At 37.9% G+C, this 72,089-nt stretch overlaps 3 protein-coding genes and 1 long non-coding RNA gene across 6 annotated transcripts; 1 reads left to right on the forward strand and 3 right to left on the reverse strand.

Moving 5' to 3' along the window:
- Positions 1-4,536: 4,536 nt before the first annotated feature.
- Positions 4,537-15,025, reverse strand: LOC107821338 (putative late blight resistance protein homolog R1A-3). Its single transcript, XM_016647770.2, has 2 exons — positions 14,887-15,025; positions 4,537-7,565 (listed from the first exon to the last, which is right to left on the reverse strand). Exon 2 carries the CDS (start codon positions 7,552-7,554, stop codon positions 4,762-4,764), a length of 2,793 nt encoding a protein of 930 aa, XP_016503256.1. The 5' UTR covers positions 7,555-7,565; positions 14,887-15,025; the 3' UTR covers positions 4,537-4,761.
- Positions 15,026-22,541: 7,516 nt separating this feature from the next.
- Positions 22,542-25,989, forward strand: LOC107821332 (uncharacterized). Its single transcript, XM_075220753.1, has 6 exons — positions 22,542-22,882; positions 23,005-23,122; positions 23,351-23,614; positions 23,660-23,762; positions 23,844-24,184; positions 25,816-25,989. Exons 1-6 carry the CDS (start codon positions 22,542-22,544, stop codon positions 25,987-25,989), a joined length of 1,341 nt encoding a protein of 446 aa, XP_075076854.1.
- Positions 25,990-27,891: 1,902 nt separating this feature from the next.
- On the reverse strand, positions 27,892-38,184 carry LOC107821337 (uncharacterized). Of its 3 annotated transcripts, none has more exons than XM_016647768.2 (12): positions 38,002-38,089; positions 36,348-36,472; positions 34,790-35,035; positions 33,531-33,740; positions 31,329-31,409; positions 31,134-31,220; positions 30,835-30,930; positions 30,660-30,713; positions 29,538-30,478; positions 29,411-29,459; positions 29,289-29,328; positions 27,892-28,433 (listed from the first exon to the last, which is right to left on the reverse strand). In XM_016647768.2, the coding sequence occupies exons 3-12, from the start codon at positions 35,021-35,023 to the stop codon at positions 28,285-28,287; spliced, it is 1,941 nt and encodes a 646-aa protein (XP_016503254.1). In that variant the 5' UTR covers positions 35,024-35,035; positions 36,348-36,472; positions 38,002-38,089; the 3' UTR covers positions 27,892-28,284. The 3 variants fall into 3 exon arrangements, with proteins under 3 accessions (XP_016503254.1, XP_075076066.1, XP_016503253.1); XM_075219965.1 differs by having other exon boundaries at positions 34,790-36,259; positions 38,002-38,067; XM_016647767.2 differs by lacking the exon at positions 36,348-36,472 and having other exon boundaries at positions 38,002-38,184.
- Positions 38,185-42,251: 4,067 nt separating this feature from the next.
- On the reverse strand, positions 42,252-43,917 carry LOC107821336 (uncharacterized). Its single transcript, XR_001656112.2, has 2 exons — positions 43,723-43,917; positions 42,252-42,473 (listed from the first exon to the last, which is right to left on the reverse strand). It is a non-coding gene; the product is annotated as an uncharacterized LOC107821336 (long non-coding RNA).
- Positions 43,918-72,089: the final 28,172 nt, after the last annotated feature.

The following is a 72,089-nucleotide window of genomic DNA, read 5'->3' on the forward strand; positions in this document are numbered from 1 at the left end:
TATGTATTTTACCGTATTTTTCTCTTTTATTTTATAATCTGATTTTAAATACAAGCAAAGACAACAAATTTTGATTATAACTCTAATGGAGTTAGTAAGAAATTATAACCACTAAGTGGTAAAAATTCTATGTCTTGCCATGATCAAAGTCATGTATGACTGTGAGCACAAGAAGTGGAAACCCGTCTCATTGAATTTGCTTCATTTTCATTCTCTTAAGAAATGTGGTAGCAATATGTAATAAGTCTAAAAGAAGACAAAATTATTACTGTGAAGGTATCAATGGATGTGGACGTGAATAGACGAAATTATAATTATCATCATTATGGTAATGAGAATAATAAGGATTCTCAAAATAATCCTTCACTATGTGAAAGTAATGTTTGTCATCGATTTGACATGAGATTTTGTAAAGAACATATCAATGATTATGGTCCATTCATAACGTGAATGTGACAACATGTGATTTATGAATACATATTCATTTTTGGTAGAATATGAGTGTGCTAGTGGTATATACCACACTCACCTCAAGAAGGAGGTTTGAGAGGAAATACGAAAATAATGTCATTATTATGGCATAAATGGTCATTGGTCACGTACTTATTGTACGCCAAAATATTTTGGCATTGTGATTATAAAAAGACAATGATAATGCAAGAAATAGATTGCATATAATTTTGACCATAACCATGATGGTATAACTTTCTCTTTAAAAGAGATATTCACCATATGGATGTTGATGAATATGTGGTACTATAAAATTAATTGAGAACTCTGCAAGAGCCAATTATACTATTTTGGAGAAACGCAATTGATTACCAATAAGGTATTGTATTGTAGTAAGTCTCAAAGAAACTTATTCAGTTTCCAAAGTATACACGAAAATGGTTGATTATATTGAGATTATAAATGAAGGAAAGATTTAATATCTTCTATTACTACAACTTGTAGCGGGGTAATATGTATGTGAAAAGCTACCCGCTTTATTCTCCAATTTGTACTACATAAATAAAAGAATGCCACAATAAAGTAGAAGTTTGTTGATATAAAAACTCATATCATAATAAACTTGGAGGTTATTGATAATTGCACATGTCATGTGTAAACCTGGAGTTTATCAATATTGATAATTTATCTAGTTGGCATAATTGATTTAGCCATATCAATTAAGTATGATATGCAAAAATAAAAGAGAATTCACATTGGTAAATATAAAGAACTAGAAAGTTCTTTACGAATTCTCTTATGTTGCTTGTTCTTATTAATTAATAGACCAACTAAAATTGGGATTGAATCCCATGAATGTTGAAAATATCAAAGGTGAATATGGGCTCATTCACCTGTCATGTATACCACATAAGATGCATCTATGATATGGTTACATGTGCGATTATTATTAACCTGCAACTCGGCCGGTGTTTGTGAGGTAACTTGCTCAGTAATTTAATTTCGAGCATAATTTCCAGATTTTCTATTCAAGAAGTTCATCTTGATAAGTTAGTTTAGCAAAATAATTTATTGAGTGCATCCACTTAATAGCTAAACTATTGCTTATGAGAATCAGTTTGATATAGGTTATATATGAAAGTACATTACATTCTCTCCTCACAAGTGGTTTAGGGTCGGGAACCAAATAATTTCATCTTATTATTATTGATGTGCGGTGTATATTTTGATTAACACCATAATGCACAAAGATGGGTTCTCAAAGTTGAGGAAACAAGTTAGTTTTTCTAACATGAGTGGGAGATAAGATAAACAGTTGAGAAAAAGTTACGTGGAATGAATTATCATCTGTACATCTAGATCCTCGAATACGATAATATGAACTTGAAGTTCATAAAAAGATAATTCGTTTGCAATTTATTGCAAAGCATGCCAGACGCATTTGCTGACCCAAAGAAAGTAATTATATTCTCACTACAAATGCTCCTATTAAGTTCTAGAAGGACAAAGTCTATGGTACGCTTAAAGCGTTTAGACAGATCGATTTCAAATAACTTCTTGATAAAGAAGATGAGCAAATGATCATAATTAAGGAGGCAAGTGATCTAGAAGATCATATAACATAACACTTCATAAAATCTCATGAGAGGTTCAGGTACATGAATATATGAATGGAGAAATCTCTATGTTATGTCTATATGAAAATAAGGAGGTTAGAACCAATATAAAATGTTTGTCGACGACTTCTATGATAGCACTAAATATATATGGGGATCTTAAGTCTGAAGAAACAATTCGAATAGAATTGGTTTCATATGAAATACATGTAGTTTTGGACATGTAGTTCAAAAACTTGAAAGTATAAAGTCAATGGTGTGTGCAATCACCTTTATCTATCTTATATGTCTATGCATGACATAAAAACTTGATATGTATCTAAAGTCTATTTATATGGCTTATTTGACTATACTTATATGATAATCCCTGAAGGATTTAAATTGCTTAAAGCATATACAATTCTTGATCTTGAAGTACCACATCCTCAATGCAATTTATGCACAAATGTATTTTCATATAACTATAAGCATGATAATGTGATAGAGAGAATACATCTATGGAGATATTGAAGAGTCATTCCACGATATTTATGAAGACATTATATATCTATCACGAATGATGATTTCAAGGTGTAAAATATTCATTCAAGTTAATATGGCTGATTTATTTATCAAATCTCTACCAACGATCTCTTGGAGATGGTGCACAAGATTGGAATGTGATGGCTTAAGAATGTGAATTGATGTTCTCATCAGGGGGAGTTAGTGCGCGTTGTACTCTTTTTCCCTTACAAGGTTTTGTCCCAATGAGTTTTTCCTTGCAAGGTTTTTAATGAGGCAACCAAAAGACGTATTGTTAGATATGTGTACTCTTTTTCCTTCTCTAGATTTTTTTTCTCACTGGGTTTTATTTTAGTTAAGTTTTTAACGAGGCACATTATCTGTTGAATAGACATTCAAGGGGGAGTGTTATAAATAGAATTCTATTTAAGGTGAATGTCTATATTCTAGAGAGATTCTAGGGTTTGTTACTTGATGGCTAAGTCGCTTTCTCCCTATAAATAGAGGGGTTCTATTCCATTGTAAATTATCCCAAAAATCAATAAGAATCCTCTCTCCCTACTTTTCTCTACAATACTCTTCTTCTTCTTTTATTGTTCATAACACAAATACTGAATTTCTATATTTGTATATATACTTGTGGTACAACAACAACTACTATGCCTTAGTCTCCAGCAAGTTGGGGTTGACGTAATAAATTTTTTGTGGTGATTTGTAAATATTGAAGCTCGGTATTTGAATATCAAGCTAAATATTAAAACAATAATATAAAGGTATATTCTATTGATTTCTACTTGCAAATTTTCAAATTTTATAAACTTCTTTTCTAAATGAAATTAATGTTCAAATGCAATTCAACTTCCACAAACCCTTCTTCAATTTTAATTTCTACTATACCAAATGAAGATTATTTTTTTTATCTAATTGTTCATTCCTGGGAAGAGAAAGAAGCAGATAGAGCAAGGGCCGCTACAATTGCTTTAGCGCTAGGTCTCTCGAGCCTTGCCTTTTTGCATGTCTCCTGAAGAAGATTAAGAGCTGAAAGCGAATTCCCAATTATCTGACACTGGATCAGTAGAAAAACCTTTGTCATTACAATAGGAAATAGATGCGAAGTTGTTCATTTATCCTAATTTCTACTATATCAAATGCCTACAAAGTGTACAAATCATTTTCACAGTACTTCCTTCATAGAACAATCTCTAAGGGAATTCCAAATCATGAAATGAAACCTATTTCTTGAAGTTATTAGCATGTTTTATGATGTAACTTGCCTAGACATAAGAGTTACAGGATCCTTCAAACAGCTTGGGGTTGCCCAGCTTATGGCTTTAGACTTGTATTAAGCACTTTTTTACTTGTTTTAAGCACTTTTAAGAAGGTGTTTGACTAAGCTTATAAGTACTTTTTGACTTATTTATGCGTTTGGTAAAATTAAAAATGCTTATAAGTTAAGTGCTTATAAGCCAAAAATAAGCCAAAAGCCATAAGTTGGTCTCCCCCAACTAATCAAATTTCAGCTTATAAACACTTTAAGTTCGACCAAAATATTTACTATTCTATCCCTAAAATACTTCTTTTTAAAACAAAACTCTTTGTATACCCAGTTCTTCAACGACTTATTATTAATTTCAGTACTTTTATCCAAATACATAACTGCTTATTTTTTAAATCGGCTTCAGCACTTAAAAGTGTTTTTCAGCACCTAATACTTATCAGCTATTCTAAATCAGCTAAGCCAAACGGGCTCTAAGTTGTCAAATGCTAAAAAAAAAAGAAGCTAAAAAGAGCTTAAAAGCCAATCCAAACACGCTCTAAGCCACAATAGAACTTCTTCATCCGATAGGTGTTGCAATGAAACTTCTAATACATTTCTGGTAACTTAGACTGACACAAAGAATAAACAATCTGCAAAGACTAGATTTCAGGAATGGTACTACTCCGACTTCTACACTGAGAAACCGTCTACTTTTGACAAGAATTGCATGTCGACTTGGTTTATTCATCCTGCCTTTGGCTAAGGAAAACAATTACAAATGGAAATAGCTAGTAATAGGTACTAATTGTGTTACTTCCAACGTTCAACTTGTCAATATCAAAGGGACTTCTTGAGAATCATTACATATTCAAGCTGTTACTAAAATCAACAATCAAAACTTGTGTAGTAAGTTCATTTCTCTACTTGCCTGGTGGACTAAGGAGTTGAGACAACTATTCTCCCGAAATTTCTCTCTATTCGCACTTCTAGAGCATCATTACCATAACTCTGCTGCTCCTCTTGAATCTCTTTAGCTGAAAGCAAAGCGGATTGGCTTGAATTTTCTAGCTCGATTATCTGCAAAGTAGGAATATCCCCCAACTCGTGTGGGATGCTGTCCAAGTGAAGGCAACCCTTTAGAACAAGATGTTCCAGGCACGGAAAATGATCATTTGAGGCGCTCCAATGCTCTAAATCAGACATCTCGATCAACAACAGTTTTAAAGAACAGAACCCCTCTTCAACTTGTTCCCACTTTGGTCCTGTGAAGGCATAATTTTTTAGTTTGAGTACCTCAAGATTTGGCAATCTACAAAGAGAGGTCATACTCTCCCACGGCAAGTACGTGAAGCTCAAAGTCAATTTCTTAAGATTCTCTGGAAGTGCATCAAGATGACGAGCTAATTTTAGTTCTTGTACAGGTGGTTTCAACCCAAAAATCTTTAATGCCTCGAGTTGAGGCAGGAGAGCAAGATTTCTAAAGCAATCCGACCACAAGTCTGAAATTGTCTCGCTACCATAAGGCCACAGTTTTTCAGATGTGTAAAGAAAATCACTCCAGGGAATTTGGACTGGGTAGGTATACTCGATCGATTCACATATTCCCAGTTTCTTCAATTTAGGAGTGCTTGAGAAGACATCCTTTGTACAATCTGCAAGGGTAATATTGACAAGTGTTTGTAGGTTATTTAGAACCAAGGAACTGTATCTATTACATTCTACTTTGGTTGGGCTCGGCAAACAGATGCTTGGTTTAACATGGAGATGTCTGAGGTTTGGCATCGTCCAAATCTCCCAAGGCAAAGTTGAGCTTCTAGAATACAGATGAAGGATTAAAGTCTGCAAACTCCAAAACTGTGATACTAGTGGAGGGAATTCGCTACCAGTGGCAACTGCAAGGTAACGCAAATTAACAAGTTGCAATATCTCACTGGGAAACTGAGGGAAATGTTGGAAAGTGATATCTAGAACCCTGAGCAATTTGAAGTCTATGTATGAAAAAATTGAACTTTCCGAAATATTGAATCCCAAGATGGAACGAGAAACAGAAGCGGTAGAATCCGTTGGTTGAATAGAGTAACTTGAGAAGATGGTGCTACAATTGATACTAAACCGACGTAGAGCTGTTATGCTTTCTGATAGAACATCAAGGGAATGCTTCAAGACATGTAGAAAGTTTTGTCTTTTAGCTTCTTCTAAGCAAAAATCTCGCATGATATCATGGACTTTACATGTTTTGAGTTTTCCATTAGACCGCTTTCCAGCTAAAACTAAACTTCTATCAATAAGATCCTCCAAACACTCCTCTGCTATATCTTCCACGGTCGTATGTCCTGTTGCATTAAGGAAGCCCTCAGCAACCCACAACCTAATTAGCTTCCACACGGGAATCTCAAAATCTTCAGGAAATGCTCCCATGTACAAGAAGCAGGCTTTTAAATGTTGAGGCAAGTAGTTGTAACTTAGAGCAAGTATGTCTAAACACTGCCCTGGCTCACGATTTACAACGGAGCCCACACTTTCAGCAACAGTGTTCCAGCTATCCGGAGTCTTGCTCATTTTGGAGAGATGCCCTGCAACCACAACAATTGCTAGAGGTAGTCCTTGGCATTTTTCTGCAATACTTTTCCCAATCACTTCCAACTCAAAAGGGCATCCTCTTTTCCCGAAAAGTTTCTCACGGAGTAGCTCCCAACCTTCATCTTTGTTTAGAAAACTCAGTCGGTGAGGTTGCCTATCTGGATTAGCATTAGCATAAGTTGCGACATCAATGAGCCTACTTGTTAGTATGACACGACTTTTATTGTTATCATCAGGAAGCAACATGCTCACATTGTCCCAGGCATCAGTGCTCCACATGTCATCGACAACAATGAGAAATCTCTTACCCTTTAAACTTTTGTGCAATCGGTCAGCCATTTCTTGGTTTCTACCTTCGTACGTTTCTTTTGAAGGTTGAGTCATTAGCCTACCATACAGTTGATCAGCAGCTTCTTTGTCGCTCTCTTGATTGGATCCATTGGCTGGAGGAACAACTGAATAAAAGAGGTCAAGTAATGTGTCCCTTTCTCTATACTCTTGAGAAATAGTGGTCCAAGCACGAACATCAAACCGGTAAACAACAGAAGGATGATTATATGCTCTTTTCGCAAGAGTTGTTTTACCAATACCAGCCATCCCAACTATAGTGATAATATCTAGTTCAGAAGAATCACCTCTGAGCCTATCAATTATTTTCTCCAAGTCGTCCTGGAAACCAACCGGTGTTTGTTGTTGCAAATTTGGACTACTAGTTGATACATCCCTCCTAGCCGGCGGTGAAGCTCGTGTATGAAAATTCCAAGTCCTAATCTTGTCACCCTTAATTGTCCTTGCTTCTTTTTTGATCAATTCCATTTCTTCAATTGCTACCTGCAACCTCCTACATAGAACTGAGTAGGCCTTTTTTCGGTCCTTTGCATTTTTGGCCAAAAAATATTTTCTCAACTTTGAGTCAACAATATCTTCAACTTGATATGTTTTCTCTTTGATCTTTCCTTCCAATAATTTTAGCCCTACATGCTTATGCATTAGCTTTTCATAATCCACCAAGAACTCTTGAAAAGATAAAATTCTTTTGCATAGTGATAAGATTTGTTCTTTCCTCTGAAGATTATTCAGTAATGGATGATTGCATTGCAGGAACAGCTCGAGTGAGCATACAGCAGAAGTCAGAGCAGCATAAGCCATTTCTTCGTCCTCTGAAAATTACATTAAACAAACTATCAGTCTACCACTGCTTTACAAAAACAATTAGATCTCAGAAGAGACGGAGCCAAGATTTGAAGTTTATGAGTTTTAAATTTGCCAAATAACCTAAACATGTCTTAGTTACTGGTTCGCAATTAAATATTTATACATAAACCTAATACAATCAAACATCTCTATAACAGCCTCGTTTGTTCCGATATTTTTTGGCTGCTATAGTGAAGTGCTATTATATATTATAACATAATATAAAAATCGGTTCCGAGAAAAACTTGTCTTTTATAGTGAATGGTTGTTATATAGGGATGCTGTTATAGAAAAGCTACTGGTACGTTGTAGAAAGAATGGATGTGGGGTCCAGTAGTTAACTTAATACATTGTAATTAGGTGTGATTAGTTGATATAGTTAGTTAGTTAATTAGTTGATATAAATAGGGAGGTGGTTATACGTGTACAGTAGATTTCCTAGATTCAGTTTTTGATATTTTTCTAGGACACAGAAAATGGAGCTTCTTCTTCTCCACAGACTTTCTCTCCTCTTCTGCCATGGCTGATCTATTCAACATAGTATCAGAGCTAGCAGGCGAGATCAATTAGCTCAACATCATCGGAAGAGGAATCTCACTAAGATCATCTCAATTGTTGATTGTTACCTTTTACTCTGTTTCCTTGCCACTTCTAGCAAACTCCCTGCAATTAGGGCTTGTTCGACGGCGTCAATTTCTGGTGCAATTTTGTGAGCTGTGACTAATCGGCTCAGTTAGTGTGGTGCGACTCAATCGATATCGATTACAATGGTTAATGACGACGTAATCTCTACTTCCTCAGCTCCTCAGGTTCCGACGGAAACTCCAATGTTGAACGTTCAACATCCAGAGCGGGTACATCACAATCATCCTTTGTATATCCATCCTTCAGATACACAAGGTTCTGTTCTCATCTCAGTTCAACTTCAAGGTTCTGAAAATTATTCGATTTGGAGTCGGTCGATGAAGATTATTTTGCATGGTAAAAACAAACTAGGCTTTGTTTTAGGAACATGTAGAAAAGAAATGTATGATCCTAGTCTGCATGAACTCTGGGACAGATGTAATGCCATTGTCTTGGATTGGATAATGAACACATTGTCTCAAAGTCTTATTAGTACTATGATTTATGCTTCTGATGCACATAAAGTGTGGGAAGACCTCAAAGAGAGGTTTGATAAAGTAAATGCCTCCAGAGCTTGTTATTTGCACAAAGAAATTGCTGCACTCTGCGTATTTCTCGAAACTTAGGGAACTATGGGATAAGTATGAGACACTTACTCCTCCTCCTTCATGTGGATGCCCAGAGTCTGTTAAACATGCTGAGCATTATCAGTTGCAAAAGCTATATAAGTTTTTAACTGGTCTTAATGATTCTTATGAGAATGCAAATGATCAAATTCTTATGACAAGGCCATTACCAAATATAAACCAGACATATGCTATGATAGTGAATGTAGAAAGTCAAAGGAAGAATGGCAACTGTGGGATCAATACTAGTGTTGGTATTGATGGCAATGATGCTACTGCTCTATTAAGCAGCAGAGGAAATAACAATCGTAACAACACTGGTGGTGGTAACACTAGTTACAAAACTAGAAACAATTACAACTGTAGAAGGCCTGCACTTCAGTGTGACTACTGCAAGCTCAAAGGTCACACAAGGGACAGCTGCTACAAGTTGCATGGATATCCAGCTGACTTCAAATACAGAAAGAAGGGAGGGACACCTAATACTTATGCTAACAATGTGTGTAGTGCAGGAAATCAGGTGTCTGAAGCTCAAGGCTCATCTCAGCAAGCAGCATCTATCTCTACACCACCAGCTCCAGCTCAGTTCTTCACTTCAGAACAATACAATCAAATTCTGCAAATGTTGAACAAAGGGAAAGAAGGAAAGCCTATGGCTAATGCAGCTCAGATAGGAACAGCAGGTATTCCTACTGCTCTAATGTCTAATCTAGTTGATCATAACTGGATAGTAGACACAGGGCAACAAACCATATGGTACACAAGCTAAGTTTGCTTCACAAATTCAAAGAACTGCCACAAATGGGTAAGAATAAGGTCCATTTACCTACTGGGGAACAAGTTACTATCACTAAGACATGAGAGTCTCATATATTTCGGGACAAAACAATTGGAGAACTACTATATATACCTGAATTCAAATACAACCTATTATCAGTATCAAAGATCACCAAGGAGTTACAGTGTTGTGCAGCATTCTTTCCTGATTTCTGTTTATTTCAGGAACTCTCAAGTGGGAAGGTGATAGGGATTGGTAGAGAAGAGGATGGCCTTTACATTCTGAGGACAGAGGTAACCCAAGTCCACAGCTGGTCTTTGACAACAGGAATGCGACCAATCATTCATCTGTAAATACCATTTCCAGTTCAACTAGTGACAGTGAAATAGTTCCAAGAATAAGACTAAGACTGATGATATATCTCTTTGGCAAAGAAGACCAGGGCATGCTCCCTTAAGAGGTTGAAAAACATCGAAGGCTTTTGTAACTCTCAGCTGAAGAATCACATATGCTTTGTATGTCCTATTGCTAAACAAGCAAGACTGCTCTTTCTTGTAAGCACTACTTGTTCTGTTAATCATTTTGACCTTGTGCATGCTGATGTATGGGGTCCTTATAGAGTTCCCACTCATGATGGTAAAAGATATTTTTTGACTCTAGTAGATGATTTCTCTAGATATACATGGATCTTCCTAATGCCTACTAAAGCAGATTCTATTGTGGTGTTAAGGAACTTCCTAATATATGTCAAAACTCAATTTGCTTGTGGTGTAAAATGTCTTAGAACATATAATGGTTCAGAATTCTTCAATGATTAGGTGAACAATTTACTAAAGGAGTATGGTATTGTACATCAAAGCTCGTGTGTATACACCACGACAAAATGGTATTGTAGAAAGGAGATACAGATATATTCTAGACATGGCAAGAGCATTAAGGTTTCAGGCATTTGTGCCTTTGAGATTTTGGGGAGAATGTGTGTCCATAGCTGTATAATTACTCAATAGACTGCCCACTGTGTTGTTGGAAGCTCAGTCACCTTTCTAGAAGTTGTTTCACAGAGTTCCCTCACTACAACATCTCAGGGTGTTTGGTAGTCTTAGCTATGCTACTACTGTAAAGAAAGGTGACAAGTTTAGTCCAAGAGCAATCCCAGCTGTTCATCTTGGATATTCAACTACTTAGAAGGGTTATTATCTCTATGATCTAACCTCCAAGGAGTTCTTTGTAAGCAGAGACACTGTCTTTCAAGAAGACATTTTCCTATTCAAGAATATGAGCATTGGTCCTTCTCCTATGTTCCCAGTACTGCAACTGGTTGAACCTGATCCACCTGTTGTATTTGCACTATTACATTCACCTTCCAACGCAACTCCTGACACTAACACCTCACAGCCTTCCCTATCTCCTATTATCAGAGATCCTTCTCCACAGCCAGTACAACTCAGAAGATCTTCAAGGGAATCTAGACCACATGTCTGGATGGGAGACTATGTTGTCCAACAGAAATCTTCTTGTCTATATCCACTATCCAACTATGTGGTGTATGATCACCTTACTCCAGCCTACAGGTCTTCATTAGCTGCTTATTCAGCAATTGTAGAACCCAGGACCTATGTAGAAGCCGGTACCAATCCAGTATGGGTGGCTGCTATGAAGTCTGAGATTTCAGCTCTTGAGAGCAATAATACTTGGACAATTGTAGACCTTCCTCCAGACAAGGTTCCTATAGGATGCAAATGGGTGTTTAAGGTCAAATATAAATCCACAGGAGAGGTGGAAAGATATAAAGCAAGGCGTGTAGCCAAAGGCTACAGTCAGCAAGAAGGTTTGGGTTATACTGAAACCTTCTCACCTGTAGCTAAGATGGTCACAGTGAGGTCTGTAGTAGCTCTTGTTGCTGCTTCACACTGGTTTGTTTTCCAAATGGATGTTCATAATGTATTTCTTCAGGATGAGGGTGATCTACATGAAGAAATTTATATGAACATTCCTGATGGCTTTTCAAGCCAGGGGGAGTGTCAGAAGGTGTGCACGTTGAATAAATCTTTCTATGGACTTAAACAAGCCCCTAAACAATGGAACTTAAAACTGACAGAAACTTTGACAGATCTAGGATATGTACAATCACACTATGACTATTCTTTGTTCAAACACAGGAAGGGAGCAGATTTGGTGATTGTGCTTGTCTATGTAGATGATTTGTTAGTTATTGAAAATAATCTAAACCTGATTGAGAAGGATAGAAAGGATCTGCAGAGTAGGGATGGGCATATATCGGGTATAGCTGATAGCCCGAACCGATAAAATGCTATTGGGTTATCGATATCGTGTTATTGGGTAAATAGTTCGATAACGGTTTAATGTTATTTGACTATTGAGTTATCGGTTCGGGTCTCGGTTTGCCCAATTTATTAATGGCTTAACCGATAGCCCAATAAGCTTTAACAAAATTATAATTTTACCTACTAAGTATATAAAGCCACCTTATGGCTTCATTCTCTCAATTCTCCCAGCAATTACTCTTCATCTTCAGACCTTTATGTCATGACCCGCCATATCATCATGCCACGTAGGTGCCACTTGGCATATATTTTTTCCATATGGAAGGGCTACATAAGTTAGGGAAAAGATCTTGGTGGAATATTCTAGAACTATGGAGAATTTCCTTAGAAAAGTTCTAGATATTTATGCATTTGTAGGAAGGTTCTAGAGAAGGGACTTAGTTGTAAATATGGAAGGACTTGTAGAACAATTATTATTTACATACTAGCCCCTAGGTGATTAGTATAAATAGGGGGCATTCATTTGTAATTCATCAATCAAGCAAAACAATCAAGTTCTCTCTAATACAAAAGCTTCCTTTGGCAATTCTGATGTGTTCTAACATTTCTTAGCGATCATGAGTGTAGTAGGGCTGACTTGGCATAGCAAGAACGTGAGCAAGTTATGCAAGATCGTGAGCGAGTTGCCAAGTGCCGCACATGCACTTAGTTTAAGACTAAGGACGTGACATTTATCCATAGAGTAAGTTTTAAACTTTTCTGAATTTCTCATCTTAATTCTTCATTTAAGATTTTTAGTTTTAAACTTTAAAACTAATCGATAGTGTCTCTTGTTGCCTCTTTGAGCCGAGGGTCTCCTGGAAACAGCCTTTCTGCCCCCTCGGGGTAGAGGTAAGGTCTGCGTACATATTACCCTCCCCAGACCCCACTTGTGGGATTACACTGGGTTGTTGTTGTAGTTTTAAACTTTAAAGAATTAATTGTTCAAATTTTTAGTTTTTTTATTTGTTTCTTTTGTCTTTTTGTTTTCTTGAGCCGAGGGTCTTTCGGAAACAGTCTCTCTACTCCTTCGGGGTAAGAGTAAGGTCTGCGTACACACTACCCTCCCAGACCCCAGTAGTGGGATTTTACTGGGTTGTTGTTGTTGTTGTTGTCGTCTTTTGTTGCACTCATTCCTTAGTATTTACAATATTAGGATTTTATTATTTTTCTGTGAATTATGCCCGCCCGCAGTGAGATACTAGTTAGTAAGATAGATTGTTAAATGTCTTATTCCTTACTCTTACTAACTTATAACTTTGAAAATTGAGATCATTCATTGAGATTTTCAAATGTAAAGAAAGTTTTCTTTTCTAAAAATGAAATTTAATCCCTCTTTTTTTAAGAGCAAAAATTGAATTCCTTTTTCTTAACAGTGTGATCACGATTTCTATTAAAAAATATGAAAATTTTGGATATTTTTTATTTTTATCGAGTAAACCGATAACCGAACCAGTAAGGTTCGATAACTGACTAACCGATACCCGATAACCGATAACCGATAACCGATATCTTATCGGTTCGGTTATCGGTTTAGCATATTTATAAACCGATAAACGATATGACGAACCGATAACATTCACAACCGAACCGAACAGACCGATACCCACCCCTACTGCAGAGTAGGTTTAAGATGAAAGACTTATTCCTTGGCATAGAGTCTTCAAGATCAGAGAAAGGCATTCATATGTGCCAAAGGAAGTATGCCCTTGAGTTGTTATCTGAGACTGGCCTATCAGGAGGAAAACCAGTACTCACTCCACTAGAATTCAATCACAAACTTACCACTATAGAATTTGATAAGGTGTTCAACAAAGAGAGCTTGTCTGATGACAGACTACTTGAAGACAGAAGTGGTTATCAAAGAATAGTGGGAAGGTTGCTGTAGTTGACTATGACTAGACCTGACATAGCCTTTGTAATACAGGTTCTAAGTCAATTCATGCATGCTCCTAAGCAATCACGTTTAGATGCTACTATGAGAGTGATCAGGTATATTAAAGTTGGTTGCCCTTTGTGACTCAGACTGGGGTGCATGTGTGGAAACAAGAAAGTCAGTCACAGGTTATGCTGTGAAGTTTGGTGATGCTTTGATTTCCTGGAAATCAAAGAAGCAAGGAATAGTTTCAAGAAGCTCAGCTAGGGCAGAGTTCAGAAGCATGGCCACTATTGTTGTAGAGATAAAATGGTTAGTTGGGCTGTTTGAGGAGGTGGGAACAGCAGTTGAACTTCCAGTTCAACTTTACTGTGACAATAAAGCTGCAATTCAAATCGCAGCTCATCCTATATTTCATGAAAGAACCAAATACATAGACATCAACTGCCACTTTGTAAGAGAAAAAATTCAAGAGGGAATGATCAAGACTCAGCATATTGGTACAAGAGAACAACTGGCAGACCTCTTCACCAAGAGTCTATGCAGTCCACAACATGATTACTTAGTATGCAAGCTGGGAATAAAAAGCCTGTTTTCATCCTTCAGCTTGAGGAGGAGTGTAGAAAGAATGGATGTGTGGTCCAGTAGTTAACTTAATACATTTTAATTAGGTGTGATTAGTTGATATAGTTAGTTAGTTAATTAGTTGATATAAATAGGGAGGTGGTTATAGTAGATTTCCTAGATTCAGATTTTGATATTTTTCTAGTACACAGAAAATGGAGCTTCTTCTTCTCCACCGACTTTCTCTCCTCTTCTGCCATGGCTGATCTATTCAACATACGTCACACTCTAGCTATGAGTTGAGGTGGACTATATGAATTCTAAGAGACCAAGTTACTTCATATCATCTTAAACATGAGTTTATAACCTTGAATAAAAAGATAATTAACATACTAATACAACTTATAATGTCAAAAATCGTCTAAAAAGTTACAAAAATTAAATACAGCAACATTATTAGAAAACTATAAAATTGATTATTGGGAAAGTGGAGACCTGATAGTAGTGGCGGCTGTGGGGCGAAGAACAAGAATAAGGAAGAAGACAGAGTAGATCCTTCAATCAAAGTTTCATTTGCGAGGTGGGCGTTGACCGTTCAGTGACTATTTTGGATGAAACTGTCCTTGAATCGGGTAAAATTATAGTACTTGTCTAGAAACTAAAGGTGGCTAGTACAAGTTTTGTTGTTAATATAATAATTTCTCAACTAATAGACAAAAAATTTAGAGAAAACGTTACACCCACTGTCACTTTATGGTGGAAACTATATTCACAGTTTACAATGTATTTAAAGATTAGCCAATATCGCTCAAACTTCAGGACACTAAGTCCCGAAATTTCAAATTCAGGATACTTAATCCTCAAGTTTGAGTGAATTGACTAATCTTTAAATACATTATAAATTATGGATATATTTTAAATAGAGGGCTTAAAAGTGGGTATTGTTGCACTTGTATTTTCTCTAAAATTTAAAAAAGAAAGAAATTTTTTTGCGACATTATTGAAAATATCCATTTTAAACGTGCAGTGCCATTTCTATAACTGTAAATGTATGTCATAACAAATAAGATAGAGTTTAAAATTAAAGAGTTGTCAAGTATAAAATGATGTCAACACATTAAAATGGAAATAGTAATAGTAATAGTGTTCATACACGAACAAAGAGCGTATTGATAAGTTCAGCTGCTGCCAACCACCAATTCTAGAAGCCCACCATTGTTGAAGCCACCAACCCATTCTAGAAGCCACCATTGTTGAAGCCTCCATTGTTGAATGAAGAATTCAACCACCAACCACCTTCTTTAAGGCTATAAATAGAGCCTTATGTTTTACACAAAAACATCAATCCAGAGAGATTGAAATACAATCCAGGAAGAGATTGTGAGAACAAAAAGAGAGTTTGGTGAGGTTTTTGTAGAGAGAAATTCTTGGTATAAATTCTCTATAATTCTATTCTTGTGAAATAGAGTTGTTTTTCCTCCCAAATAATCTTCATATTGATCCGAGAATCACAACAAGTGGTATCAGAGCCTTCGATTCTGTGTTCATCGAGAAATATCGGAACACTGAAAATTTCAACCCGGATTTACGTTTTTTCGAAAACGTGATCTTCGGTGTGTTTTGATCATTTCATTAGATTCCTTGCGTCGATACGAATTCAACGCAATTTTCCGGAGGCCAAACAAAGCTAAAACGAAGAAGTTATGGCAATTTTTTTTCTTCTGCCCAAGGAAGAAGATGATGAATAGTAATTGCACAGTAAGCGCCACATCATCATCCAGTCAGTGCCACATCATCGTCCAGTCAACGCCACATCATCATCCAGTCAGCACCACGCCAGCATCTAGTCAGCGCCACGTCATCATCCAGTCATCGCCACGTCATCATCCAGTCAGCGTCACGTCAGCATCCAGTCATCATAAAAATTTTAAAAATTTATGAAATAACCCCTGAAGTTACTGAAATTATAAATCTGCCCCACAAGTTCAGTATATTTTCGATTTAACCCCAAAAGTTTGGTGTAAATTTTGAAAATTTTCTGGAGGCCCTATTTTGACCCAAGAAGAGTCAATCCTACCATTTTTCACCATTCTGGACGTGTTGGTAAGTTTCGTTTGGTGAGATTCTGCTCCAAAATTTTGACCAAGCCATTTTAAAGACATAATGGAAGAGTCATCATCATCTGAAGCTATGATAAAGCTTACTGCCACAAATTACACATTGTGGAGACCTCGGATGGAAGATCTCCTCAGTTGTAAAGATTTGTTTGATCCCATAGAAGCAAAGGGTAGGAACCCCGATTCCACCAAAGAAGCAGAGTGGAAGAAATTAAACAGAAAAACTATCGGTCAAATTCGACAATGGATTGACGATAGCGTTTTTCATCATGTTGCACAAGAGGCAGATGCGTATGCCCTCTGGGTGAAGTTAGAAGGGTTGTATCAAGCCAAGACCGCTAGGAACAAAGCCTTGTTGATGAGGCGTTTGGTAAATTTGAAGTTAAAGCACGGAACTTCAGTTGCCGAGCATACCAGTGAGTTTCAGAGCTTGATAAATCAATTATCGTCTGTTGACATGCCGCTCGGGGATGAGATGCAAGCCCTACTACTTCTTAGTTCTCTTCCTGATAGTTGGGAGACGCTGGTAGTCTCTCTCAGTAATTCAGCTCCTAGTGGAAATCTGACCATGTCTATGGTTAAAGATGCCTTATTTAATGAAGAAGCCAGAAGAAAGGACATCGATCATGGTGAGTCACATGCCCTTATTACATAAAGAGGGAGACAACAAGAAAGAAGTCAAGATAAGAGGAGAGGCAGAAGCAAGAGTAGGGGAAAATCCACGGATGGTAGGAAGTCATCATATGCGTGCTACCACTGTGGAATAAAGGGCCATTTAAAGAAGAACTGCAGAAAATTGCATAAGGAGAAGGAGCAGTTGAAGCAAAAGGATGGAGATGCATTAGTCACTACCCACGGAGAGGTAGCCATTTGTTCCATCCAAGAAGAGGCATGCCTTCACGTCTCAAGTCAAGAAGAAAACGAATGAGTGGTAGATACTGCAGCATCATACCATGCCACATCTCGAAAAGATTTCTTCACAGCATACAAAGCAGGAGACTTTGGAGTAGTGAAGATGGGGAACACTTCTTCCTGTGAGATAGTTGGAATTGGTGATATCAAAATACAAACAAATATCGGGAGTACAATGATATTGAAGGATGTCCGTCATGTGCCAGAACTTCGTCTAAACCTAATATCAGGTATAGCTCTTGACAAACAGGGCTATGAAAGTTATTTCGGAAAAGGCACATGGAAATTGCTGAAAGGGGTTATGATTCTCGCTCGAGGACATATTTGCGGCAACTTATATAAAACTCATGTGAAGGTATGTTCAGACAGCCTCAATGTTATGGAAAAAGAGGCGTCTCAAAACCTGTGGCACCAGAGACTCGGTCACATGAGTGAAAGGGGGATATCAATTCTAACGAAAAAGCAGCTTATCAGAATGGACAAGAATGCTGCTTTAGACCCTTGTAATCATTGCTTATTCGGAAAGCAACATAGAGTCTCTTTTACATTTTCTTCAACCAGAAAATCAGAGTTACTCAGTCTGGTACACTCTGATATTTGTGGTCCCATAGAGGAGAAGTCACTTGGCGGCAATAGGTATTTTCTGACTTTCATTGATGATGCTTCTCGAAAGGTGTGGGTGTACTTCTTAAAGACAAAGGACCAAGCTTTTGATTATTTGAAGATATTTCATGCCATGGTAGAGCGTGAAATGGGAAAGAAATTAAAATGCCTTCGCTCAGATAATGGAGGCGAGTATACTTCCAAGGAGTTCGATTCCTATTGCAAGAGACAAGGGATTCGACATGAAAAGACGGTCCCACGCACCCCACAACACAATGGAGTAGCCGAGAGAATGAACCGGACAATTATGGAAAGAGTCAGAAGTATGATCAGTATGGCAAAGCTGCCTAAGCCATTCTGGGGAGAAGCTGTTCGCGCCGCTTGCTACCTAATCAACCGGTCACCATCAGCCCCGTTGAATTTTGAGGTTCCAGAGAAAATATGGTCGGGTAAGAATCCCTCATATTCTCACTTAAGGGTATTCGGTTGTTTAGCACATGCACATGTATCCAAGGAGCTCAGGAAGAAGCTTGATGGTAGAACTATACCATGTATCTTCATAGGCTATGGAGATGAAGAATTTGGGTATAGATTATGGGATCCAATACAGAAGACGGTGATCAGAAGTAGGGATGTTGTATTCCACGAAAACCAGATAATTGAAGACATTGAAAAGCCCACAATATCTTATGAAAGAGGTTCCAGTGCCCAAAAAGTTGGTCCAGATCCACTACCATTGCAGTTTGACACAAATAGCATGGGGGAGCATGAAGCAGTACCAGAAGCAGAACAGGAGGATGTTTGGCAGGGGGAGGCACAAACCCCTCAGGAAACTACAGAACCATCACAGGGGAACGATGATGGTACACATCTTGAAGCTAATAATCAACAACCTCGTCGATCTGAACGAGGTCAGATTCCATCAACTCGATACCCAGAAACCGAGTATATTCTACTTTCTGAAGATGGAGAACCAGAGAGTTTCCATGAAGCTATATCTCATACGGATAAAGAAAAATGGCTGCAAGCAATGACCGAAGAGATGAACTCTTTACAGAAAAACAACACTTATGAGATTGTGAAACTTCCACAAGGAAAGAAGGTACTGAAGAGTAAATGGGTATTCAAGCTGAAGAAAGATGGCAGCGGAAAGGTGGTGAAGCACAAAGCCCGGTTAGTAGTCAAAGGATTCCTACAGAAAAAGGGAATTGACTTTGATGAAATATTTTCACCAGTTGTAAAATTGACTTCAATCCGCATCATCCTTGGATTGGTAGCCAGTTTGAATTTGGAGCTTGAACAAATGGATGTCAAGACAGCATTTCTTCATGGTGATCTAAATGAAGAAATCTATATGGAGCAGCCGGAAGGTTTTGAGGTTTCAGGAAAAGAAAACCTCGTCTATAAGCTTACGAAAAGTTTATATGGCCTAAAGCAAGCACCGAGGCAGTGGTACAAAAGGTTTGACTCATTTATGGTAAGTCAAGGATATAAAAGGACTGCTGCAGATCAGTGTGTTTACATTCAAAGATTTTCGGATGGCAATTTTGTTGTACTTCTACTTTATGTAGACGACATGTTGATCGTCGGACAAGATGCAACAAAAATTAGACAGTTGAAGAAAGAACTCTCTAAGTCCTTTGAAATGAAAGACTTAGGTCCAGCTCAACATATTTTGGGATTGCAGATAACTCGAGATAGGAGAAACAAGAAGTTATGGCTATCTCAAGAAAATTACATTGAACGGGTGATCAAACGGTTCAATATGAGTAATGCCAAACCGGTAGGTGTCCCTTTGGCAAATCACTTCAAGTTGAGCAAGAGTTTGTGCCCCTCATCCAAGAAAGAGATTGAGGAGATGTCTACAATTCCATATTCTTCAGCAGTTGGAAGCCTGATGTATGCCATGGTTTGCACGAGGCCAGATATCGCACATGTGGTAGGTGTGGTAAGTCGTTTTCTTTCTAACCCTGGAAAGAAACATTGGGAGGCAGTTAAATGGATTTTCAGGTATCTTAAAGGTACTTCAAAATCAAGTCTGTGCTTTGGGGGAGCTGATCCAGTCTTGGAAGGCTATACAGATTCAGATATGGCCGGAGATCCTGATGGAAGAAAATCAACCTCATGATATGTTTATACTTTTGCAGGGGGAGCTGTGTCATGGCAGTCAAGATTGCAGAAATGTGTTGCACTATCCACAACTGAAGCAGAGTATATTGCTGTAGCGGAAGCTGGAAAAGAAATGTTGTGGCTAAAGCAGTTTCTCCAAGAACTAGGGATAAATCAAACAGAGTATAAGATACATTGTGATAGTCAAAGTGCAATTGATTTAAGCAAAAACTCAATGTATCATTCTCGGACAAAGCACATCGACATTCGCTATCACTGGATACGCGAGGTGATGAATCAACAACTGTTGAAACTAGTGAAGATCCACACGAAGGAGAATCCAGCAGACATGTTAACAAAGGTGGTCACTCAAGAAAAGTTAGAGCTGTGCAGAGACATAGTTGGAATAACTTTCAAATAGTAGCTGCGTTGGAATGCAGCTGAAGGGGGAGAATTGATAAGTTCAGCTGCTGCCAACCACCAATTCTAGAAGCCCACCATTGTTGAAGCCACCAACCCATTCTAGAAGCCACCATTGTTGAAGCCTCCATTGTTGAATGAAGAATTCAACCACCAACCACCTTCTTTAAGGCTATAAATAGAGCCTTATGTTTTACACAAAAACATCAATCCAGAGAGATTGAAATACAATCCAGGAAGAGATTGTGAGAACAAAAAGAGAGTTTGGTGAGGTTTTTGTAGAGAGAAATTCTTGGTGTAAATTCTCTATAATTCTATTCTTGTGAAATAGAGTTGTTTTTCCTCCCAAATAATCTTCATATTGATCCGAGAATCACAACAAGGCGTATTTCATTTTGTTGGTACATGATATTAACTTCGACGTATGACTCTAATCTAGTATAAGAGAAGTTCTTATTCTTGCTTCAAGCGTGTAGTTTCAAGCATGGTGTTTGGAATTTATTGCTCCGCTTAATTCAAATTCAAACTATGGAAGGTTTCAGAGCTTCCTGCCGAAGACAATTTTATTTTTAAGGCCTGAACAGAATTAACCCAAATAACACCCCATCCAATCATTAAAAACACTAAAATATCAAAGAAAAAGGCGTAGTTTAAGCGTGCATGCTAAATTGCGCCGCTCGGAAATGCGACGAAGATGCAACTGGCTGAATTTGTAGGAGCTAGCAGCAGCAGCGGTGGGCAAGGCTCGTGGACTGCTGATTTCAACTTTTATAATGGGGTGTTGAAAAATATTCCACTATGGGTGAGTTTTCCAAATTTACCTCTAAATTGCTGGGGTAAGTTCACGCTAAGTAGAATTGCCAGTGCATTAGGATGCCCGATATATGCTGATGAATGTACATCCAGTACAGCTAGAATATCCTATGCTAGGGTACTAATTGAGATGGAGTCATGTTTATAGCAGGATAGATAGAGTGATTGTAAATGCTCAATGGATGGCAGGAATGCCTCCAATGCAAGCACAAGTAATGGATCCTCAATTCTCAGACCATTCTCCTTTATGCATTGAGATGGAACAAATAGTGGATAATAGGAAAAGACCTTTCAAATTCTACAACTGTTTGGCTAATCATGAAGAATTTGGCAAAATTGTACAGGAAGGATGGAGATATAGGGGTAACAAAATGGAAGGCATATGGCAGAATCTAAAGAAGGTGAAAACTGCTCTTAAAACTTTGAATGGGAAAGAGTATGCTGGGACAACTAGAAAGGTCCAACAGATGAGACAGGAACTGGCAGATATTCAAGCACAAATGAGGCATACTACATCAACTAGTGACATGTTTGAAGCAGAAAAGAAGGCTAGAAAAGATCTTGAAAAATGGTGTATGATAGAGGAAGGTATTTACAAACAAAAGTCAAGGATACAATGGCTGAAGCTAGGGGATTCTAACACAACTTTCTTCTTTGCAAGTATGAAGGGGAGAACATCACAGAATCAAATCAAGATGATTAAAGATGAGGGTGGAAATCTAATAACAACTGATAGTGTAATTGAGCAGGAAGTTATTGGTTTCTATAAGAACTTACTAGGTAAGTCAGCAAACAGTCTACCTGCAATTGATCCTAATGTAATGAAGCAAGGTCCTACACTATCAAGGAAACAACAATTGGGCTTAATAGCTCAGTTCACAAATGAGGATGTATTCAAAGCTTTACAGGGGATTGATGATTCAAAAGCTCCAGGAGGTGATGGTTTTAATGCTTGTTTTTTCAAGAAATCATGGCATATAATTAGGCAGGATGTCACAACAGCAGTTCTTAACTTCTTCAAAGAAAATATAATGTATAAACCAATAAATAGCACTTCAGTTACTCTTATTCCGAAGGTGAAGAATCCAGAGTCAATCAAGCAATATAGACCTATCGTGCTGTACTATTCTTTACAAGATCGTCTCAAAAATGCTCACTAGTAGACTGCAAACTGTGATGGACTTTTTGGTTGATAAGAGTCAAGCAGGCTTTGTACCAGGAAGATTATTGAATGACAATATTCTGCTAGGACATGAGCTTGTAAAAGGATATTGCTGGAAAGGAGTCTCCCCAAGATGTATGGTCAAGATAGATATGCAGAAGGCATATGACTCTTTGGAGTGGGTATTTCTAGAGCAAGTGCTTACAGCAACGAACATACCTAGTCAATTCCTGAAGTGGATAATGACTTGTGTGTCCACTGTTTCCTATTCAATTATGATCAATGGTAAACCAACAGCTCCCTTTGATGCCAAGCGTGGGGTGAGACAAGGAGACCTTTATCACCCTACCTTTTTGTTTTAGCCATGGAATACTTGATAAGACTGATGAAGACTTTGAAAACACAAACCAGATTTCAATTTCCATCCAAGGAGCTAGTTCAGCTAAGCTTTGCTGATGATCTTCTACTTTTCTGCAGAGGTGATCTTATATCTACACAGATGCTATATGACTGCTTCCAGCAATTTTCTGCCTCATCAGGGTTGATTGCCAACCAAGGAAAGAGCTCTATATACTTTGGTGGAGTACCAATACAAGTTTAACAGCAGATTCTGAGCAGCTTGGGTTTCTTCATGGGATACCTGCCTTTTCGATATCTTGGTATGCCATTAAGTGTTAAAAGATTATCAGTAAATCAATGTCAACCACTCCTAGATAAAATACTAGCAAAAGTGCAACATTGGACAGCAAGGTTCTTGTCATATGCAGGTCGTTTGCAATTGATAAAGAGTGTGATGATAGCTATTCAATCTTTCTGGTCACAGATCTTTCCTTTGCCAAAAAAGATCCTGATAAAGATTGAAAGTATATGCAAAAGATTTCTGTGGACAGGGGAGACAGATGGGAGCAAGAAGGCTTTGGTTGCTTGGAAACAGTTATGCTGGCCAAAGACTGCAGGAGGACTGAACATAACAGATATAATCATTTGGAACAAAGCAGCAATTCTGAAGCACCTTTGGAACTTATGCAAAAAGAAGGATCGATTGTGGATTCAATGGATGCACACGTACTACATAAAGCAAGATATAGTATAGATTGTTAAAGCTAAACAAGCAGCATGGCTGACTCAAAAGATTCTAGGAGCTGGGAAATACTTGACAGAAGCTAATATCAATGTGGCAGAGGTGATGAATGGGAATAATTACTCCATTCGAGATGTCTATAATAAGCTAAGGGGTGAGTTCACAAAGGTCCCATGAAGAAGAGTGCTATGTAACAATGATAGCTGTCCCAAATGGCTATTCATTGTTTATATAGCCATACAAAGCAGATTATACACAAAAGACAAGCTTATGAGATGGGGGAGCATAACAAGTGCAGAATGTGTCTTGTGCGAGGAAAATGATGAGGATCATGAGCATTTGTTTTTTAAATGCAAGTTTTTAGCAACAATATGGGAAAGGTTACTAAAATGGGCTGGAGTAGGACGAGCTGCCAGGAAATGGAATGAAGAAATAAGCTGGGCCATTAAGTTTGCAATAGGAAGAAGAACATCGACAGCCCTATATAGATTGATGCTTGCAGGCACTGTGTATTACATATGGCAAGAGAGGAACTGGAGGATCTTTCGAAAGCAAAAAAGGAGAGCTGAGGATTTGGTTAGACTGATAATCCAAGACATTCATTATCGGGGTAGTATGAGAACTAGTTTAGAGGGAAAGTTAAAGTCCTTAAATTTTTATCCTTAGATTGCTATGTTGATACTGCTTAGCTGATGTAGTGCTTATATTTGGGGCTGTATGTCCAACTGTAAGGTAGAGATGGGTTTTTGTTCTGTAATTGTATTCATTTTCCCAGGTAATAAAATTTTAAATTACCAAAAAAAAAAACAGCCCATCCGATCACTTAAATAAAAAATAGCCGGGGCAGATAGTGATGGCAAAATGGTTAAAAGAAAACAGTTAACCACCCATATTATCCACTAAAAAATGAGTTGGATAATGAACTTTTCTAAAACGGGTCAAATATGGATAAGAATCATATTATCCATTTAAGAAACGGATAACCAATGGATAACTAATGAGTTTGACTTTTACATTTGTAAAACTTCAAATTGGGGGTTCCCCAAGTTTGGGAGACTAGGAATTTTCCCTAAAGTGATCATATTGATGAAGCCATGGATAATATGGTTACCCATATTATCCGCCGGTTAACCTGTTTTTATCTGTATTAAATATGTGTCGGATCGAATAATTTGTCCATTTTTCATTACCCATTTCGACCCGTCCCATATCCATCTAATCGCTTAAATTAAAAATAGTCTGTGGAGGTATAATATATGCATAATTATGTATTATATGTGTATTTGTTATGTATAATCAATGTATAATTTATGTATATGACTAGAAAAAGTATACAATGAATATGACCGGCTATTTGTGTAAGTGACAATTTGAGCTTAAACCCATTTGACCTGTATGACCCACCCATTTATTGAACTCAACCCATCTTAACCCAACTCATTTCAATCCGTCTAAAGTTGGGCTATTTTTTAGCCCAAATTGATCCATGGGTAACTTTGTTAAATATCTTTAAAATAATTTTTTTGTGTAATATGTTATATATGACCACAAAATTTAAAAAGTCTTATATAATTAAATAATTCATAAGAAAATAATACACATTAATTAAAGTTTGGTAAGAGTTGGACGGGTTGGGCTATGACCCAAATTTTAGCTCAACCCGTCCAAAATCAGTCTATTTTTGGGGTCCAACCATTTATTGACTCATTCCATTTTGACCCATCCAAAATCAGTCTAACCCCCCCCCCATTTGACACTTGATGACCCGTTCATTTATTGGCTCAGCCCATTTTGATCCGTCCAAAATCAGCCCAACCCGCTCATTTGACATCTCTATAACGAGGATGAAAGATTTTTTTTACCATTTTGCCACACTATTACAAGAGATCAAGTTAATATATGTTTGTTTAAGCCACAAGGGGAACTAGCGGCAATTTGAAACCTTTGAAAATTTCTGTTGTGCATTGATATAAATACTCTAAAAAAAGGCTCATTTCCATGGTTGCAAATGCCATTCCTTAATTTCCTCAAAACAGTTATAACTTTCCCTTTAAATTCCAACATCTTCCAACTTTATTAACTACCAACAAAACAAAGATAGAAACTCCAAACTCCAAATAATATAAAGTTTGACAAATATGGACAGAAAAATTCTTGCATTTTCTGTCCTAACAATCTTGGTTTGTTCTCTTCTTGTTAATGGCCAGGACCAAAAAAACAATGCAGTAACAAGCCAAAATCCAACACCAAAAGTGGTGTCAGGGACAAAAGATGCAGGAGAAGTAAATCATGAAGATGATGATGCTGGGATTGATTCACTCAACAGAAATTTCTATGAGAATGAAGAGTTTGGACCAGAGATCTTTGTTGCTGGTCATTAATTGATTCAGTTGTTCCTTTTTCTTTCTTTTTTCGACGTGAAACATAGATACAAATTTTTTAAATAAATAACCAATTAAATTTTTTGGATTGTAATGATGCTTGTCATTCTGTCTATTTGGACGACGTAAAGGGAAGAAAAAAAAGATAGAGAAATTCGGGGTCTGATATATTGATTATTTTCACTTAATTCTAATTAGATTCCTAATAAAATAAGTGGTTAAAGACATCTCCTAATGTTGTTTTACGATTGAAAGTGTGTTTAATAGTATTTACTTTACTACTTGACAAATGACATCTGGTACATTGCAAAAAATTGTACGTTGATGACCACACAGGTTACAGTCATAGGCTTATCAATGGATGGTGTCGCCTCAGTAAAATCTTACACGCACGGAGTGTTTATATCAATCCAATAAATACATAATATATATCTTCACAAACATAATTATCAATAAATCTTAATTAGTTAATCTACATTCTCACCATAATTATTAATTCGATATGGATGAATTTTTACCGTCCTAAAAGGTGAGAATTTTCCTGAAGTGATACAAGGGAAAAGTTGAATTTCTTTTAATTCTTATCAATAAATAACTTGGCATTTTAGACTGTAAATGTAAATTTTTTTCATTCTGTTGATATTGTAGCGCTTTTGCGTACTTGAGTTCTTTTCTGACATCTTCGAATGGAAGAAATAATTACAGCTACTTTAGAGTATTTCTAAAGATTTGAACATATATTATGCAGATATGTATTGCGCCATTCCAAAAGGAAATTTTATATCAATTTCTTGTACTAATGTCACGTTAAAATAGCACGAGCTAGCCAGTTTTTGGACTGATCATTCAAAAATAGCCAGCGTTTGCCAAGTCATTAAAAAATAACCACTATTTTGCTGCAACAGAGACCAGTCCAGCATAATATACTGGAGTTCGGTGCACCTGTATATGAACTTCCAGCATATTACGCTGGATCGTTATACTTTGTTGGCTCTAGTATAATATACTAGAGATTGGAGCACCGGTGCTCCAATCTCCATATATATTGCTGGACCGGTATATTATACTGGAACTCCAGTATATTATGCTGGAATATTTTTTCGGATTTTAAACAGTGTTTTCATTCAGATTTATCTTTACATGAAAAGTGGCTAAATTTCGATTACTTTTTAAACTACCACTTATAAATTTGGCTATTTTTGAATTTCTCCCTAATGTCACATAACACCTTGCTAGAATCCGCTACGTTTTCGCAACTACTTTGTAATTTACCTCCTCAGATAATAATATTATTCAATCCATAGGCGGATCTAGTGCAAAGGTTACGGGTTCACGTGAACCCAATAACTTTTTTTACTAAAAATTCCTTAAATGTGAAAAATATTTAGCTCGGAATCCTATATGTTGGTCCGGTTATTATTGTATATTAACTTGACATTGATGTAGCAACCCATAAACTTAAAATCTTGAATCCGTCTGGTAAAGATCCGCTAAAATTGCAATAAATACTCTAGATACGAACCCGTAATTAAAAATATAATGAGTTCAATGCTAAAAATCTTAAATGTTGAACACATAAAATTTTATCCCAGATTTCGCCTTTGAACATAATACATACAAGCATGTGCAACCAATGGCGGATCTAGAGTGCAGTTACTAGGTTCCCGTGAACCAGTTAAAAAATCTACTAAATATTTATAAATATCTAACTGTAAACCCAATTATTATTGTATATTAATTTGAGATTACGACAGGAACCCATATACTTTAAATTATGGATCCGCCTCTGAATTTCAATCCCAAATTAGTTAAAATCTACTAAGTGAATCCTATGAGAGTAATAACATTATGTTATTGTAATAACCGCATTAAACAAGCTAATAAGAGAACCAACTCAACTTGTAGTACAAATGACGTCATGTTATCTTTATTATTTCATCAAATACAATTGCTTGAACCTCCTATAAGGATGTATATACAAGAAAACAGAAAATATCAGAATATAATATACAGCATAGAACAAATGCCCAAATGCTACACACCATAAGAATGTGTTCGTCCTTTTTCAGCTTTCTCACATACAAATGCATCATTTTACATAAGGTACAAGTTCACTAGGGGTTGCTCTGATGGCAAGCAACCCCCACTTCCAACCGAGAGGTTGTGAGTTCGAGTCTCCCCAAGAGCAAGGTGGGAAGTTCTTGGAGGGAAAGATGCCGGGGATCTATTTGGAAACAGTCTCCCCAGACCCCACTAAGTGGGATTATACTGTGTTGTTGTTGTTGTACAAGTTCACTAGGCAATGGAGGTTTCAAGGGAAGACTTGGCAAGCCACAATAATCCTGGATCATTCCTTTTGAGGACCAAATAAGTTTCCATTCTACCAGTGTTATCGATAACAGCGTCCTCACTGAATCCAATCACAGACAGGATGTCCATAGCAGCTGCAACCACAGAGCGCAAAGCAAAATTAGTATTTACAGCTAAGGATGGTCTGCAAGCAAAAAGATACACGAAGCTGCGAAGAGAAGGAAAAGAAACACCAATGATCAAGAAGCATACAACTATGTCGTGTACGAGTAATTTCACAAAAAGATAAACGATGTGGGGATAATGACGTCGATACAATTCATTTATGTTGCATATTCATGGGGTCACCAAATATGTTTTGAATCTCCGCAAATACCATCTATCATAACAAGTACCATAAAGCAACAAATTCACCTAAATAGAATATCAATTTGATACCAGACCTCAGCCTTGGTCAATTAAACTAGCTTGTACATCAATTTGAACCTTACCACCACTGATCTTTTACCAAAATGTTAAGCTCATGGAACGAAAATTGCAATTCACACCCTTAAATATAAAATTAGGGCTCGAGTGAAAATTCATGCTTCACGAATTAACAGAGTGGTAAATTGTCTTGCAAAATTGGTAGCACATCGATAATATACAACAGTGTACTGATTTTTATAATATATACAACAGTTACCAATTCAAAAAAAAATTTGCAAATTGAAAGATCCCAGTGTTTCATAAAGTGTGATTTACAGCCGGAAGTCGTTACCTGATAAAGAGTAAAAGCTTTATTAATATGGAGTTCACGTGTGTAGATTCAGGGAAAGTGGACCAAGGGAATCTCAGATAAAGAGAAAATTAACAATATTGGATTAGGAAGCATTGCTGAATGCTCTCTGAAGGCAACAAGGAAGTACAGGAATGGAGAAAGAGAACTGTTGGAGAGGGAATTTTGCAGAAAGATAAATAAATTGCAATAGATCTGGAAAATCATGTACCTGGATAACTCACCACATCCCTCTGAATAAGAGAATTGGCCTGCAATCAATTGTGATGAACAAATTAAGATTAAATCCACATAAAGGTAAATCAGCTAAGACCACTACATCAAATCACAGACCTTCCGCAGCTTTCTGAATTTCACTTCATCTGGGTGTTCAATTACATTCCTACAAACAATTGTATCGCCAACTTCAATCCAAACTTCATGAACGATTAAAAAAAATGGAAATTGAATATCAATGTACCTTATAATTTTTACTATAGTTTGCACTACTCTAGAGGCCTCCAGGGGATCGGCTTGAGATCTCAGTACCCCTATTGCTTTCTGCAATCGACTGCAAACAATCGCTACAGGGTCTTGTATCCTCTGTAATTCCTGGTCATCTGGATCAGGCTCATCGATCAATGTACTTGAAATTCCATCCGACATTATATCCTTATCATTAATATATGGCTCTACCAGCTTGATTTGTTCAGGAAAATCATCTCGATTGGTGTGTGGAAAAGATCCACTCTCTTCCTCATTTACATGGTACCCCACTGAAACATGGCTATTTTGACCAGACATTACTTTCTTTTCAATGCCCATAGCGTGTTCATCAGGATCAGGTTCCAAAGAAATGGGACTTCCTGCATTGTGTTTTTCTGAAGAGCAATCATCCGGGTCAGGTTCTTCACGTAATTTAGCTTCCAAAAGGGGCGGAAGGTTTCTCATTTTATGATCATCAGAATCGAGTTCTGTACTAGGCTCATGTTTCATGGGAGAGCCAGCCTCATAATCATCAGGATCAGGTTCAGATTTTCTTTGACCATCAGATGAGACATTAGCACTAGATACACCATTGCATTTCCCCAAAGTCTCTACTTTTGGATCATTTAGTTGCTTTTCCACTAGAGCATCCGTATGATTGGATTGCGGACGAATATCAAGTGAATTGCCAGAATTAGATTCCTGATCCATATCAGTTGCTTCTGAGTGGTTGGTGGATGCCTGTGCTAAACGGCTGTAGGCAGCAGCCACTGAAGATGCTCGAGCATTGAAAATTGAACTTTGTCCTCCAAGCTTATGTGATAAACCCGTGTGATTATCACTGTCCTCGTCTTCTTCATAGTGTTGCAAACTGCCACCACTCAATGTATGGCCTCTTGACTTGGTCCAATCCAACTTAGCAGCTTCTTCATTGAGCTGCCACAAAGATCTAATCTTAAATCTAGTGCACATTTAACAAGAATATTGCAGAGACAAGCAGAACAAATCTAGTTTAGGGGCTAAAAACAGACCGTCCCAGTTTTTTGCCTAAATATTTATTGAACTCCTTGCCACTGAGGAAGCAAAGAATGAAAAACTGGGAGTATTATCATTTTACCTGCTTATCCAAAGCATAGAAGTTAGCATCATGTTCAGAGTGTACCATGTGTGCCTGAAAATGGAAAAATATAAGTTAGGAACACAGAAGAATCACTCATCATTAAAACATAGACTAACTTAGCCTTTCAAATATGTTTTAATTGGAAAATAAAGGTTGAGAGAGGATCACCCACAAGTTCATGCAAGAGAGTCTTCTTGATGCTATCGTACTTCCTGAAACCCTTGAGGTCATCTGTACGAAGACGTAGTGATATCTCCTCTCCATGATTCTGAATATGATTTTTGACAGAAATTATCAAGATTTTTTTAAATGGAAGAGAAAACATCATCTTAGAAAATCAAAAACTAATGGGGCAATAATTAAAGAACTAGATGATGAACCATGAAAGTCATGGGTGCGTTATTATGTATGTTATCCTGTTCTGTATCTACTTCTTTAGGGGAGAAAGGAACTAGGGTAGGGGTTGCTCACCTTATTGAAACCAAGAATGCATTTAGGACTAACACCAACATAGCCTTCTGGCGCCATTTCTGTCATGATACCCACACGCCAGCGATGCTTTAAGAAGCCCAATGAACGATAGTTTACCACAACTGATAGCACATACCAACAAAGTAATTCATACGTAATTATTAAGCTGAGATATGATTATCTTTCTGGACTTACCTTATTCATGATTGCAACTATTCCTAGATCAGCAGCAAGCTTGTGCATTAGTTTTAAAGCTTTTGAAGCAGGAGGATTCAACTGCAGCCAAGTGAAGACTACATCAATTGGTTGTCAAATAAACCTACTTGTAAAAGTAGACTCTATGAATCATACGTGTCCATTCATAGGATTCATCATAGTTAGACTATTTGTACACTGGAAATCAACCTATTGCAATTCTTCTCCATTACCGGCTATGCTTGGTCACATGTGCGGAGTTGCCCCCAAAAAGGAGATTAAATTTCAAAAATTTCATAAACAAGTGGCAACATTGTGATTCCACTGTCAAACAATACAATCTCTCGATAACTACTTTTTGTTTTGAATAAAAACAAGATAATAAAACAAAAGTAATACCAACATTTCTCTAAAGGCAAAATACACCTGCATATCCTCAAGAGGACAATAACAGCCAAGACATACAAAAGCATGGAATTGTTCACTTCAGATTTACAGAATCACCAAATACAGTATTAAGAAGCTGTATTTCTTGCCAGCATGATCAGCACATCTCGAAATGCAATTAAAGTGAAGGGAAAAAAATAGATATTGCAGTAACTCACAGCTAATCTATTAACACATCATTGTTCAAAGGGATAGGTGTTAACAAAAACTAATGAGCCAAACAATTAAATAATCAATTAAAAAATCTCTCTTTGAATAATAGAAAACAAATCTTGGTTTACAGCACATATTTATCCTAAAACAACCAATCTTAGACTTCATATTACAATGGAAAACTACAAATATCAAGATAATGACTCAATCTCTCAATCCTCTTTATCTGAAGCAAACTGAAAAATTGGAGTGCAATAAATCTACTCATTGTCACACCGATTTTACACAGAGAGTAACAAGTAATATCATTACTAAACCCTCTACTCTCTATCCAACCGGACCCATACATCTTTTGCATTAAGTATCAGGTTACGAAACCCCAAACTCCAATTACATGCTGAATCTTGCCTCAACAAATTTCGGGAGAAACCTACACGTTCCCTTCCCCATTGGCCACCCACCCGTTACACTAATCACATCACAATAACCCTGGCAAAAGTAATAGATTTGTCTCGGTTCGGGGAGAAAAATGGACTGTGTGAGAAAGAAATCCTTCATATAATCCATGAAACTCAAATAAAAAGATGATGCCCAACTACTTATCCAAGAGGAAAAGAAAAAAGAAGGATAATCCCCAAAACGAGAAGGGCACAAAAATAAAACAAAAATAAGGAAGAACACCAGTAAAAGCACAAGTAGATGCAATAAGGAAGAACACCAGTAAAAGCATAAGTAAACAAAATAAGAAAGAACACCAGTAAAAAAATAAGGAAGAACACAAGTAAAAGCACGAGTAAACGGAACAGACTTCTGTGGCCTCAGCACTGCAAAAGAAGTAAAAAGAGTAGCAACTAACTTCCTGAAACACAAGGTGGTCTGCTAGATGGATACCAAATTGGTTACAGACAACTAATGAATAATCGCAGCATATGAAATACCGCCAAACATTCAAAAGCAGATAAGTCAAGCCTCTCCACACAACTATCCTTGTTCTCCCCATATATGAACATAAAGCTTCATAGGTTTTTTCCTGTAAATATTTTACTCAACCTGTTTTTCAAAGTGATATAATGCTGAATGAAAAGTCAATATCCATTCTGATACAAAATTTCTAACAGCAGAAAACCAAGTGTGAGAGCAATGTTGTCTTTATATGTCAGTATTTTTTCGCTCAAAATCCAGATAGTTAGAAACGTTATTTTACTCATTGTCTTCGATTCTTAGAATGCCAGTATTAGGGTTGTTTTAGTACTATCTTTCGCTTCGGTTTTCTAGTACCCTGTCGTGTTACTGCTTGTGGCTATTACTTTTGCTATTGCTATGGCTACTGCTTTCTTCCATTTATTTTTTCTCCGGTCCTTACATTGTTGATATCATTTTCCTGGCCTTCTTGTTGTTATTTACTTGTTCCTATTCTTCCTCTCGAGCCGAGGGTCTTTGAAAACAGCCTTTCTGCCCTCCAGGATAAGGGTAAGGTCTGCGTACACATTACCCTCCCCAAACCCCACTTGTGGGATCCCACTGGGTTGTTGTTGGTCAGACTGCATTTTTCAGTTTCAACTATAGGGAAAGATAATGGTTACATTTTAGAGCTAGCTATACCTCTACACCTGGAAGGTGAAGTGTCCGAAAATCACAAAAGACATAAGGCCCTTGTGGAAGTTTTAGTGAACTTTGAAGCCCATTTGAGATTCTTTGCCTCAATCTCTTTTCCTCTTCATCAAAACCCACAATCCTGAGGTCTGTCTTTGCACTCTGTAAAATGTCATCTACTTCATCTTTGGGCACTCCCAACATCCGAATAGACTTCCCCTGAAATAAAAAACCATAGGAATTAGTCATTTAAGCCCAAAAAATAGTCTGGAAGGTTCGGCTTAAAGAGTATGTCAAGTTACTTAGGCTTTTCAATGTTTGGAAATGCAGAAATACCTAATAATACACTATGTGAAAAGGTTAAAATAAAAAAATATTCACCCCAGAAGGTGATTATGTCTTTAAGAATTGCCAACTCTTCCACAAGCACAAGAACTATGGTATACATTTTTCTTTCTATACGTTTAATGTAACAGACAAAGCCATAAATATGACATAATATTCAGGAAAAAGTTCACGTGGCAGACAGTTGTACAAGATTCTACATAATGATAAAATTTTCAATAGAATTGATGTTTGAAATAAAGAGGGTTCATGACACATACATAACCTTTTTAAAAGAATTCGAAACTCAGAACCATGCCTTAATTTTTGTCATATTTCATAAAGAACTATACACGACTCATACGGACACATAAATGAGGAATAGAGAAGAAACCATGTAGACAATATGTAGAATCATCCCTCCGCTGTATAACGCAGTCCATTTTTTTCAGACAGATTTATATTAAACAAGGAGACACTGACCATACAGGAATCAATTTCATCAATTTTATTTAGCCATTAAAAGTTTAGGTTTAACAAAGAAGTAAATAGAAGAAGAATTCATTTCAGAATAGAAGTACGGTCAAACCGTCAAATCTGCGGAAACGTATTTTTTTGCGATGTGCCTTGGGAAAAAAAAACTTACGGCTACAACTCCTTCAAGTCAGATTTTGTAGGAAAAGCCTACTTCCAAGAGTGGAAAATGCTACATGATTTCCTATATTCATCAAGCTAACTCTCAAAAAATAAAGTGTCAAATTGAGATGTTTAGCAGAATAATCAGCAATAGCATATAAAATAAGAGGACAAACACATCTGTCAAAATTAAGTGCCCAAGCATACAAAAACCCAAAAGCTCTATCCAGTCTTCAAGTAGACAGCCAGTTTAACAGCTATTTAGTATAATACATTCACAAAAAAGAGCAGAAACTAAAAAAAAACACCTTGAGGATGGACACTGCTTCCAATTTTAGACAGGAGTGCTCTTCAGAGAAAGGATACAAAAGCCTTGAACTTTTATTAGTAGGCACAATTAGCCGCAATGTATCATCTCTGACATTGGTGAGATTCAGCAATTCATCCCCCAATGATTTGAAAGTAGCAGTTGGATCCATCTCCAGACTAAACTTCTTCCCTCTCCATAAAACAGACAAGTGACATGTCTCCTGCTGCTGCATGGGTTTCTTTATCTAATAAAAGCATACAAGTAAGCCGTCATCAAAAACACAAACTTTAGCTAGTCTTAAATAGGAGAACCACAAGTATCAACCAATTTGTTCCTCTTTTAAAATATTTTCTAGTATAATTGCATTCTGAGCCTTCTGGCACAAACAGTATTTTGAATCCTATCTATCGAAGCTAGAGGCTGCATCTTTTATGGCATGGAAGTTACAGTTTAGGCCGCTAAGGATAATCCGGAGGACTGAAGGTAAGTCAACAACCAAATGCATTTCTAGTAAACTCTGCTAATAATGCTTTGGGACACCAGAATCAAAGTACCATGTCGAACGTTAGCTCAAATCAGCTTCTGAATTTTTCAGTTCGAAAAAGCTGAAAGTCGACCACTCAATGGAAACAGGAGCATCCCTTTCGATACGAACAAGTGGAACAATCTTCTCATATCGAATTCAAGTTGAATTAAGTTCCACCTCTATGGAATGAGCAGATAATCAGTCGCAGAAAAGCTCCACAAGTCCAACATTTGAGAGAAAAAGCATGCTACTTACTCTTAATCTAAGTTGATCCCCAACTAGTTTTATTGTGGTATAGATATCGTTCCACTTTATGTGGCAAAATCAAGAACCAATGGAATATCTAGTAGGTTTCAAAACAAAGAATATCACAATTCTTCATTGGACCCATAATTTTACTATGGTTACAATCCATTAAAGTATATACTCAAAAAGTTAATGAAAACTGGTCTCTGGAACACCTTTTTCCCATTAATGTATGAAAGGGGAAGGCTCTGTACAGTACTTTGTGCACAAAGTGAGCCCTTTTTACAATATTTGGATTTTTTTTCTCCTGTTTTCCTTATAGTTTTACGCACCCTAGGATCACATCAACAACTGAAATGCTTAAAATCTTTTTGTTTCCAAGATCACTAGAAATTTGGGTACAACTGCATCGTGCATCCACAGATTTCAACAATTTTCTAATCATCAACCTTTAATAGAAAATTTTAACAATTAAGAAAGTAAAATTTGGGGAGAGCTGGAGTTGGACAGAGGTTTCTACTCTATTGTGGTAACGCTTTATTCATTGTTTTAAAAATGAAATGAGCAACGGGGGTTAAAAAAAGCAACATAACTCCTAAATTTTTAGGTAGAAATCAATATGCTCCTACAGCCAACTCCAACTTGTTTGGGACTGAGGCGTAGTTGTCGTTGTTGTACTCAACCTCAACTCCACGCCTACATTTCAGCAATTCCAGTAGAAGAAGTGATATTCAGCACATGTTTCTATGATGCCTTCAGTATTCACAGTAGCTGGTTTGAATACCTTAAAATATGCAACTTTGTCAGAGATGATGATCCAGTCACGCTATTGTCAGAGATGATGATCCAGTCACACTATTGTCAGAGATGATGATCTAGTCACAATATTTTTCATGCCCCAACCTTAGACTGAAAAAGAAGAGAATGTAGCCATCTGGAATGAGTTAATTCTTGGATTTTTTTTTCACAACTCCTAGTGTCAGAGATGATGATCTAGTCACAATATTTTTCATGCCCCAACCTTAGACTGAAAAAGAAGAGAATGTAGCCATCTGGAATGAGTTAATTCTTGGATTTTTGTTCACAACTCTTGGACTGTTTAAGCCTGCTCTAGTCTTACAATTACCGTTGTGTTGCAATCAATCCCAACCTCCTCCTCATCCTTTTGCACTTAACAATACGCCATGTGATCATGTTGAAATTTCAACACATATTTCTCCAATCTCCAGATTTAAGATATTTGTACTAATAGTGTAGTGATAATGTGATTTTTAAATAAGCCCCCATTAATTAGAGAACCCCTAATTCGCCTAGAGACAACTATTAAGTACTGGAATATAATGAATCCCAAAGAGAGCATAATGATACAGCAAATTTATATAGCCAAATCCGATTAGTTTGGGGTTGAAACATAGTTGATTGGTCGATTTCATGAATACGTCATTCATGTAAACTAACGCTATGGAGAAGTCAGTTTATCCCTTCCTTAATAAATGTGTAATGCTCAAAACCAAATTTTCTATCTTGTTAAACTAGCTATCTCTTTCAGACCTCAATCCGGTACTATTCCGTTGTCAATCCAATTACCAACCACCCTAAAGACTGAATTAGTTATCTCTATACCAGGAATAACTGATAGCTCTATAGTTTCCCTCTTTAAACTAAAATATTAAAAGTTGAATTGACAAGATACCTAAAAAGTAACAATATCCCAATTATTATTTTATGATGGTTGTGTCCGGACCAGCTTGCAGGCACCTCCACTATCTCACTGGGTACCTGCTACCTCCCACTAGCGCAGCTATTGGATAACAATATCCCAATTATCAATAATCATCAAATCAACTACAACTCAATCTCAAACTAGTACTTTCCCCGTTTTCAAAAAGAATGAACCTATTACTATTTGGGGAGTCAAACAAGATTTTCTTTCACCATATGTTTTCCAAATAGTTGTTAAATATTTTGAATTGTTAACTACTATGACTTTACTTTCTATATAGTTTCTAAATATGTAAATTTTAGAAACTTAAAAGAATCTATGTCCGAATTCAAATTAGTCCATTTGAAAATCATACTCCAAAAAGGTTCAAACAAATTGAAACAGAGGGACTACTATTGGGTCAACTATATGAATCACATGTATCCATTCCACTTCACTTTATTTTCAATAGATACAAATGATTTATCATTATTTAAATATTTTTATAATTCCATCCTCCTTTATCTGCCTTAGGCCAATTATACTCTCAAAACTCAACAAAGCTGAAGTTATATACCAGAAAATGATCGGATAGTTAAGTACTTTGCATCCAAAAAATGCGGAATGAATCGGAATAAACCTCAAAAATTCCCAAATATAAAGCAGACTTGTTCCTAAAAATCATTTTAATTCATAAGCTGCAAATTTAAGTAGAGAAATTAAGAAAAATTCTTACCTTTTGATCGGTGATTTACGGGAATATTTGATCGCAAACAGAAGGCCAATTTCGTTAACAAGGGGCGATACAAGTTAGAAATTTATGTGGGATCGATTTTAGCGTGAGCGGTGGGTGTTCTCTTGCCACGCAAGTGCTGGCGTAAATTGACACGCGAAAGATCTAGAAGTCATGGCTTTGGCAATAAAGTTGAGCCTCTTTCCTACTACAAAAAAAAAAAAAAAAGGTAGTAATAAAATATGAAAAATATATTTATTTATCATACTTTTAAGTTAAGATTAAATGAAAAGATCCATAAATGAAAGTGATTAATTCTCATAAAAGTTAAAATAAACAATTAAATATCTTGTATTATCACTTACCGTATCACGATATCACTTACAGCCTGAGGCGAATCAGTGCTGGGAGGTGGGGGTCATAATAGTTCGTGAAGGTCAGAATCTTCGACATATGAGGAGTCCAACTCCTGATGATGCGGATGATGAACACGTTGTTGAAACGGTCAAAATCTCGAGAGAACAACAAAGAGCGATTATGGATCACCTCTCAAGACAAGATTAGGCGATAACAGAGTTGAAGCATGCGTTATCAGGTGCTTCTAATGATGCTAATGAAAAAGCTCTGATTCCTCCCGCGCAAATCAAGATGTTCAAAGAGTCAATAACGACGCTCCAAGGGAGGAGCTTGGTTTCAACGAGGTAGGAGGTACCGGTAGTGGATTTGGGGATAATAACTCAAATAACCCTTTCAAAATAGAGCTCATAATATTCATGAAGGAAATGAATGAACGAATGGACCAAAATACTAAAAAAGTTTCATGCTCAGATGGATCAGATCCCGGGAGCACCGCCAGTGTTAAAGGGACCGGATTCCAAGAAGTATACATAGTTGTCGTTTAAACCAAGTGCAACTCAGGAGTTGATCCTAAAGAGGTTTAAGATGTCAGATATACCAAAATAAGATAGGACTTCGGATCCATGGGAACACATTACGACCTACACTACGGCAATAAAGGGAAATGACTTCGACCATCACGAAATTGAATCTGTTTTGTTGAAGAAGTTAGGTGAAACCCTGACAAAGGGTGCCTTAACTTGGTATTCTCTCTTACCTGAGCAATCCATTGATTCTTTTGAAATGCCTGCAGATTCTTTATCAAAGCTCATGCTGGAGTAAGAAATGTCCAAACAAGGAAGGCAAATATATTCAGAATATCCCTAGGAGAATCCGAACTGTTGCGAGAGTTAGTGATCCAGTTTCAGAAATAAAGAATGTTATTACCAGTGGTACCTTCGGGGTAGGGGTAAGGTCTGCGTACACACTACCCTCCCCAAACCCCACTAGTGGGATTTCACTGGGTTGTTGTTGTTGTATTACTAGTGGTACCTGATGAGTGGGCAGCGGAGGCATTTACAAAAGGTCTCAATTCATTGAGTTTCGATGTTTCTCGAAAATTGAAGGAAACAACAACAATAACAACAACAACAACTCAGTATAATCCCACTTAGTGGGGTTTAGGGAGGATAGTGTGTATGGAGACCTTACCTCTACCTTGGGGTAGAGAGGTTGTTTCCAAATAGACCCCCGACATCCTTCCCTCTAAGAACTTCCCACCTTGCTCTTGGGGAGACTCGAACTCACAATGAAATTGAAGGAAAGCTTGCTAGAATTTCAGGCAACCACATGGCAGATGTTCACAATCGCTACGAGTCAAAGAATCGGAATAGAAGATGATCAATTGGGTTCTTCGGTGTCTTTTAAAGGACATAATCATGATCAGAATCAAGATAAGTTCAAAAATGCTTTTGATGCAGATCGAAGGTCCTTTAGAAGTTGTGTTCAACCTTACGAGAAGGTCGATAGGCGTGGAAGTAAAGGTTTTCAGTCATCAGATAGGTTCACTTCTGATAGAAGTGCGGATCATGGTTGAAATAGCAGATCGTTATAGGAGAAAGAGACGTCGGGGTCTCGAGCAACATATCTCAGATTATCTGACTACAATTTTAATATCATCTTGGTAGAATTAGTGTCGGCTATGAGAAATATTAAAGAAGCTAGGTTCCTAGAACCAGTTCGATCGGATCCTAGCCGAAAGGATCCTAATCTATAGTGTGAATTCCATATAAATCACGGTCATAGGACTGGGGACTGTCGACATCTTCATGAAAAGGTAGCAACGTTGTTGAATAATGGTCATCTCAGAGAGTTATTGAGTGACCGTGCCAAGAAAAACTATGGGAGAAATCGGGATGTTGCAAAACAATCAAAATCGGTTACAGGTTCACTTTGTATGACGACAAACATGATCTTCGATGAAGAAGAAGTAAATGGGGTGACATTTTCGGCGTAAGAGGGTCCGAGGTCTCAGAAGATAACATCACTTTCACAGAAGAAGATGTTGATGGACTTCTTCTGTCGCACAATGATGCTTTGCTAGTTTCTCTTAATGTTTTAGATTTTAAAATTAAACTTATGTTAGTTGATCCAAGAAGTTCATCCAACATCATACAATTGAGAGTTTTTGGAGCAAACAAAGCTGACCGAAAATATAGTTCCGGCAACAAAGTTTTTGGCCGGGTTCAACTTAACTAGTGTGACAACTCGAGGAAATATTTTGCTGCCCACACATGCCGAAGAAGTAACAAAGACCACCCTGTTCAAAATGGTAGCTGGCGAAATGGGCTATAATGTAATCCTTAGAAGTCCATGGATACATGAAATGAAGGTTGTACCTTTAGCATACCACCAACTGTTAAAATTTTCAACACCAAAAGGGATCAAACAAATCAGAGGACATCAACCGGCTGCAAGGGAGACGAACGCAGTAATCGTTACCAGTAGACAAGGAAACGAGCAAATAGCAATTAAGGAACTGATGCCTTCTTTCACATCTATTGAAGATGAGGAGTCACTAAAATTAGATTAGGTACCGAGGTCTTTTCAGGTACCGAGGGATACGGATGCGACCAAATCAATTCTAGAAGAGATCGAACAAGTGGTCTTGCTCGAAGAGTTCTTGGAAAGAAAATTCCACTTAGGAACGGGGTTGAGTCCCGAACTCATGTTAAAAATAATAATTTTTTAAAATCTAACATTGATCATTTTGCATGGCTGCATTCTGATATGACAGGTGTCACACCTCCTTTTTCACTACACCCGCAAGGGCGTAAAGGAGTTTTTCCACTTAAAGGACAATCGGAACAGGATTTATTATTAATATTCAGAGTCGCCACTTGGGAGATTAATGGTGTCCCAAGTCACTGGTTGAATCCCGAACCGAGGAAAGTATTACTCTATTAACAGTCCACGAACCAGAAATCCGAATAAGGAATTCTATTAACCCGGGAGAAAGTGTTAGGCATTCCCAGGTTCCGTGGTTCTAGCACGGTCGCTCAACTATCGTGTTTAGCTTATTATCCGATTCTATTCCTGATGAATCTATGTGCTGATTTTTACTTTTAAACCGCTTTTATTTAATATTTTTTAAAGAAAGATGAACGTCGTTTAAAGCATGCCTTCGGATCGCATCACATGAAATGCATCCGCAATCCTGAACACACTTTATTCAACGTTTTGGGATTTGATTTGGGTCACATGAAATGCACACCCGAATTTAGGAATGTAATTTTATTAAAATCGTGCCTAAAGTGGCTAACACGTTATTATCTTTGGGGAGGGCCGTGAAATTCGCTAAACAGCCCATCCCGAAGTCTAAGTATTTTAACACACCCATTTATTGAGGGCCCCGCAATTTATGTATTTTTGTTCGGCGAGGCTCATCTCATTTGTTATTTAAAAGGCCCACCTAAAAGCAACTATAATTTTCTACCTTTTATTTGTCTCTAATGAAGAAAATTCCTACTTAGTTAATATGTGAAGAGTCCAAAACTTCCTAATTCAATTTGACTCATCGAGCCCAGAAATACAAAAAAAGGCAGACAATTTGGTAAGGAAATTAAAACGGCCTGGGCTCCATTTTAAAATAAAGGAACCAACTAATTTGAGGCCATGATAAGCCCAGAAACATAATGGCATGCCGGTACTCGATCCAAAGACCATTCTAAGTGTTTTGAATCATTTAACAATGCATATAGGCCAACAACAATATTATTTTAAGGGCGAGACATGTTTATTGCTTCAGAATTCAAAACTGAACAAAATTTCTTAAACTAAATCGTATTCTGATTGTTCGACCAAGAAGTCCTAACAGGCCTATATATATCCATTCATATACTAATAAACTAGCATGCTAATATCTAACACAAACAGTTTTATTACAGTCCAATTATCACAAGTTATACAAATGTTTCCAATCATCCAATTCCTTACTACTACTACTAGGCAACTAAAATTCAAATTAACACGACATAGAACAAATTGACATCAAGTTAACACGATCTAGATTTCATTTCCTCAATTGACCAATACACATAGATTCAGTCCTTCAACATCAAATGAACCTGGAAAAGTACCTGGAAGTCGAGAGAAAATAGAAGAAGAGGTCAGCTACAGCAAATACAGTGTCAACCACAAATCACAGCAACAGCGAATTGACGATCGAAAACAGCTCAGAAAACAGAATGTACAGCCCAGAATAATTTTCAGAGAAGAAACAGCACCGATAGTAGACCAAATTCACTTGCAGAAACCCAAAGAGACTCAAAACTACTCCCAACACAACTTCTGAAGCTAACAGTCAACCAAATAGCCCAAAATAGACTCAGCCAACCAACTACAACTCGAAATCACCCAAATAAACTCGAAGATGAACCCAAAATACTTCAACAGACAATGACTCAACCCAAACCAGTTCAGTTATGCCCAAAATCACTCGAATCAAGGCAACAGAGCACTCCAGAGGCTTTTAAAAACTCGAATTTAGAATAGAAATGAAGACATTTGAATAGGAATTTGAAAAGGATTCCATTGATTTTTTTTGATTTTTGAATGTTTCAATTGTTTTTGATTTTTCTTTTAAGGAAAACTAAGATCTAAAAGTAGTTTTGAGCTGAAATTTGAATTCTTAGGTCTGCAGGCTTGAAAAGTGTTTTGGGGGAATTTTATGGCTGCCAAAACTTTTTTATTCAAGGCATGCCAATGCCATTTTATAGGCAACATGAGGCAGCCTTCAGATTCTATATTTGCACTCTAGTTCCTGTGTTATTTTCAGTTCAGTCCTCAAGTTTTTAACTTGTTACTCAAGTTATACTATCTATTTTCTGATTTTTCAATTTAAACCCCTTCTAGAATATCCTAGTGAGTTCTAGTTTCCTCTCCCATGTTCTAAACTACCCCGGAGTTACCCCTTTATTTCTGAAAAATTACTAACCTAGATTAATAGGGTCTACTAATAGTTACCAAAGAAGTGTTAATCAAAACAAACTAACTACCCTCAAACACTAACTAATTATGATGAACCTTATAATGAACTGAAACCACATAATGAATCAAAGAGTTATTGACAACACACTAACTAAACTAACTAACACCGATTTAATCAATTAAATAAAAACAAAAACTAAAAGTGAAAGTCAAAGAGAAAGACGACTAATAACCAATCTGAAATTAAAAGCAAACTAACTAAAATTTAGACAAATAAACAATTAAGAATCAGAATTAGAAGAGAATTAACAACAATTAAGACACACATTGAACTGGAAATTAACAATTAAGAAAAATAACAGCAAAAGAAAAGGAATACACCAAGAAAAGAAAACTCACTAATATTGACACGATTTCATAAAAAATCAGGCTAACTGAAAGTTCAACTCCGGCCATCTCCGGTGATATTTGAAGTCTTTTGACACTGAATTCCTCATGAGGGAAGCACAGGGACCCTATGGTACTAATTTGGTAAGGATTGGATCATTTAGGGTTTTGGCCGGAAAGTTTTAAAATTAATAATTGAACGGTTCCGTCCACATTCGAGGGTCAGGGCCTTGGGGATTCGATAGAGGACACGGATGCGATCTTATGGTGTAAATTTGGTACGATTTGGGCTACTTTGAGTCATGGCCGGAAAAATTTCGATCCAATATTCGAGACATTTGGACGAGTTTTGAAGGAAAGGAATTGTGGATTTGAGATGAGGGAGAAGAGGGGATTTCAGGGTGTCAATTTGGGCCAGAAAAGAGCCGGCGCCGCCAGTGCCGGCGGCGGAATTTGGGGGCGGCTACTAGGGTTTTGGGGGGAGAGGGGGTGTGAGGGAGACGAGTGGATAGGGTGGGGGGACCTTCGGATAGTTATATAGTGAGGGAGATTGATTCCTGGCCGTTGGATCCCCTAACCTAGACGGCTGAGATTGACTAACGACGAACGATGTCGTTTTGGAGAGTGTGGGTTGGATCGGGTGGGACAGGGGTATGGGCCTGGGTCATTTCGGGTGTGATTGGGCCAAATTAATCAAAACAAATGGCCCAAATCCGGGTCTATTATCAGGGAATCCCTCTTTTTAATAGTTTTCCTTTTTATCTTCTTTTTCTTTTTCTTTTCTAATTTTCTTCTTTTATTTTTCATTGTTTTCATTTATATTTTTCTGATTTTATAAAAATGTAAAAATTAAAACAAAGCCCTAATATATTTTAAAAATTAAGCTAATTAATTCCTAAAATTGTTTAAAATTTATTTTGCGACAAACTCAACAATTAACAATTAAAAATGCAAAAGTGGGTTATTTTTATTATTTTCTTTATTTTAAAGCAATTTAAACTACTACTTAATCCTAAAATGTTAAATCTCAAACAAATGCCAAATGTATTTTTTGTATTTTTTATATGAACTAAAATGCACAGATAAAATGCAACAATTATCAGAAAATAACACAAAAATTCACAAAAATTGTAAAATAATAAAGAAATTATTTTGTTTGAATGTCTGGTAATAATTTGCTTAGGGAAAAAATCACGTGCTCACAGCTGCCCCTCTTTGCGCGGAAATACAAAGAATTTTCGTGCAAAGATAAGTGAGCGGAAATGAGCGATTTTTGCCCGTTCGAATATTTCGTGTGAAGCATTTTTGAAAGAGCTGACCGCACCCTGCTTCAGAGGTTGCCTACATATCCTTGGCTAAAAAGGAATCAGGTCAGTGTAGTTCGGGAGTGTCTGGTAGTTGGGACTACCAGGAGATGTGATTTCACGGCGATTGCTGCTACTACTGCTTGCTGACCTCCCTTATTACACCATATCAAAATAAAAAGAAACTAAACTAAGCTATGACTACGAATTACAAAAGTCCTATCTAAATTCTTCAAACTTGCTCTTGTACTTCATGTCGCCTTGTTGTCTTGTGTTTTCTTGTTGCCTTGTTGTCTTGTGTTCTCCTGGTGAAATCCATTGTTGCCACTCCGAATTGTAAACTGAGATGTTACCCCTTCTCTTCAAACTGTTGAACTTGAATGTATTCCTCTGCTATACGGGCGGGCTCCCGACTTCAAAACTTGAATTATTTTCCTTCTGTTCTCCAGGCGGGCTCCTGACTTCACAAAATAGACACAACAAAGAAAACTTTCTGCCCCAGTTTGGGAACTAGGTACATGTTACAGGATATTAATGAGAATTTAAACTAAAACTTGAAATGTAATACCTTTGTTTTCCAGGTGAGTTCCTTACTTCCCAACTTGAAGGTATTCCCATGCTCTCGAGACGGGCTCCTGACTTCAAAACTTGAATGTATTCCCATGCTCTCCAGGCGGGGTCCTGACTTCAAAACTTGAAGGTATTCCCATGCTCTCCAGGCGGGCTCCTGACCTTAAAAATAGACAAAACAAAGAACTTGAAAGCTGAAGCTTAAATTGTACTCCTTTGTTCTCCAAGCGGGCTCCTGACTTCTGCGCTTAAATGTATTCCCATGCTATCCAGGCGGGCTCCTGACTTCAAACTTGAATGTATTCCTATGGTCTCCAGGTGGGTTCCTGACCTCAAAAATAGACAAAACAAAGAATTTGAAAGCTGAAGCTTAAATTGTACTCCCTTGTTCTCCAGGCGGGCTCCTAACTTCTGCGCTTAAATGTATTCTCATGCTATCCAGGCGGGCTCCTGACTTCCAACTTGAATGTATTCCCATGCTCTCCAGGCGGGCTCCTGACTTCAAAAATAGACAAAACAAAGAATTTGAAAGCTGAAGCTTAAATTGTACTCCCTTGTTCTCCAGGCGGGCTCCTGACTTCTGCTCTTAAATGTATTCTCTGCTCTCCAGGCGGGCTCCTGACTTCAAAAATAGACAAAACAAAGAATTTGAAAGCTGAAGCTTAAATTGTACTCCCTTGTTCTCCAGGCGGGCTCCTGACTTCTGCGCTTAAATGTATTCCCATGCTATCCAGGCGAGCTCATGACTTCAAACTTGAAATGTATTCCCTTGCTATCCAGGCGGGCTCATGACTTCAAAAATAGACAAAACAAAGAATTTGATAGCTGAAGCTTAAATTGTAGTCCCTTATTTTCTAGGCGGGCTCCTGACTTCTGCGCTTAAATGTATTCACATGCTATCCAGGGGGGCTCCTGACTTCAAACTTGAAATGTATTCTCATGCTATCCAGGCGGGCTCCTGACTTCAACAAAACATACAACAACAACACAACAACAACAACAACAACAACCCAGTATAATCCCACAAGTGGGGTCTGGGGAGGGTAATATGTACGCAGACCTTACCCCTACCCGGGGGGGAGGGGGCAGAGAGGCTGTTTCTAGGAGTCTCTCGGCTCAAGAAATCATCAAGAGAAGATAAGTTAGTACTATCAATGGACTCATACTAAAAATAACATAAAATACACAACAGAACATAAAACATACAAAAACAAAGAAAATTGTCGGGCACACGGGTGAGTGTTATTGAATCATGTACCAACTATTATTAAGAATTTGAAAGCTAAATCCTATTATCCAGGGAGGTCCTGACAACTTCTAACAATTACGAACCTAAGTTATATCTTCTAAAGTATTACTCTCACTACATCATGTCATCTATAAGGATTTGAAACTATATCCTATTGTCTAGGGAGGTCCTGACCACTCCTACTTGAGTTTTTATCCTACACATGCAAACTTTGGAACCAACTTTCATTCCCCTATGATACTCCTGAATATTCTTGTATTTTAATCATACCATACTTTGTAGTCAAACCTGATTACTGCTTGTTTTTTCCCTCATGGAGAATTTCCCCAAAACAATTGACTTTTCCTACCCCTGTTTTAATCAAAAAAAAATTTGTTAGTTTAAAATGGTGGTTATTTGATGACATTCTTGCTAAAAATACTCCCGCTGCATTGCTCTGTTTTGACCGGCTTCCTCGAACTGACCCTGAATTGCTTGACTTTCCGACTGACTTTCAAACTCTGCTTTTGACAAACAGAATGTTCTGTACCCATACTGTTGTTTCACGCCTCTGACCCCCTTTCTGAACTTTTACATTTCCCACGACATTTTCCAATCATTCCACTGATGAAACTTCCGGTGATTCCCCATACTCCACTTTACATCATGTTGTTGCTGACATGCTCTGACCACATTATGCTTTACCATTTCTGGAATCTGGTAGTGAGCTTTGAAATCCTTTTTACTTGCATTGAACAAAACTGACATTGAACATCTTAGACAGACAAAACCCCCAAAAGAAAATGAAATGCAATGATTTTATGAGTTAAGGATAAGAAGAATCCAAAACCGGATGATTGTTTAAAAGAGAAGAAAAAGAAATTTATATGATAGGGACAGCTGGTACCAATGGTCATGACATGCATTTCGGACTAACCAGTCCAATCTGTCCAACTAACCAGCTTTCAATCGCCATACCTCGTTGCCCCAGAATTTCCATCACTGGATTACCTTACCCAAACTTTGACCTTGTTCATTCCTGCGGTGCCTCGAAACAGTTTTCCACCAACAGACGTTTCTCATTTGTTCACTTCTTAACTCACTTTCGCCTTAAGGTGCCCTGGAGGATTTTCACCAATAAAACTCTCTCATTTTAAATTTTCTCTCAGCTCTCATCGTCTTACGGTGCCCGTGAGGGTTTTCACTAATAAGACTCTCTCATTTTATTTCTTTCCCTGCTTGAACCAGAGTGTTGCCCCTGTCATGAATTACTTTTACCTGCATGACTTGGCATTTCTCAAAGACTGATCAGAAGGTTTTTCTTTGGACCGTAATGTGGCTTTTGGGCAAGGTTAGAAAAGAAGGGTATAAAAGGCTCAAAAACAATTTCAAAATGGGTTAAAATTACAACTTTCGGAATCCAATTTCTCAAACAACCACAACTTCTGCCCCAGTTTCTTGCTTGGGGACTTTTGGATTTTTATTTTGGTATGACTGAACCTCAGAGTAAGGCTGCCTACGTACCCTTTCGGGATCAAGTCAAACGTAGTTCAGTCATAGAAAATACGTTGTTATGTTTCTTTTTTTTTTTTCCTTTTCTGTTCTTCTTTTCCTTTCTTTTCTTCATTTTTCTTTTCTTTTCTTTTCTTTTCTTTTTTCTTTTCACTTTTCACTTTTCTTCTTCTTTTCTTTCTTTCTTTTCACTTTTCTTTTCTTTTCTTTTTTGTTTTCTCTTCATTTTCTTTTCTTCCACACACGCGTTTCTGAATTATGCCATTGACTCCGAAAGAGGGTTATGAAAGAAAATAAGTAAGGCTCAAAGGGGATGACAAGGGATAAAAGTGTTTAGATATCAGGACAAAACGCCTTCGTCATTTCAATCTTTAAAATATGCCAAATACAAACAAATACAATCAAAATAAGGAAATCATACATAGTATCTCTTGACCGCATCGGAATTGATGGTCATTTCTACACATTTTCCTTCCACATCTGTTAGATATAATGCACCATTAGAAAACACTCTAGTTATGACAAATGGTCCATTCTAGTTTGGAGTGAACTTTCCTTTTGCTTCAGCCCAATGGGGCAAAATACGTCTCAGCACTAACTGTCCGATTTCAAACTTCCTCGGACGCACTTTCTTGTTGTATGCTTTTGCCATTCTTTGCTGGTACAATTGTCCATGATACACTGATGCCAACCTTTTCTCATATATAAAACTCAACTGTTCAAGGCGGGTTTTCACCCATTCATCATCATCGATCTCAGTTTTCGCGATAATTCGAAGGGATGGGACTTCCACTTCCGCAGGTATCACTGCCTCGGTGCCATATACCAATGAATAAGGAGTCGCCCCTACTGAAGTATGAACAGTGGTGCGGTACCCCAACAATGCAAAAGGCAACTTTTCATGCCACTGTCTCGAGCCTTCCACCATCTTCCGCAGTATTTTCTTTATATTCTTGTTGGCTGCCTCAACCGCACCATTGGCCTGGGGGCGGTATGGAGTAGAATGACGATGGGTAATCTTGAACTGCTCACATGTTTCCTTCATCAAATGACTATTGATATTTTCTCCATTGTCTATAATGATCACTTTTGGTATCCCAAACCGACAGATAATGTTTGTATGTACAAAATCCACCACAGCTTTCTTGGTTACAGATTTGAACGTTTTAGCCTCTACCCACTTGGTAAAATAGTCTATAGCTACCAAAATGAACCTATGCCCGTTTGACGCTGCTGGCTCAATTGTCCCAATAACATCCATGCCCCATGCAACAAAAGGCCACGGTGCGGACATCGTGTGTAATTCCGAAGGTGGAGAATGAATCAAATCTCCATGCACCTGACACTGATGACATTTGCGTACATAGCTGTTGCAATCCCGCTCCATAGTGAGCCAATAATATCCCGCTCGGAGAATCTTCTTTGCTAAAACATACCCGCTCATATGCGGTCCACAAACTCTGGTATGTACCTCAGTCATGATAGATGTGGCCTGTCTCGCATCAATGCATCTTAACAACCCGAGGTCTGGAGTTCTTTTGTACAACACTCCTCCACTAAGGAAAAACCCGCTTGCCAGCCGTCAAATTGTTCATTTCTGATCACCTGTGGCCTGTACCGGATACACACCCATCCTTATATATTCCTTGATGTCATAAAACCACGGCTCGCCATCAAGTTCCTCTTCCACATTATAGTAAGCATGCTGATCATGGACCTGAATTTGCAAAGGGTCCAAATAATCCTTATCCGGATGATGTAACATCGACGCCAAAGTAACCAACACATCAGCAACTTCATTGTGAATCCTTGGAATGTGCCTGAACTCTATTGATTGGAACCATTGACAAAGCCCATGCAAACAATGTCGGTACGGTATAAACTTTAAATCCCATATTTCCCATTCACCTTAAATTTGGTGTACTAGTAAGTCCGAGTCACCAATGACCAAGACTTCCTGGACACCCATATATACGGCTAACCTTTGACCCAAGATACATGCCTCATATTCCGCCATGTTGTTAGTACAATAGAAATGAAGCTGAGCCGTGACAGGGTAGTGCTGCCCGGTTTCCGAAATAAGTACCGCTCCTATTCTCATGCCTTTCATATTTGCAGCCCCATCAAAGAAAAGTTTCCATCCCGTCTTATCAACTTGTTCCAACTCATCAATGTGCATCACCTCTTCATCAGGGAAGTAAGTCTTCAATGGTTCATAATCTTCATTAACTGGATTCTCAGCCAAATGATCAGCTAACGCTTGTGCTTTCATCGCATTCCGTGTCACATAAACAATGTCGAACTCCGTAAGCAAGATCTGCCACTTTGCGAGCCTTCCGGTGGGCATAGGCTTCTGAAAAATATACTTCAATATGTCCAAACGAGATATGAGGTAAGTAGTATAAGATGACAAATAATGTTTCAACTTCTGTGCCACCCAAGTTAGGGCGCAACATGTCCTCTCAAGATGAGTATACTTGACCTCGTAAGATGTGAACTTCTTGCTGAGATAATAGATAGCTTGTTCATTCCTTCCAGTAACATTATGTTTCCCCAGTACACAGCCAAATGAATTATCCAAAACCGTCAAATACAGAATCAAAGGCCTTTCAGTTTCTGGCGGGACTAATACGAGTGGGTTCGACAAATACCCCTTTATCTTATCAAAAGCCTCCTAACATTCATCCGTCCACTTGACTGCAACATCTTTCTTTAACAATTTAAAGATCGGCTCACAAGTTGTTGTGAGCTGACCAATGAACTTGCTGATATAATTCAATCTCCCCAACAAACTCATCACCTCGGTTTTGTTCCTCGGAGGTGGCAATTCCTGAATAGCCTTAACCTTCGACGGGTCTAGTTCAATACCCCGATGGCTGACTATAAATCCCAACAACTTCCCAGATGGCACCCCAAAAGCACATTTTGCAGGATTGAGCTTAAGATTGTACCTGTGAAGCCTTTGAAAGAACTTTCTCAGATCCCTGATATGGTCAGACTGCTGTCTAGACTTTACGATCACATCATTCACGTACACCTCGATTTCCTTATGGATCATATCATGGAATATTGTTGTCAGTGCCCTCATATAGGTTGCCCCAACATTTTTCAAACCAAACGGCATGACCCGATAACAGTACGTTCCCGACGGCGTAATGAATGCCGTCTTTTCTGCATCTTCCTTGTCCATTAAAATCTGATGATAACCTGCGTAACAATCCACAAAAGAACCAATCTCATGTTTGGCACAATTATCAATTAATATGTGGATGTTCGGCAGTGGAAAATTGTCTTTTGGACTCGCCTTATTAAGATCTCGATAATCGACACACACCTTGGTCTTGCCATCTTTCTTCGGCACGGGCACAACATTAGCTAACCAAGTGGGATACCGTGTAACCCAAATGACCTTCGCATCAAACTGCTTGGTAATCTCTTTTTTGATCTTTACATTTATGTCCGTTTTGAACTTTCTCAGCTTCTGCTTGACAGGAGGGAGTGCCGGATCAGTGGGCAATTTGTGAACCACTAAATCAGTACTTAGACCCAGCATATCATCATACGACCATGCAAAAATATCCTTGTACTCAAACAATGCTTTGATTATCTCCTCTTTGAGTTGTGGCTCCAGATGAACACTTATTTTAGTTTCACGGACATTGTCTTGGTTCCCTAGATTAACTGCTTCTGTGTCATTTAGGTTAGGTTTGGGTTTTTCTTCAAAGTGACTTAATTCTTTACTAATTTCCTCATAGGCCTCGCCATCATCATATTCCACCTCATCATCACACTCGATTTCTTGTATTATTATTTCTGAGTTAGATTGGCTTTTAAAACTGGGCCAAAGATTCCTCATGCATGTCATGTCATTGATATCAACATAAAAAGAACTGTACAGAAAAGAAAAGAAAAATGGAAACAAAATTAGGAATGAAGAAAGAAGAGAAAATGTATTTCATTGAATGTAAAGATAACAGGGTTTTAACTCATCCAAACGGCCGGAACATAGCAACTGAATTACAAACCCTGGAATAATCCAGGTGAACAAAAGGAAAACAAAACCCACTACCACGACTCCCTCCGAGTTGGAAGAGGAGTGGCTTCCTAGTTGTTGACATTAGCATGTGGCCCGATGTACTGTATATCTGCTTTGCTCGACCCTTCCCCGGCCTCAACCATGTTCACCTCAGCAAATACCCTCTCAAGCCCTTTCTCCAAGTTCCTATGTGCACCAATCAGTGGACCAGACACCTTTGCCAATAATTGCTTCCCAATACTTGGCCTGACGAAGGACCTGGACAGATGTGGAATTGGTTTGGGAAGAGCCCACACTCTTTTTTTCATCTTGCGGGCCCGTCTCACATCCGCCGTCGTAGGCCTGAACCCCAGCCCAAAGGTATCCAGATTCTTGGGCAAATAAATCGGCTGAACAATACCTTGCAAATCAGCACCCAACCCTTTTCCTGGTACAAACCCGTTTTTCAACATTTTAGAGGCTACCATGACAGTTGCAGCCGTTATTCTGGGGACTGGGACGCTTTTACCTTCAGGAACCTTTTCTACCGAGACCGTGTCGAAAACCTAGTAAAACCACGGCCCCTCATCATCATCAGTCTCTATGAAGGGTACGATGGCATCACTTACATCGCTCATGTTGTCTTCCCCATGTACTACGATCTCTTGTCTATCCCACTCGAATTTGACCATCTGATGTAGTGTAGAAGGCACTGCTTTGGCAGCGTGGATCCATGGTCTCCCCAACAGAAGATTATAGGAAACTGCCACATCCAATACCTGAAACTCCATAGTAAATTCCACCGGGCCGATCGTCAGTTCTAAGATTATGTCACCCACTGGGTCATTACCTCCACCATCAAACCCTCGAACACAGATGTTGTTTTTGTGAATTCTGTCGTCATCAACCTTCAATTTCTTCAATATAGACAAAGGACAAATATTTGCACTGGATCCATTATCAACCAGTACCCGAGTAACCACCGAATCCTCATATTTCACTGTCAGATAGAGAGCCCTGTTGTGTTTCGTACCCTCCACGGGCAACTCATCATCGGAGAACGTCACTATGTTCACTTCAAAGATCTTATTCGCAATCTTCTCTAGATGATTCACTGAAATTTTGTCGGGGACATGAGCTTCGTTCAGTATCTTCATCAATGCCCTGCGGTGCTCATCTGAGTGAATAAGCAATGAAAGCAATGAGATTTGGGCTAGTGTTTTCCTTAACTGTTCAACAATGGAATAGTCTTATACTTTCATCTTTTTCAAAAACTCTTCTGCCTCTTCCTCCGTAACAGCTTTCTTAACTAGCACCGGATTTTCCTTGGGAGCCCTGGCCTTTCTCAACTCTTCGGGGGCAAAACAACGTCCCGAGCGAGTTAAACCTTGTGTTTCACAGACTTTTTCTTTGATTTCCTTCCCCTTGTAGGTCACAACTACATGTTCATACTTCTACGGAACGACTTTACTGTCAGTTACTAGTAACTGGGTTACTGGCTTTATGACAACCGGTTCTATGTGAGCCCCCTTCACGACTACCGCAGGTGTGCTTGATACCCCCTGCACCACTACGTTGACCGGCTCTGATTTCTTTGCAACAATGGATGACCCTTTCCCGATCACCACAACTGGCTTGTCATCCAATAACTCATCCTGGGTCCGAGCTCACTCTCCAGCTGCACCAGTCCATTCACCGCTCGTGGACATCAGTTAAATGTGCGGCAACACCCTTCCAATTCAGAGTTATGCTGCATCCTCCTTCATTTTAAGCAGCTTCTTTCCATTATACCAAATATTATGCCGCATGATAGCCTATACTTCGAATTAAATCCGCATACTTCAATTGCTAGTCACTAAAATCCAAAATCATTCTAAACCCTCCTTAAGGTGCGCAGTCGTCTTACCACAAGGCCCATATGCAACTCTGCCACTCTCTTACTCTGGGCAAATCTCGATTCTCTAATCAAACAATCGACCTGCGTTTCTCACACCTGGCCTTCTAGAAGTTTAACCACTGCCTGACACTTCCCAATTGTCATTCCTCATACTTTGCTGCTCAATTGTTGCCTTAAATAAAATCTACCTTCGTAGCACTTGAACCCACAAGTCGCTACTAACTTTAAACCTTTCTGAAGATCATCTTTCCTGAGCTGCCAATGTTAGAAATGCCAATTCAATCCTGAACCACCTTACCTCGCAATATCTAACAGCCGCTTCTTCGGAGGCGAATTGTAGATGACCATAACACCGGCAAATTTCGTACATTCCATAAGGACAACGACATCTCATTGTAGAAGAAAACTCCACCACGCTAGCAAATACCGAATCTCGATACATCATCGACCCAAACCTGAACATTCTCTGTCCGATTGCCTTTCCCCTTCCGGGAATAAGATACCGAATCTCTAGATCATGCACTAAGTAAACCCCCCTTCAAGTCATTCACTGCCCCAACATGTAGGCAAACATCCTACCATTATGACCATATTGCGGAATAATCGTTCATAAGCATCATGGCAACCTGTGCCTAGCCTCAAGGCTCTCAGAAGTACCGCTACTGAGATGAAACAACAGAATATCCTTCCACAAGGCGACGATAATAGTCCAATCAACTATGTCGGGAGAAACATCCCGCACCACATATGTGGTGCCATTGCAATTCTTCATCTCTCGATTTACAACAAGTGACTCACGTCGCATAAGAATGAGTAGGAAGGAAACAAAGGCATAAGCCTCACAGGAATCAAATCGCACGATAGGGAATCAAGAAGGAAAGTACTCCTAATAGCCCTGTAGCCTCCCGAAGATAAGTATAGACGTCTCCGTACCAATCCGCGATACTCTACTAGACCTGTTCATGACTCCTAAGACCTACGGGAGCCTAGTGCTCTGATACCATGTTGTCAAGACCCAAAATCCACTAAGGGTCGTGGTGGCGCCAGACACCGCTGTTGTTGATACCCAATTTTTCTCTATGTATTTTTGTACCCAAAATACTTCCAAAATAGCACACATGTGAATATATAAGCACACCCAAGAGTTTCGGCATTTTTAATGATTTTTAAACCAGTTTATTACTTATTTTATACCATAAAATCCAATAATTATTCTCAAAATTATCATTTTTGGTGAATAACTTATTTTATTCTCATATTTACACCAAAATATAATTAAGTTGATTTTTGCATATTTTTTACAAATTTATTTGGTATTTTTAAAGATAAATTACATATAATCGCAATTATAGCCTACTTTGCGATTAACAACATTTTACAATTATAAAATTGCTTTCAGTATTTTTAAATTAATATTTTATATAATATTTATCTACTCAGTACTTTTAATTTGCTTTTAAAATTGTTGTTACTATTTTTTATAAATCAAATGAGAAAAAGTGTCTATTTAAAGTCAGGCCCTAATTCATTTCAATTTTAGCCAAAATTGGCACCCCAATCTAACCACCAAATCGAGCCCAATTATACCCAACCCAATTTCCGATTTAACCCGATCCAGTACCCTATTTCCCAAACCGGCCCGTGTTCCCGTTAATCTGAGTCATTGATCATTTTGATCAACGGTCCAGATTCACCCTTTCCTTGATTAATTCCCAACAACCCCTAACCCTACCTCATTTTCCCAACCCACCGCCTTCAAACACTCTCGTCTCTCAAACCCTTACAAACCCTAATCGCAGCCTACCCTTTTCGACCTAAAATCCACCAGAATCCATGGCTGCTCTAGCCATGGATGACCTATACTCACCTCCTACTACACTCACATGCCTGCTTCCTGAAGATTCGAGGCCAGACTTCGAGGGTCTTCACCCAGACCTTCATCGATTCAGGGTTTTCATCCATTGCCGGCCGTGCTCTGGCGTATCTTAGCTTCCTGAGCCTGGTTCCGACCTTATCGACTCAGATCTGATCTCGTATCTTCCAAGCCTTTCTCGTCCTTTAGGGTTCTCAGAAACCCTAGCCTATTCGAGGTTCTTTTTCGTTTTATTCGTTTAGATCTGTGCTAGATCTAGGCTGTGTGTGATGTTTAAAGCATTTTCCCCAAATTTCTTTTTCAAAACCCTTTGATTCTAAATTAGGGTTTCTGAGTCTGTCTTTTAATGTTTTGTTTGATTCATCTACTTATCATCTCTAGGTCTAATTGGTGGTTAAAATATTTTGAGATTTGTTTGAGTTTCTAAGTCTACATGTTGGTGTTCATTTGATTTACTGCTTAAGTGGTGAAAACCCTAATATTTAGGGTTTATTTGAGACTCTGAGATTATTTATGTGTTTATCTGCTTATCTTCTTTAAGACTGACTAATTTGGAAAACCCTAGTTCTTTGGGGGTCTATTTGAGTTCTTGAAATCCTTTATCTGTTTGAAATTCCTCAATCTGATTCTTTTGCTTCAGCATCTCTGTTCCTTTATGTGATTTCTTTTTGTTCGGAGTTCTTGCTACTTGTCAAACTCGACTATGATTTTCACTCGACTCCTTGCAAGATCAAAGTGCCAAAAGCTCAAAACGACCGGTCGGGTCGTTACATCTTCCCCCACTTAAACACACGTTCGTCCTCGAACTTTCGCAGAGTTGTTCTAGAAGCAAGCCAATAGCTGAATAACCTTACCCAACACATACCCGGGGTGATCCCATGTCACCCTATCTCATATAGTTCTGATAGCATAATATAACTGAAATTTCACAATCCATCCTAGTTCATAAACTATAGAAACCTCATTTCCACTCTGAAATCATCCACAAGATCACAACCGCACATTTATACTCTGAATAAACCCGCACCAGCTGTAATAACCCATATCTGCAACCTCGGTGCTATTATATGATGTACCACATATCCCAAACACATGCAGCGATAACTTTCATTCACAACAGCTGTCCACAACAACCAAATACCGATAAAAACCCTCTTATTAGCTAAAGTCTCAATCCAAAACTTTCATATTCTACCAATGATAATGAAACACGTAGTAAACCATAACCATTTCTCAAATCAACCATTCCTGAAGGCATTTCTTCTCTGGCAATCACCATAGCAATTTTCGAGCCGAGCTTCGATATTAACCTTCCAACATGATGAAATTGAATTCGATCATATTTATTAATGATCCCAACGATCTCTTCTGACCAAACACACCACCCTGGTGACATGATACATCAATACAGGCCTAAGCCTCAACTTGCACAACTACGAGCACCAATAAGCAACAATCCGAATATACTCAAATCATGAAAATGATTCAATTGAAAGAGTTGTACCTCAAGCTTGCCGGTACCACCAAGCAAAAATGCCGAGAACCCTTCCCACATCATAGAGACAGAACACACGAATCTAACCTACAAGATCATACCTACACATATCCAAACACTGCTCCAAATGAAACACCTCAAGTCACTAAGCTCGAAATCGTCAACCACACGCAATTTGATATCTGGAACCAAAGCAAATCATCACACCCACTGTGAAAAAAATAACATACGCTACACAGACCCAATAGGGCACAACCTATATGCCATTCACCGAACAACACCCACTTACTCTTCCCGCTCGAATCCCACTATGGAACCCAATGGGACCGCACCATATGTGCCCATAACGGCCAAATCATAATGCCTTGCACAGAAAAACAACTCATAGATCTCTCCAGATCACTGATAAGTTCAATAATGGTCGAATCAACCTATCCCTCAACAATACAATTCGGGGCCAACCAAGTCAACTCAGGCTAAACACGTATCCACATTGGCCTACCAACGAACTCATTACCAAGGAAGCCTGAAGCTGCTACTTCCACTACTGTAACTCCCACTGGAGCCATACGATACGGTGCCCGACACCAAATCAATATTGAGATCCACAACCTCGCCCGGCGACATGCTCGGCCACAAAAAACGTATCCGAAAAGTCCCTTAACACCGGAACGGAACCAATGGTAGAAACCTCTGCACTGATATCCACCCCGAAGGCCCAAATAAGAAAAGTAATCCTTCCCAGTTGTCCGTTGGGTCTTTGAAATATAAACCACTCTGAAAGAACATAATCCAATGCACCTCGCCACTCAACCCGTGGCATTTCCGGCATAGCCCATAGCGCAATAATTCAGAATCGCCCAACACTAAGACAACCAGTCTGAATTCCAATATCACATCCAAAATCTAACATACCAACAAATAAGGACTCCCAGTCTCCAACTCCATATAGCACACAAATCATAGTACCAAATCCCGATTTTGCCGTCCGAAATCATACCACACCTTAATACCCAATAATTCCATGATAGATACTCTAAAATCTCCCTGTGCCATCAAGACAACCCGAATATCACCAATCAATCTAATAAGAAGGTGCCGCAATACCACCAAAGTGCCATCATTTTAATCACATTGCCCTTTTCTGAAACATATACCCTCATCAAATCACTTTCAAATAGTCATACCGTTTTCCTTGATTATCTGAGGCTACCCACTGCTTAAGTATTTTATGAACCTCCTTTATGAACTGAACTGTAACCTAACACACGCAAGTCTCGGTCATCCACAACATACCGCATATACCATACCATCCGAGGATAACATGAGAACTTATCTCCCTTCCGAGCCACAGACATCTACGCACTTAACTAGTCAAGAACTTTCCATTGGTCCCATCTAGAAGAAAATCAGTATACATCCCATGCTTCGCATGCCCATAGAAATATACATCTCCAAACCGCGGTAAAAACCAACAAGGACTCTCCCAAATCCATTTGCACAAACCAAGTTGTCAGGACTGAACCCTTCTAACTAGACTAGGCTAAGCAAGCCATCAAACCCAAGAGCATTGCCACAAATACCTGTAATAACTCATTACCTCGAACACACCCAAGGAATTCATCATATCCTTACCATGCCGATCCGGTCTACTATCAGGCTACTCCATCTATCTAAATTTCTTCTGATTCATCTTCAACTTGATATTTTCCTTTGCTGTAGTACCACAATCCTTCAACCCATGCTTACCACACGAGACCCAAACATAAAACCATACTGTCTGAAACCCATCAACTACTAAACACTCTCTCAAATATTCCCAGAGACACCACATTCCGGAATACCTTACTTTGAAGAACTTCCTGCGAATATAATGTTGTTTCCTTTACTTTCCTGATACTGATACATAGAATCCCATAATTAACATAGGAATACCATAAGTCTTGGCATCCTCTGTCGACGCCCCCTTTTCCACGTGGACGGAAGTCCAAAATCGGGAATACGACATTATGGGAGGACAACTCTTATTCCCTTGCGAGAATTGTGTTTAGAAATTTGGAGAGTCGCCACCTAATAATTATAGTGCATTAGGACACTTTTAAAGAAAGAATTTGAGATGAAGAACCAGAGTTTGGGTAAGGGCTTGAGATTATCTCAAGGGGAAGGTGTTAGGCACCCCTCAAGATCCACTAGTGTGGTTCCCGGCCATACTACAATTGTGACTTTAGAAGGTAAAAGAAACAAATAAGGTTTTCACATAATTATTGCAAGCAATTTCAAAGTTTTAAAAGAGAAAAGGAGACGAGAGATTTTAGAAAGGTTAATTAAAAGAAACATTATAAGTAAAGGGGAAGGGGTCCAAGGTTTATACATAATATGGATCACATCAATGCGATACCCAGTGTACAGTCCTCTAAAGATGGGGTCGCATGTGATATTAGCGCATCGGTCATCATATCAATATTCTACCCTTCCCACCCTGTTAAGGTATTAAAGCACGTTTAGTCTCGTTTACTTATTGCATGCTAGTACCCGTCCCAATCCTATCAGTCCCGGGGTATTAGGACTTCTAATCCTAAAAGGGAAGAAAGGGATGGGGGCCTTTATGGAGTTTAAAGGATAAAATTCTAGTTCGACATTCAAAACATGTATCAAATAAAGGAAAGAGCAAACAAGTAAATAAGGCTCAAATAAACCCCTGAAATCAGATAGTCATATAGTTTAGCATGCCTTGGCAAATACTGATTTGGTCTTAGATTAAAATTAAGCGGTGAGCGGACTGGTTCAACACATATATTTAGACAGAAAGTCTGCATTAGGCACACTCGGATACTGTTGTCAGAGATTAAGGCATTGAATTAGCGCGAATTGATTAAGAAGTACTGATCTTTAGAAAATAACTATACAGAACAATTTTTGAAGAAAAGGGTATGCTGCAGACTTAGGAAAACATTTAGAAACGAGTAAAAAAAAAAGAAGAAGCGGACTGCCCAGTTATAATTAAGCACAGAAAGAGCGGTTTGAAAAATTCCAGAAGAGGCAGATTTGTTTAAAGAAAATGAGTGAGCTTCAGAACTGATTTAAAATGACAAGTTCAAAAGAAAGGAATTGAATTGGAAAACACGTTTAGTCAGAGTAGTAGAAAAGCGATTTCAGAAAGATATGCAAGTTAAAAAAATAGATTTTAGGAAAAAGTATACACTGATTTGAGACAGGTTTTACTAAAGATTACGATTTGGAAAATATATACTGATTTAGGCGTGTAGGAACCAGTTAATCGATTGTTACTGCTTTTAGATGGGCGAGTTCGGTTCAAAAGCCCCTATAGGCATGATTTCTACGAGTCACTGATTTTAAGACGTTGTTAATAACTTATGAACAGATGCTTATTTGATTAACCCTAAGAGTTTGCCTAATGTTATGTAGGTCCCTATAGGCATGGCTTCTATATGAACAGATTGCAGAAATTAACTCCTATAGGCAGTATTTCTATATGCGTGATTGCTGAAAATAAGCGCTAGGTCCTATAGACATGATTTCTATGTGATTAACAATAAAATCCTAAGATCATGATTTCTACCCTTTTAATGCAGGAAAGTAAAGACCCCCACCCTTTTCACTATATTCCCCGAGTTTATACAAGTTATTACAAACTAGAAAAATAGAGAAAATACATCAGAAGCTAACAGCTAGATCCGAGCAGTCTAATTCAACCTTAATGTCTAATAACATGCGATTGAACCATTTCGGGGATCCAGATTTCCAAAGCCTTCTCTTTATCTAGGATGTTTCAAAGTTCCAAGGAATCTCAGGGATTCCCGGCATTGCTTACACCCAAGATACCATTAGAATAGAAACAGTGAAGTATGGAAGAGCTAGCTCTCAGGCATCCAAGTTCAGAGGGAGCTCAAGGGTCCCAAAGCATGGCTTGCAGGCGAGGGGCAGAATTTAATAGCTAAGAGTAAGTGTAAGTGCAGAGGGATTGGGGAGCCATAACAGGTGGTGGTTATGCCAAGCCACAAAATAGGCTGGCACACCCCTGACCACCTATTTGGTCAAACAAATTAAGAGCAGACCCATTGAAGGTCAGACCAGGCTTGGACATTGATTAGGACATTGCCAGGCCAAGGTCTTAGGCTCAGAGCACACATAAGGGGGAAAGGGAGTAGGAATTGATTGAGTTTGGGATTCAAAGAATCCAGTTCAGACACATGAACAACAATGTTGGAATGTTGTCATGCCCAATGAACCATACTCACAGATAAAGGGGGTAGGGGTAAGGAGATTCACATAAGAACAAGAATGATAAAAATTGCAGAAAAGCAGTAAGAAGTACAACAAAACTGAAATATAAAAATACATAGGGGAGGAGCAGTATTTAAAATAGGATAGACATACCAGTTGTAAAGTAAATAGAAATAGAAGAGCAGAACACTCGCAGCCACAAACAAGCAAAGAAATATCAACTCAAGACTTCAGCAGAAAACTCAAATTGCCTTTAGAGAACTTAGAAATATTTTGAGAAAGAGGAAGAGAAGTAGTGTATTTTCAGAACTTGTCTCTGTGTTCGTGTGTTTATGAAAGAGTTAACTTATTGTTGACTGATGATAGAAAAGGGGAGGGCTAAGCCCTTATATAGTTTTTTTGAAAACAAGTAAGGTAGGCAAAGAGTGCACAAACATGGAAACCAATCAATTAGTATCAATTAAGACAACCAGACTCCTTTAATTAAGGGGTCTAGTTCAAACAACTAGTCAATATAGAATAAGGAAGAAAAAATCAATTTACTAAGGTTGATTAAGGTAAGGAAACCATATAGTGTACAAATAAGGTCAAATACATAGTTGATAGTTATGGAAAGATGGAATAGTACTGTGAAAATAATGTATCAGTTTGAAAATCAATCAAAAAGGATCTCGGATCCAATTGTAATCACGAAGGACCTAAAATAATTAATGACAGAGTCATATAGATATGGAAATAAATCAAACATTGGTACAGAATCACAAAGGAGATACACAAGACCATGTATTTAAGGAAAACATCACAAACCTAGGATTTTTACACAAAAGGATCAAAACAGCCAGTAGGGTAAAAGAGATTCAATCAAAAGAAATCAGTGATGAATCACTAGCATGGTTAACGGGATTTCAAAAATCAAGCCTTGGTGAAATCCTTTGAAAGGGAAGTTTTCCCTCATATATAAAGCATATAGTTCAAACAAAAGAAGAACCTAACACTGAGAGTTTCAGGGCCATAAGCGAATAGGATTTTGAGTTCGATTACAGGCTCATCGTGAGTCTGTAAACCTAGGGTTTAAGAGTGAAACCCTAGTGCCATCTACCCAAAGGAAAACCCCCCAAATATTAGGGTTTCACATAGAATCAGAGATGAGAAAATCGTTCAAAGTCATGGAGATAGGCAGACATACACAAACATAAGCAAGAGAAAGTACGAGTTTTATGACAAAGGTAGGCAAGAAAAATGATCAACGAAACTTAGAAACAAAATCAAAGCATGAACTTAAACACATATAGTACAGAGTGAGGATCAACAACATAAGTTAGCATGTGAACAAAGAATAGAAAGGAATCTCTGTAAAAAATCAAGTAAGAAATAAGAGAGCAGACATGAACATAATCAGAAATAAAACAAACGAGCATAAACACATAAGAGAGAGTAAAAGAGTTAAAGAGACATGGGTCTTTGAGAGAATGGTGAGAGTTTGGGGGTCGTTTAGGATTAATTAAGGAAGGTAGAGATCTGGGTTGTTGATCAAAATGATCAACGGCTCAGATTTTAAAGAGACACGGGTCGGTTCGGGTAATTGGGTGCTGGGTCGGTTAATTAGGAAATTGGGTTGGGCAACTGGGTTCAATTTCGGGCTGAGTTGGGGTGCGAAATTGGCTAGAATTTAAATAAAATAAGGCTTGCATTTAAATAGCCAATTTTCCTTATTTGATTTATAAAAAATAGTAATAACAATTTTAAAAACAAACTAAAAGTACTGAGTAGGTAACTTTTATATTAATATTAATTTAAAAATATCGGAAGCAATTTTATAATTGTAAAATATTGTTAATCGCAAAGTAGGCTATAGTTGTAATTATATGCAATTTAACTTTAAAAATGCCAAATAAATTTGTAAAAATATGCAAAAATTATTTTTTGGTGTAAATATGAGTATAAAATAAGGTATTCACCAAAAATGATAATTTTGGGAATAATTATTGGATTTTATGGTATAAAATAGGCAATAAATTGGTTTTAAAAATCATTAAAAAATACCAAAACTCATGGGTGTGCTTATACATGCAATTATATGATATTTTGGAAGTATTTTGGGTACGAAAAATACATAGGGAAAAATTGGATATCAACAGCTGCCCCTCTTTACCCGAGGAGGATGAAAGAGTTGTCGGGTAAAGATAAGATGGCCAATTTTGGCCGGAAGCGGGGATTGAGAAAAACTTTGGCCGTGCTCTGGTTTCTGAGCTGCCTATATATCCCTGGTTTTACAGGAATCAGGCCATATGTAGTTTAGGAACCATTGACGGAGTGTGTCAATGGAGACTCGAAAAGAATGGACGCGATGCTTAGATTTGGAAAGGTGCTTGAAATCTGATAGGCTGCGGGAACCGGAGCGGGATCGCTCATGCTGAGACGACCGTTTTGCTAGCCGATGTACCTGCAAGTGAGCAATGTGGCATATATTGTGCATAATTTAAACATGATGCAAGTTCCCGTTGGACCATGAATGTTGTCTTTGAACGGTTAGGATGACGTCCTCAAACTATGATGTCCTGGGCCATGAAGAGCATAAATAAAGATTCGCAGGCCATGAAATGGTGTTCTCGGGCTATGCAGATGGTGCCTCCGAACTATGACGCCTTTGAATAAGTTTGCGATTTTTCAACCCATGAGAAGGTGGCAATCTTTCAGCCGATGAATGCAAAGGGTGGCGATCTTTCAGCCAAAGTGAGAATTTAAATGCAGGTGGCAATATTGCAGCCGTTCGGAAAAAATAAAGTGGCGATATTTCAGCCATGCAGGATGGAGATAATGCTTAGTCTCGAAAGGTAGATAGGTAGCCTTATGCAGGATAGAGACAATGCTTAGTCTCGAAAGGCAGATAAGAAGCCTTATGCAGGATGGAGGTAGAGCTTAACCTCGGAAGGCAGATAAGTAGCCTCATGCAGGATGGAGACAATACTTAGTCGCAAAAGGCAGATGAGTAGCCTTATGCAGAAATGCAGATGGAGACAGGGCTTAGTCTCGGAAAGCAGATAAGTAGCCTTATGCAGGATGTAGGTAGAGCTTATCCTCGGAAGACAGATAGGTAGCCTTATGCAGAATGCAGATGGAGACAGAGCTTAGTCTCTAAAGGCAGATAAGTAGCCTTATGCAGATGGAGGTAGAGCGTAACCTTGGAAGGCAGATAAGATATCCTTATGCAGAAATGCAGATGGAGACAGAGCTTAGTCTCGGAAGGCAGATAAGTAGCCTTATGCAGAAATGCAGATGGAGACAGGGCTTAGTCTCAAAAGGCAGATGAGATAGCCTTATGCAGAAATGCAGATGGAGACAGAGCTTAGTCTCGAAAGGCAGATGAGTAGCCTTATGCAATGCAAGAATGTAAAGGGCGGATAGTGGTGAGATTTTCTTAGCTGGTAGCCGATTACGATATCGTGACTGCTGGGGATGTTGGGTGCGGATAGAAATTTGTGAATAAACGATCGTTCTAAAAGTTTCAACCCCGAAAAGTATGAGTGTATGAATGTATTCGATGATTTGCGACCTGGGTGCCTGCATCCAAAGAAAAATCGTGAGTTCTGTAGTGGGGGAAAGGTTAGTTCATCTTCCTATGGCTCCTGATGTCGCGTATTATTGGGGTAGCCTTGCTAAACGATAGCGATTCAGATGATAGTTATGCATGATAACGTAAGTATATAATCAAAAATAATAATTTCTTTTGAATGAACCAACGACTTCAACGTGGTTCAAGACATTGCAACCTCGCTTGCTCCGGAATTTTGAGAGTCCTCCTCAAAATTCTGCACCAGTTTACTGGGCTGGCATTTCTGACGGCTGCACTGAATGACTGAAAACGATCAACCTCAGAATTTTGAGGGTCCTCCTCAAAATTCTGCCCCAGTTTACTGGGCTGGCACTTCTGGCGATGAAAAGACTGAAAATCAACTTCGGAATTTTGAGGGTCCTCCTCAAAATTCTGCCCCAGTTCCGATAGCGGGGGAAAAATGGAATTTTTATTAAATTGTGACTGAACCCATAGGGCTGCCTACATATCCCCTCTTAAACGAGAATCAGGTCAGGCGTAGTTCAAATTACATCATGAAGAGAAAACGTATGATTACACATAGTATCGTTTCACTGCATCTGAATTGATTGGCTTCGGCCAGACTTCTCCGTCCATTTCTGCAAGTGTTGACATGTGATTTTTGTCCCTCCCCAAATCTTTCACATTTTTAGCACGTAAATATTTAATTTAGCCTTAATGTAGCTATTTCAGCTTATTTTGACTCTTTTTACTTTATTTTCGTCACAAAAATGAAAATTATAAAAAAAGATATATAAATTTTAGTTTATTTATTTCTCATAAATTTTGAAAAAATACAAAAATAGTACTTAATTTTTATTTTTATATAAATTTAAAAATACAAAAAATATATATATATATATTTGTTTTAATTGTCAGTTTGTTTTAATAATTATTCTGCTTACGTATGATTAATTAAATAAGGTCGTGTTTTTATTCTCGGCTGCGTGGAAAGAATAATATTTGGGTTCAAACGACTCATTTTAGGCCTAATTTTCGGACTTAGCCCAAAATATTTTCAGCCGAGACGCACATGACAACACATAACTCACACATGCTAGCACATGAACACAACACATAACTCACACATGCTAGCACATGAACACAACACACAACTCACACATGCTAGTACATGCACACAACACACAACTCACACATGGTCTTCAATATTCTCCATTAAAACCCAAACAAAAACACACACGAGAGAGGACCTTAGACACCAGCCCCCTCTCCTCTCTTCATCTTCTTCAAACCACCCAACCACTACCCATTTTTCTGGCAAAAGAACACCCCCCCTCCCAAAAACGCGGACAGAATATACCTTCGATATACGCTCAATATACCGCGGATATACACGGGCAGAACACCCCCTCCCTAACGTATCTCCTTCTTTCTTTCTTTCTTCTCAAACCATAAAACAACTAACTTTTCACCATCAAAACCAGCCTTGAAGCTCCAGTATTTCAGCCATCAAAATCAGTTCAAAACACATCAAAACAAGCTTGAAAATAGCTCCGTTTCTTCAGTCAAAACGACCTCTAAAATAGCAGCAAAAACCTGTTGCAAACAGCCATAAAATCCACCCCTAACACCACCAAAAAATGAGCCAAAAGATCTGCTGAAATCGGCTAAAAGAAAACGGAACAGATGTGTTTGGATTTTCGTCGCCGGTCAAAGTCGCTAGTCCAGGTTTCCGTTTGAGTCTCCTTCTAGTCCGTATGGTTTTGCTTGACTTTATTTCGTTTTGGAGTAACGATTGTTGAGCTGTATCCATTTCATGAAGAAGGTTGTCTTCTCAGTCTATTGATAGAATATTCATATCAAAGGTTCATTTCCTCTAATTTCTTGTTTGCATTAGATGAATGTTTCAGTTTTGATTTAGATCTGTCTAAATGTTTTACTATTGTTTCTTTTGTTTCTGTTTTGATTTATGTGTGTTTGATTAGAATTATTTTCTCAAGTCACTAAATGAAAGCTAGATTCGTTTGAATTGGTAGATGTTATTAATCAAGTTTCGTTGATTAGGTGCAATTAATAAATCATTGTGATTACGGGTACGGTTCCCGTGACGTAGTTGTGATGCTTAATTTCTAAATTTCGGGGGTGCATCTCATGTAACCCGATTATAATGACTCTAGATAATCTTAGTGAATAAATTAGGATTATTTTTTTTGATAGAGACAAAACAAAAAAAATAAAAATCATAGTTGCTTTTAGGCTTGCCCTTTTAAAAATAAAATGAATCGAGCCTCGCCCAATAAAATGCACAAACTGCGGGGCCCTCATAAATGTATATACTAAAAATACTCAGAATTTGGGATGGGTTGTTCAGCGAATTTCACAGCCTTCCTCAAAGATAATAACGCGTTAGACTCTTTAGGCGCGATTTTAATTAAATTACATTCTTAAATTCGGGTGCGCATTTATGTGAACCAAATCCAAATCTCAATGGAGTCAGAATGTATTAACAACCACGGGTGCATTGATTGCGACGTGGTTCGAGATGCATTTTCACGACGTTGCAATTCTATTAAAAATAATAATAAAAGCGGTTTAAACTTAATAAAAGCACACAAGTTATAACATGTATTAAAATCAAATATTTAGCCATTATAACAATTTAAGCGACCGTGCTAGAACCACGGGATCCGTGGGTGCCTAACACCTTCCCTCGGGTCAACAGAATTCCTTACTTAGAATTTCTGGTTCGCAGACTTCATTTGGAAAGTCGAAAATTTCCTCGATTTGGGATTCAAGATAAACCGGTGACTTGGGACACCAAAAGCCAAACCTTTCCCAAGTGGCGACTCTGAATTAAATAAATAATCTCATTTCGAATATTATCACTTAAATTGGAAAAACTCCCTCGCGCATCTAACCCTTTGGGGGCGGACGCGCAAAAAAGAGGTGTCACAGCTCTGGCGACTCTGCTGGGGAAATAGACCCAGAACCACTGGTTCAGGGTTAGAATTCGAGCTTAGATAAATTGTTATATTTGGTTTTATCTGATTTTTACATGTTTGAGCCTAATGTGCTAAATGCTGTTTTTACCGCTTTGATATTATTTGGACTGTACATATAAACTGTGTCGAAACCTTTCTCTTCTTACCTCCGGGGAGAAGCTCGCTGGACGAGACTCCTTATTCTGTTAGTGTCAATACCTGAAATAAGAAAGAGGTCGGACAAGTTACAAAGCCGGACGATCTCGCGGGTCCCCGGTACGTAGCCCCCTCATCGGCTCGAGTTGTCCGCTCGGGTACACAATCTAGACGTATACCCAGGTTATAAACCCAGTATAACAAAACCGCTGCTGGGAAATTAAACCCAGAACCGCTGGTTCAGGGTTCAAGAATTCGAGCTTAGAATAATTGTTATATTTGGCTTTATTATCTGATATATATTACTTGTTTTGACATAACATACTAAATGTTGTCTTTTACCGCTTTGATATTATCTGAACTGTATATAAACTGTGCCGAAACCCTTCTCTCTTCACCTCCGGGGATGTGTTTACTGGTTGAGACTCCCTATTCTATTAGTGTCAATACCTGAAATAAGAAAGAGGACGGACAAGTTACGAAGCCGGATGGACTTTTGGTTCCCGGTAAGTTGCCCCCTCCTCGACTCGAGTCGTCCGCTCGGGTACACAGTCTAGAACATATACCCAGGTTATAAACATAGTATAACAAAACCTCATGCCGGATCCCTAGTAGGAACGTTTATTTGCATCATGTTGCATTTGACATAAGGGACTCAACACAGGGGTTGGGTCCGTCTAGGACAGGTAACCTGAAATGAAAAGACCATCCTGCTACATCTTGTTTGTTTTGCGCATTTATTTGCTTCAGATCTGCATGTTGATCGGTTTCTAAAAAAGGGAAAAATAGCAGCGTAGGGAGATAATTACTTATTTTTGGAAAAATAAAACCAATGTCCAAGTAGTGTTAAACCTCGCCAGAATTTTTTCTAAAAAAAAATGGAATAAAAACAAAATTTGTCTTCTAGTTTGATTTAAAAAAAAAACATATAAAAAAAATTTCCTTTTAATCACTTTCAAAATCAAAAAAAGTATTTATTTAAAAGTAAAAAGAAAAAAAATGGAAATTCATAATTCAAAAAAAAAATGTTGTTTCTTTCGTAGTATCTCTTTTATAAGTTCAGACTAATAGTCCAGGTGCTTCCTTAAAAGATTTTCGAATTTTCAAAAAAAATGAAAAGAAGTTAAAATTCAAAGAAAAAAATATTTTTTTTAGTCATCGTCTCTTTTCAAAAAATAAAAAAAAAAACATATACAAAAAAAAATCGAAATCAAAAAAATATTTTCTCCTTTTCTTTGTAAGTATTTTATTCAGAAAAAAAAGGGTTAGTTTATTACCTCTACGCCCGATCGACCGAACTAAGCGAGTCTGATTCTCACCGGATGTGAGATACGTAGGCAAACCTCATCAGTTTCGACCCCAATTTTCAAAAATCTAAAAAAAAAAAAATTTCCTTTAGTTCTTTCTTTATAAATTTTTCTTTAGAAAATACAAAAAAAAAAGAAATAAAAAATAATATAGAAGTTTTTTTAAAAAAACATCAAATAAAAAAAAAGTTTCCTTCTTTCTGAAGTCTTTATACGAAAAAAAAATGAAATAAGAATTAAAAATCAGCAACAAAAATCCAAAAGTACTCTTTGCTTTTTAGTCTCTCTTTTGTAAATGTCCATAAAGAAAAATATTTGAAAAATTGAATTCCAAAATATTAGGACTTTTCTTTAGAAGTGCTTTTGTAAATAAATAAAACTCAGAATTCCACATCATTTTCTTAAAAGTCCCTCTTTCAAAATTTAAGAGGCAACATCATAAATAAAAAAAAATATACATTCTTTCTTCCGTAGAAAAGGTAAAACAAACAAAAAAAAAATCAACCAAACACATTTTCTTTTTTGTTTAAAAAATAAAAAAAAACATTTCCAAAGTTCAAGTCAAAAGCAAATACATTTTTTAGAAGTCTTTCTTTAAAAAATAAAACAAAAATCAAAATAAACAAAAATTTCTTTCTTCTTTTAAAGCATTTCTTTCAAAAATTCCAAAAAAAGGGTTAGTCTAGTTACTCCATTTTCGATGCCCGAACTACGCCGGTTTGATTCTCACCGGATGTGAGATACGTAGGCAACCCTCATCGGGTTCAACCTCACCTTTGCTAAAAAGCTAAAAAAAAAACAAATAAATAAATAATAATAAAAAAAATGTCAAAATTTTAATTCTGTCATAAAAGAGTCGGGTGACGCTGTTTTGTCAAAACATAGCCGAATGTTCCCAAAAGGGACGCCGGAAGGTTGACTTTGCATAAACAGCCACTTTTGGGTCATTTTTAAAGATTTGGTCCAGTTGACCCACACAGCCTTAAAATCTTCGTTCCCGAGGCGTTGAAAGGTTGTGTTTGCAATATTGAGTTTTCTAATTTGAAGAAAAAAACAATAAAATGAGTCATAAATAAGTCAAGTGACGCTGTTTTGTCAAAACATAGCCGAATGTTCCCAAAAGGGACGCCGGAAGGCTGACTTTGCATAAACAGCCACCTTTGGGTCATTTCTAAAGATTTGGTCCAGTTGACCCACACAGCCTTAAAATCTTCGTCCCCGAGGCGTTGAAAGGTTGTGTTTGCAATATTGAGTTTTCTAATTTGAAAAAAAAAACGATAAAAAGAGTCATAAATGAGTCAGGTGATGCCGTTTTGTCAAGAATAGCCGAATGTTCCCGAAAAGGACGCCGGAAGGCTGACTTTGCATAAACAACCATTTTTGGTCATTTTTTAAAATTTTTGACCAAATTGCCCAATGACCTTAGGATCCTCGTCCCCGAGGCTCTGCGAGACCATGTTCCCAATGTCGGGTCACCATTCTAAAAAAAAGAGTCATAAATAAATCAAGTGATGTTATTTTTGTCAAAAATAGCCAAATATTCCCGAAAGGGACGACGGAAGGCTGACTTTGCATAAACGGCCACTTTCGGTCATCCTGTAGAGTCTGGATCGATTGACCCTCACAGCCTTAAAATCTTCATCCCCGAAGTGCTGAAAGGCCTTGTTCGAAAATCGGATCTCTCTTTTCTGAGAAATAGTCAAATCATTTTTCGAGTCCAACCATTTTTGCTTAAATCACCTTAATAAATGTGCAGGATGAGCACAATGCGAAATGAACATTGTTTCTTTATTTTGCACTTGTTTGTCCCGAACTACGCAAGATCTGATTCATGCGGGGTCATGATACGTAGGCAATCTCCATCGGATTCGATCATAGCTATAAAATAAATTAAGTAAAAAAAAACTGAAAGAAAATTGAGTGAACAAGAAAAAAAAGGAAAAAAGAGTGACAAAATAAATATAAAAAAAAGAGAAAAAAAATAGGTACATAGTGAAGAAGGCTAGTTTAAGGCCGGGTTGAAACATGCAACCCGTTCAAACACATGGTAGAAGCGTTTAACTGTTTAGGTGCATTGCATCCCAACGTGCGATTTCCTATATGATTAAATGCCTCAAAACTAACAAGGTTGTGTGTGTGAGTAATCAGCCAGGTTCTGTTCAGGTGATTGGTTTTGTTGGTATGCGGTGATGAATATGCAGCCCTGCACGCGGCCACAATATTATACACAAAACTGAGCTCCA

This window comes from Nicotiana tabacum, chromosome 8 (assembly GCF_000715075.1).
Source record: "Nicotiana tabacum cultivar K326 chromosome 8, ASM71507v2, whole genome shotgun sequence".
Classification (NCBI taxonomy): domain Eukaryota; kingdom Viridiplantae; phylum Streptophyta; class Magnoliopsida; order Solanales; family Solanaceae; genus Nicotiana; species Nicotiana tabacum.

Bases quoted from the DNA above. Each gene is read 5' to 3' on its own strand.
- LOC107821337 (XM_016647767.2), bottom strand. From the start codon at position 35,023: ATGCAGCAGCAGGAGACATGTCACTTGTCTGTTTTATGGAGAGGGAAG. The intron at 33,741-34,789 runs GTGTTTTTTTTT...TTTTTATTTCAG, and splicing joins AAGCAGTGTCCATCCTCAAG to GGGAAGTCTATTCGGATGTT. The intron at 30,714-30,834 runs GTGGGTGATCCT...TTCCATTTTCAG, and splicing joins AGACTCTCTTGCATGAACTT to GCACACATGGTACACTCTGA.
- LOC107821338 (XM_016647770.2), bottom strand. From the start codon at position 7,554: ATGGCTTATGCTGCTCTGACTTCTGCTGTATGCTCACTCGAGCTGTTC.
- LOC107821332 (XM_075220753.1), top strand. From the start codon at position 22,542: ATGGACTTTTTGGTTGATAAGAGTCAAGCAGGCTTTGTACCAGGAAGA. The intron at 22,883-23,004 runs GTTTTAGCCATG...ACTTTTCTGCAG, and splicing joins CTTTATCACCCTACCTTTTT to AGGTGATCTTATATCTACAC. The intron at 23,763-23,843 runs GTGAGTTCACAA...TTGTTTATATAG, and splicing joins TGTCTATAATAAGCTAAGGG to CCATACAAAGCAGATTATAC.